Source organism: Lactuca sativa, chromosome 4, assembly GCF_002870075.4.
Source record: "Lactuca sativa cultivar Salinas chromosome 4, Lsat_Salinas_v11, whole genome shotgun sequence".
In the NCBI taxonomy this organism is placed as follows: Eukaryota; Viridiplantae; Streptophyta; class Magnoliopsida; order Asterales; family Asteraceae; genus Lactuca; species Lactuca sativa.
The window spans coordinates 15898487-15970575 of NC_056626.2; the positions used below are offsets into that span (position 1 = coordinate 15898487).

Consider the following 72089-nt stretch of genomic DNA (forward strand, 5'->3'; position numbering starts at 1 on the left):
TTTCCTTTCGTAGCAACTTGTTTTTGAAAGGCTTCAGACTATAAAATCTTTGTGCGTGGCGTAACACTTGATTTGCTTCTTCAAACCTCTTCAACTTTTATTTTTTCCAAGTGTTTTTTTTAGAATTTTGGTATAACTTATTTTTTTTAAACTCTTTTTTTACAACTTTGATTTTTTTTTTTTAACTTTTATTTACGGATTTGATATATATATTTTTTTATTTTCCACAAATCTTTTTAACTTGATTTTAAAAAAAAAAACTTTGATTTTTGTAACTTTGTAGACATTGTTTGCAATACTTTTTTAATTTTTTTATTATTTTCATTTTTATGTTTTTTAAAATTAGTTTTTTTCTAAAATAAAACTGTTATCTTCTTTTATATTTTTGTAAGTTTTTTTAAAAAGTTTTATATTTTTGTATTTTTACATTTTCTTTTTAGTATTCTTTCAATGTTTTAAGACTAGAATTATTAAAATTTCGGTATTGAGAACTATTTTCAGTTTTTAAAATTAGTTTAATTAAATTTCAGTTTACTGCAGTAATCTACAGATGTTAAAAAACAAACATGTTTCTTATTATAAGCTGCAACCGTTTGTTCCACCTATTCTGCTACAGAGGATTACAGAGGTGGTCTGCAGACTTCATGAATTTTCGTTTCGAAAAAACAAACAGCACCTTACATAAATAAGAAATAGAGAGTGATTTCATGACTAATTTTTTCAAAAGTGGGACAAATTTGTAAATTTTATTTCATTACATCAGTCTTGGCCCAAAATGTGAAACCTATTAGCATTGAAATCTCAGTGAAGGGGATTTTTGATAACCTTTAAGTGAACCATTTTTTTAGTTCAAATTAGTTAACATTCTTTGTGTTTATTACAATCTCTAAAGTATCTTTTACTTTAAATGGTTATGGTGTGTTTGGTTTTTATAGTTTTCTTGAAAAAATTCCTAAGAAAAATCAAAAAGTTAGAAAACATGTTTTGTTCAATATTTTTTTTTCAAAAATTTTCTAAGAGGAGATTTTTTTTTCAATTACATATAACTTGAAAAGTGATTTTCATATTTTTCAATTTTTAAACTTTTTCTAAAATATAAACCCAACATGCACCCACAGCCCCACCTAACCGTACCCTCCGACAGTTCAAATCACTTGGATTTTGATGGAACCGATCCAATCTAATTATCTATTGGATGTCATATTTTGTCAATTAATCCAATCTAATTCGGTATAGGCAACCAAACTAAACCAAATCCAATTGGATGTTGGATTGGAACAGTTTTATCCATGAGACATTTTTGATTGATTATCCAATGCCTAACTAATTTTTATCTAATTGCTGTTAAATTAAACAACTAACTATAAATACATAATTATGATAATTGATAATAACAATGGATGTATTTGATCAAATTTATTTTTTAAGTGAATAATATTAATTGGATAATAATATTGGATGACAATTGGATATTTATTAGATGAGGATATTGGATAAACGTTGGATCAATTAGGCTTTATTGGATTTCAAGATCATTCAATCCAATCAACTTGAATTTTGAAATTTTAAAGTCGATCCAATCCGCTCGTAATTGGATCAATTGTTTCAAATTATTTGCACATCCATACCCCACAATATACTCGCCTCCTCCACACCAACACCACACATACACTCCCACCCTGTCCTACCCACCCCACACCTACATCCACGCTCATCCCTACTATTCCACATACACTGTTACTCTCCTTACCGATATCTACCCCACCCACACACCTTCACATCCACACCCGCCCACCCACATACACTCACATCCTTACTTCCCACCACTACATCCACACATACCCCCACTCCCATACTTATATTCCATCTATCAAATATTTAATTTTATATTCCATCTATCAAATATTTAATTTTAACAAAGTAATTAGCCATAATTTTCAAGAGTAAACTTTATTTGTAAATTATTCAAATAATACAAAAGGTTTATATACGACAGAATAAACTAATACAAATATTATTTCTTGCAAATTGCATGGACAAAATGATCATTTATATAATATTACTATTGCAAGGTGAACATTTTTGTAATTTTTATAATTTATGCTATTAAACACCATTTATGGAATTTTGACTATTTTATGCAAACTTAAGGATATATGAACCATTTCTTTTACTATTACATAAGAACCATTTATGTAATTCTAAAAAATAATAATACCGACATTAGAAAAGTATAGTTTAATGTGCCCTTAAGAACAATGCACAACATTTGCTAAATGTTACGTAGGTAGTATATAAAATTTTATATTATTTGTTATAACAAACATTGAAAAGTTAAACCGATAAAAAAATATACATCTAAACATGTTTTTCAATTTTCTAAAATGAAAGATAAAAACCAATTAATTCTAACCAAACATGTTTTCTAGATATCGAAAACTGAAAATAAAAACTCTACCTTTTTTTTTTTTTTAATTTTCTTTTTTAAGAAAACTAAAAATATTTTCCACAACCATTAACATCCTAATGAACCCTACCTTCTTGTCATTAAGAAATTGGAATCATATGATAATCTAACAACTCATGATCCTATGTGATGGATCTCAATGCATTCAATGAATTGAAGAAAAAAATGAAATTGAGGCACATAGGGTCGGGGGTAGTTTGGTCACAGAGTTATTTGTAAAGTTTATGGTATAAAACTATAAATCATGAATGCATTTCACATCAATGATCAAACCCAGTCCCAACTGGTCTTATGCTCAAATAGAATGTTGACTTGTGGTGGAGGGTTAGGGCCTTAGTTAGTTGGGGATCACACCTTTTAAAATTCTGCTTTTATAATCTTTGTTTCAGTAAGTGATAAAAATTTTATGTTCTCATTATTTAGTGAAAACATAAAACATTTATGTTATTATTTACGTAAACCCATATATATTAATATATTTCTTAGATAAACTGGCTAAATTTCTAGTCCTATTTTTTTTCGTGGCCCTGTGCGTCGCACACCCCACACCCTTTTAGGGCTAGGCTTGTTGGCCTAACCTAAACCCTAAGGTCCTTAGGCCTAAACCTTAAATGCTAACATACTAACACTCACAAATCTCTTTATTATATTTATTGACTATATTCTCTATGTATATGACCTATTCGGTTCAACAAATCTCTTTATTATATTTATTGACTATATTCTCTATGTATATGTATTATATTTATTGACTATATTCTCTATGTATATGATCTATTCGGTTCAACAAATCTCTTTATTATATTTATTGACTATATTCTCTATGTATATGACCTATTCGGTTCAACAAATCTCTTTATTATATTTATTGACTATATTCTCTATGTATATGACCTATTCGGTTCAACAGTAGTTTGGTAGTGATGTCAGTGTGTTATGTTTTAGGCATATATTCTATCAAATTCTCACTTGTGCATGTTATACACTCTAGTGAAGACACAAGCAAAATGATGGCATATGGAAACGCATCAATGTAACCCAAGTCAAATTGAAAGCCCGATATTCGAGGTCCCCCCATCAATGAACACATTCAATATGAAAAATCGGCTTTAAGATTACTCATCCATTTGGCGTGCAATGTCTATATTGAGTATAAGTCGTGAATCATTTCATCTTTTAAATACTCAATAATTTTGCTTCTCGATTGGGATTATGAGCTAGTCAGAAAATTATATATATATATATATATATATATATATATATATATATATATATATATATATATATATATATATATATATATATATATATATATATATATATATATATATATATATATATATATATATATATATATATATATATATATATATATATCCCATAGGAGGGGTCAAATTTCTTGATTGCTTACATGTTGATACATAATTCATATTGTATCCAACAACACTGGTTAAGGATAATGTTTGTCTACATCTAAGCATAGTGTTAACCATGCCGATATCTATAAGTATATATTTTTAAGTACAAAGCAATATAGATTTGTAAGAGTCACTTATAACGACAATCCATGAAGTGATTTCAACAATAAGTCTATCTAACATTTTTCGATAAACAAATACAAATGAATCCAATGCAACTTTTTCCCTATATTTGCAATATCGATCAAATGCTTACTATAACGTTGTTTTGTTATCATTCCCATGATATTTATCAAGTGAGGATGTTCTAGAATGACTACATGTCATTCATGGATGGCTTAAACATGAAAAAATAGACACTAATAATATAAATATGTAACTTTCGTCATCCAATAAATCAAAGTGTTTATGTATTTTTAGTCACTAAACTTTTCTGGATGTTTTATTTTGGCTATTATATTTTGTTTAAGCTATCATTGGTCATTGAAATTTGTTTATTTTTGTTCATTTTGGTCACTCTAATCGGTGATATCTTATAGCAGGTGTATAACATCGAATGACATTGTTATAATTATAATTAGTCATTGAACTTTTCTTTGTGTTTTATTTTAATCATTATAATATTTGTTTAAACTACATTAATCACCGAACTTGTTTTTTTTTTTTTTCGTTTTTTTCACTCTATTTTTTATTATCATTTATAAAAAATAAAAAAAACTATTTTTTTCTCCACAACTCAATTTGTTGCATCAATTATTTTAGAGTAAATTATATTAATAATTCTTGTGATTTTAGGTAGCGTGTACATTTAGTCTTTAACTTTTTTTAACTTGACCGTTCACAATGACTTTAAAAAATATTATTTTGCCCTTATCCACTCAATCGCTCTTGTCGTAGGTAGAAACGCACCCAATTATCATTGATAACTATTTATACTTTAGGTGAACCAATGGAAAGTCTTCGTATCGTTTGACCCAAAGCAAACAATGTCTTGGTACATATGAAACAATTGAAAACACTAGCAAGTCTACTTCTTCTTCCAGAAGCTCGAATCAGGGGACTCGATCCTCCTTCAACGCACAAGGGCTATGTTTTGTATGAAGCAATTGAAAATATTAAACATGCACACTACCTTAAATCATAAGGATTATTCATATAATTTACACTAAAATATTTGTTATAACAATTTTATCGTGGAGAAATAGAATTTTTTTTGTAGTTTTTTAATTTTTTTTATAAATGATAATAAAAGAACAATAGACTTAATTTAGGTTCGATTAATACTTTCTAAGTATATACTCGGACCACAGACCACAGGTTCGATTGATACTTTCTAACTACAAATTAGGACCACGAACCACATGGGTATAATTAGGCCATCCGTTATACCCACCACATACCACATATGTGGTGGGTGCCACATCAGCACCACATTCCACTACCACTAACATGAGATACTTACCACTAAACACACCACTCCACCTCATTTTTTTATTTAAATTTAATTCAAAAATACATTAAAAACATTTTTTTAATACTAGTTTTTCCATTAAATTAAAATACCAAATTACATTAAATAAAAACTAAATTAATTGAAATTAAAAAATAAAATAAAAATAACAATCAAAATAAAAATTACATTAGTTAAATTTAAAAAAAATTAAAAAAAAACATTAAAAAAAACTAAAAATTCCAACCATACATAAAATAAACTACCCCCTACGCCTACGTCAGGCTCGAACCGACTCTTTCATTGCTTGGAAAAGTTCCAAGTCTTCGCCCTCAAGGTCGTCCGCTTTCATTTTCAAGATTTCCATATCGGTTTTTGTTTGGAGTGTCTCTTGTGCATCTTGAAATGATGTTTGTGCTTCGATCATTTTTTGTTCCATCCGAGTCATCACCTCGGCCTTCGTTTCTTGAAGTTGCACATATCGATCAAATTTATCGCCAAACATATCCATAACACTAGAATTCGAAGATGTTGACGCCACTTTTTTTGCTTTATTTCTTCCAACGGGCCGACGAAGAGGTTGGTCGTTTTCAAGATCTATCGGATCGTCGTTGATGTCGATGTGTGTTCGGCCGTCCGATTGTTGAGAAGTTCCATCGGGGTTTCTCGAACGCTTTGAACCGGAAGATTGAGAACTTCCTTCCGTTTGCTCTTTCCATTTTGGGGTGTCTTTCAATTTTAGCCACGGTTTCATATACGGAAAAGCTTTGCGTGTTGGCGTTGTTTTTTCAAATTGGTCCATGGCCGCCTTGAAAACATCAAAATCGTTCGAGCCGCTTTTGCGTATGTTTAGGAGATTGTTGTAGATTCCTCCAAACTCGGTGCATTTTAGTCGAATATCTCGCCATTTCGACGTAATTTGATCGGCATTTCGAGTTTGACTTTCCATTAACTCGTAAAAAATGGCTCGGACTTTTTCCCAAAAACTTCCGTAAGGCTGGCTATCTCCTACAATTGGATCTTCGGAAGCCGTCACCCATGCCTCCGCTAACTTTTCTTCTTCTTCTTTTGTCCATGGGACCCTTTCTTGGGTGGTAGTGGGTCGGGCCGTTTTTTTTCCTTTTTTCTTTTTTGGTTGAGGTGTGGTGAAGGTTGCGTTTCCGGAACAAAATCCGGCGAAAGTGGTGGTTGTGAGCTTGGTGGTTGTGAAATTGGTGGTTGTTGTTGTTGTGACCATTGTTGTTGGAGTTATTGTAGTTGTTGGAATTGTTGAAATTGTTGGTATTGTTGTTGCATTTGTTGTTGTTGGAAGGCCGAAAAAGGTTGATATTGTTGTTGGAAAAGTGGTGTTTGTTGGATAGGGGAACCACTTTGAAGTAGATTGATAAAACCGCCTTGAGGTGACTCCATAGTCGGGAATTGTCGAGGTGTTGTATCTAACGCAAAAACGTTATCGGGTTTGCGATTTCGGTAGTTTGGAGGGGTATTTTGGTTGGGATCCATGATTTTTGGTTGTGAAGATGTAGTGTGTAGTTTGTGTATAGAGAAAGAAAAGAATTGTGTAAAAAATAAGGAGTAAAAATATGGTATTTATAGATAAATAAATTGTTTATTATTATTTTTTTTACAAATCTAGCCGTTCAATGGCTACATAAAAGTAAACGGTCAAATTTTTGCATCGTAAAATCTCATTGGGCGTTTAGGATCGTTGTCCGGAGCACGGAAGGCCACGACCACGACCCACCACGAACCACCGGGGTGGTGTGCATGGTCGTGGTTCGTGGCCACCTAGACCACGGACCATCTCATGCAATGTATACCAGTTGGTCTTATAAATAGATGTACACAAGACAATGGGCCAGCTCTACAAGACTTTTACCTAAAACAATACAAATGGGCTCCATATCAAATAGAATAAATGACAGTTTTGGTCTCTATGGTTTGGTCAGATTCACTCACACGTTCAATCCAATTTTTAAAAATTTGATAAAATGCATCCTGTAGTTTGAAGAAATTACATTATACATCCTCAATCCATTTAAAAAAATCATTTTACCTTACTTTTATATTTTTGTTCTTCTTTTATATATATATATATATATATATATATATATATATATATATATATATATATATATATATATATGTTTAATTTTTTATATTTTGTTCGATTACATTTTTTAACGTTTTTTTGAATATTTTTTTTATATGTTTTGTTCGAATATATTTTTAATGTTTTTGATATTTTGTTTTCTTATATATTTGTAAAGCTACTTATAAATATTTTTTGAGTTTATTTTTTTATTTTTCGAAATTTTGTTCGTTTTCGAGTTATATGGTTTCCAATTAGCAATTCCATAACTTGAAACCCGCTTTCGAATTTTGGTTAGCCTATCTATTTATCATATTAAAAAAAAAAAATTGTACCTAATCTATGTCAATAATATTCAAATTTAACGAAATTTTTTACATTTTCTACAAAAAATGTTTTAAAAGATATAAACAAACAAAATGTAAAAAAAATATATATATTCAAATAACACGCCAAAAAACTAGAAAACTTTATTCAAAAAAATATCAAATAAAATCTAAATAATAAAAAATATAAATAAATAAAATAAAATGTAAACGAAAAATTTTTAAAATTTAAAAAATTATATATATATATATATATATATATATATATATATATATATATATATATATATATATATAAAAGAAATATAAAATATAAAAGTAACGGTAATATGGTCTTTTTAAATGGACTAAGGATGTGAAATACAATTTCTTTAAATCATACATCTTGTCAAATTTTCAAAGGTTTGATTGAAAATGCAAATAACCATGGGGACCAAAACTGTAATTTACTCTATAAGTAGTATATGGGTATTGATGGGGTCTATCTTATTTTCTTTTCATTCTTAAATTAAAATTATTTAAAAATTATAACATAAATTATAAAATAGGGTTTTTGTTTTACATGAATAAAGAACAAACTATAAAAGAAATTGAAACTAGCGACCATGTGCGTCAAAAAAAGAAGTTAAAAAGATGTAATTTTTACAAACCCCATATCTCATCTCAAGAGCTTACACCTCCATACAGATGAACGCAAAGTTGTGTTACGGGAGGCTATTACTTCTGATATTGGATTGTTTATGTTTGTGGCCGCAACTTTGAAGGAGTTTGGTCAATGGATATGTGGGGATTGCATGAAGCTTCATGCCCTGAGTCGTTCATGTCACCACCCGGATGGCTTGATTAAGTTTATTGACGAGGCTGATGACATAAGCATGCATATTGTTAGCATTCCAAAGCCGCTACCCAATGAACCGGAAGCTGACCTCAATGATGGGTTGGTGATGGATGCTCAACTACTTGATCGTGTTTTTAAGCTGCCTATCACCACTGTTGAAAACATCCCTCATCACTGTCGTATGGCTTTCTCTCAGGCTTTGAAAGCAGCCTTTTCCAAAGTGGTTGCTCATCCCGGATCCGTTGAAGCATGGGTTGCTCTGTTAATTCTTCCTAGGTGTACTCTTCAGGTGTTCAGGCCCAAGAATAGGCAAGAAAGTAGGTCTGGGAACAGGAAGTCTTTGCAACATCGTAATATCTTGAGTGCTTTAGCTACTTGGGGGACTGAAGACGGTATCGCCAAGCTAATTAAAAACTTAGTTGACAATGCAAGACTGGAGCAACAAGATAAAAAAGAAGAGTACATTCGGGAGAAAAGAACACCGGGCAGCACCAATGTCAGAAAATGTCTTCGTAAGGTTGCCGATGGACATTTTACAGCAGCAGTGAAAGTTTTATGTTCTTCGGGGGTTGCTCCATTTGGGGGTGATACCACGAAGGCATTGGAGGATAAGCATCCATACAAGCCACCGCCTTCCATGCCTAACACCATAATTTCAGAACCTCCCCTGGTAGTGGATGTTGACAATGTCCTTGGGGGAATTAAATCCTTCCCTAAAGGCACCTCGTGTGGGAGGGACGGGTTGAGAGCTCAACACATTTTAGATGTCCTTTGTGGAGAAGGTTCGGCTATAGCCAAAGACCTCCTGCGTGCTATTACTTCTGTGGTTAATCTATGGCTAGGAGGAAGATGCCCTTTGAGCTTGGCAGAATTTGTTGCCTCTGCTCCTCTCACGCCGCTCTTAAAACCTGACAAGGGAATACGCCCTATTGCAGTAGGTACTATATGGAGACGTTTGGTTTCCAAGTTGGCCATGAAAGGGGTTGGTAAACAAATGGCCAAATATCTCAATGATTTTCAGTTCGGAGTTGGGGTGTCGGGTGGCACTGAGGCCATTTTACATAGCGCCAATAGGTTGTTGAGTGAGCGCCACGATGACAAATCTCTCTCCATGCTTACCGTAGACTTCTCTAATGCCTTTAACCTTGTAGACAGATCCACATTACTTCATGAGGTCAGATTGAGGTGTCCATCTATTTCTTTGTGGGTCGAATTCCTATATGGTCAAGCAGCAAGGTTATATCTAGGCAACACACATATCAGGTCTTCTACTGGGGTTCAACAAGGAGACCCCTTGGGACCACTTCTCTTTGCCATTGTGTTACACCCGCTCTTGCATAAGATTAGAGACAATTGCAAGCTTCTTCTCCATGCCTGGTACTTGGATGATGGCACACTTATCGGAGATTCGAAGGAGGTGGCCAAAGCATTGGACATCATTACGGTGACTGGCCCAAAATTGGGCCTTCAACTGAATATCAAGAAAATCGAGCTCTTTTGGCCCTTGTGTGATGGTAGGAAGTTACGGGAGGGGCTATTTCCGGCAGACATTGGGAGGCCGCCTTTGGGGGTGAAACTTCTTGGGGGAGCTGTTAGTAGAGATGTTAGTTTCATTCGCAGTCTAGCCATAAAAAGAGCCGAAAACGCTGTGAATTTGATGCGCCTTCTTCCACAATTGTCTGACCCTCAGAGTGAGCTCCTTCTTCTTCGGTCTTGTATGGGTATTGCTAAGCTTTTCTTTGGGTTGAGGACGTGCCAACCCGTTCACATGGAAGAGGCGGCAATATTCTTTGACAATGGATTGCGCGGGGCGATTGAGGACATTGTGGTTTGTGGGGGCCCTTTCTTTGGTGACATACAATGGCGAATTGCTTCCTTACCCATTAGGTTTGGGGGTTTGGATTTATACTCGGCAGTAGAGGCTACCTCCTATGCTTTTGTTGCCTCACGGGCCCAATCTTGGGTATTGGAAGACCATATCTTACGGGATAGCGGTATACATGGTATGGATTCTGATTATGATTGTGCCTTGGCATCCCTTCGCAACAAGCTTCCAGATTTTGACCTTAACAATTTTACTACTAAAGACACCGTCCCCCCTAAATCCCATAATACACTGGCGAGTGCCCTTTTTTGTAAAATTGTCCAAGATATGGAAATGCATTTCGACATGACGGCTCGGCAGAAAGCGGTTTTTCAGTGCTTACGTGCACCACATGTTCAAGATTTTCTTCTGGCTATCCCTATAGATGGGCTTGGCCAACACATGTCTCCCGTGGAGTATCGTACTATTCTCAAATATCGACTCATGATTCCCATTTTCCCAACTGACGAGATATGTCATGTGTGTCGCAAGGCATGTTTGGACTCTTTTGGAGAGCATGCAATTCACTGTAAAGAGCTCCCGGGGTTTAAATACAGGCACGATATGGTTAGGGATGTTTTGTTTGACATATTTAAGCGTGCCGGGGTTTCTCCTAAGAAAGAGGCACCTGTTAATTTCTTGACTGATCCGACAGAAGGAAGGTCAACCCTCAGACCGGCTGACATTTTGATTTTTGGATGGGTCGGAGGGAAACACGCATGTGTCGATCTTACAGGGGTATCCCCTCTCGTGGGCCTGAGGGCTGGGGGTTTCACAGCAGGACATGTTGCTTTAAAAGAAGCCACAAGCAAAGTCACCAAACATGAGAGATCGTGCATGGAAACTCAACACGTGTTCATACTATTTGCATTTGATACGTTTGGTTTCCTCGCACCAGATGCGGTAGAGCTTCTTAAAAGAGTAGAACGAATCATGCATATTAATGTTATATCCCCTAGAATTAGCTTTACTATTCAAAAATGCTTAGCGGCACATCTTGTTGCCCGTTTTCCATCTCACTCATTATACGATGACAATTGAACTTGTTGTTTAATTAAAAAAATGTGATTTCTCAAAAAAAAATTAGTCTTATACCAAAGACTAATAAGACTATTAGAATAATACATCCGAATGTTACATAAATGATTATTAAGGTCCATACTGTAAAATGTAAATAGCTAATTACAGGGAGCGACTATGAACCTAAAGAATAAAGATGCTGCTCTGACTCTAAAAATATATACACCAAACTCCCCAAGTGTTTTGGATTTAAAGCCTTAAAGGAGCCGAACAATATATCATATGGGTACATGGGCCTATCGGGCTGTGAGAGTAAAAATAGACCCAAATATAAATTACTTTAGACTTACTTTAGCAATTTTACGGATAGAACATGGACTTATAGGCCTGTTTGGATCACAGATCCAATTCCCAACTAGTTAACAAATTGTCGATCTAAACTCTAACACACCCTGTTCATGAGTTTTAAAATTAAAAAAAGGGAATGAAACGAAACAAAAAGAAAATAAATAATGATTAGTATTCTGGAGTCGAAAGGAAATGGAAAGAAAAGGAATGAAAGTTATGTTCTCGAGTTGGAAGGAAAGGAAAGGAAAATGTCATTTTTATGTTTTTGCCTTTCATTAATTTAAATATAAAAAATCAATTACCGCCTACAATGCATTGATAGCAATCAGGATTGTAATTAATCAAAACAACAATGTGTGTAAAGAATAAACAATTTCAATTCAAAATTTTTTACCTGGTAAAGTCAAAGCCATAAGAAAAAATACAGGCAAAGAAGGAAAAGATGAAGTTGCAGACAGAAAAAATTACATGTGGAAAAAGAGATGATGAAGTCGTAGATACAGGAAGAAAATCGTAAGCTTTTTTGCTTGATGGAGAGGAAGAAGTCTCGTCGGCATGCCCTATTTGTTGAACAAATGAAGATGGGCCAAGGGTAGAAACGTCTATTTCTTTTGTTTCCTTCACAATCCGCCCAAACATGAGCGGAAAGAAGCTAAACCATTTCCTTCTTTCCTCTCCTTCTCAATCCTCTCCTCCCATTTCCTTTCCCTCTTGAAAAAAACACCCTCTTGCCTCTTAATCCTCTGCTTTCCTCCCCTTTCTCTCCTAAAAAAAACTCACGAACAAGGTGTAAAGGAGTTAGAGTGTCAGGTTACATGTATTAAGATAATTAATTGTAGACCTGGCAGTGGGACGGGTTTGGAGCGAATCGACCTTAATCCAAACCCTTTTAACAAATTCCAAAACCCGATCCAAACCCGCTCCGTAACCCGCAGGGTTTTGAATAATCAAACTCATACCCTTATCCACCGAATCAGCAGATATCCAAACCCGCCCCGTAACCCGTAGGTTTTTTGAATAATCAAACTCATTTTACTTAAATCATAAAATCACATTTGTTAAATAGAACAAATGTTGATTTAGAAAACACATTATGTACTTGAAGAGTTTCGATTGAAATTAAAATCATTATTGTAGTTACTTCCGATTGGTTTTTGACCCTCGATTGCATTGACAGAGAATAGCAATTACAAACTTTCTTCCGATTGATAAATGAATTTATTGATTTATAAATGAAATTAGTGATTATACGATGAAATATAAATGAAATGACATCATGATTCTTGGGAGAAGACTAAAAGTCTAGAAGTTGAGTCCTCGAGTATTATGTAAAACTTAGGAAATATAAAATATAAATGTATAATTCTAAAATTTATATGGGGCGAGTTATAAATGGAGCAGATCGATGATGATCCATACCCAACCATTTTAATAAAAGGGTTATCGGGTACAGGTCGTTAACAGGTAAATGGATCAAAAACTTTGCTCCAAACCCATATAATTGTTAAGGGTTTGGATCAGATCAAGGTCAAAACCCGCTCCATTGCCAGACCTAATTAATTGTATCTAGTTTAGATGTTCGCTCTTAAATACAAGATAAGCATAATCAGTATGTAGAATTATAGATAGCTTATTAACTAGGCTTTGCTCCTCTCACTTGGTGTTAACTTTAATATCATATTAGGTTACAAGCTGTGGAACCACGAGAAAAATATTTTTGAACTTTTATTAAATTAATAAGAGTATATGAAGACGTTTAATATAATTATGATTTATAAAAAGAATATAAATTTGAATAGTGTGTAAACAAAAACATAATCAATAAAAATAAGTAACATTAAGGATTTTACAAAGTATACGTCCTCGTATTTGGCATTTACAATAACAACTACTTGTTTATATCATAGATCCAAATTTAACATTGAATTAAATCCCATAGCTAAAATCTATATATTAAAATAGATAGTTCTATGTTGGGGGTGTCAAACCCAATAAATAATAGGGGTACAATAGACTCCAAATACACTGCTTTAATGCACTAAAAAGTAGTACAAGGCAAGCAAGGTCGAACCACAGAGACACGGGACAAAAGTCTATACCTCTTTGCGCAAGGTACTTTGGTCACAAAGGGGGGTTTGTTTGCAAAAGTAAATAACTAAATAACAATATACTTTAAAAGCATGCACAAAATGAAATAGATTTGTAAACAAATTGTAAAAGTGCTTCTAGTTCTAGTTCTCAATGTTGTTGTTCAACTTGATTATGACTTGATGTAATTCATGATTGCTATTCTAAGTTGGTACTGAAAGATATGAACACGCTCTAGTACCTCTCGCTTGCCAAATTATCTAACCAAAACACGCTCTTTGACTAGACCTAGCTTTACTAATTCAACCTAAACACGCTCATAGATTGCATTGAAAAACTGCATTAAGTTTTGTACAAGCTTCCCAACAATGTTCATTTCTTCTCATACGCTCGGAAGTGTGAAAACATGTGATATATGCTTTACAATAAGAAAACTTATTGCTTGTTACCAATTATTAACTCAATAGAATGATTAGGTGCCCTAAAAGTTAATTAACTGCAAAAAAATTCAATTCATGAAAGTGGCCAATCAAACACAAATCAAATTCAAGGATTCTAGTTTAAACAAAAACATAATCACTAGAATAGAATCACAAATCGAACATCAAATCATATGCTTCAAGTCAAGCAATCAACATGTTTTGAACAAAAACTAGAAACTAGGGTTTCTTAGCCACACATGGCTAAGAAAAAATCAAACAAGAATAAATATGGAATTGGAATGTTTAATCCTTACAAAAATGAAATCAAAGTGTTTGCAATGATTAGGTCTTCTCAAAAGCTCCAAGAATTCTCCCCAAAATCACCCAAGATTGCCCAAACTGCTCCCAAAACCGTTCTCTCCTTCAAAATGACGTCTCCTCCTCTTTTATTAAAGTTCACGTGACTTGCCATAAGGCCATGCATTTTTTGCATGGCCATGCCTTTTGCCCATGTGTTTTTGGCATGGCCATTTGTCTTGACCATGTGTTTTTGGCATGGCCCATGCTTTTTGCTAAAATTCCAAAAAGTCTTCACTGTTGGCTCCATCTTCAATTTGGCTTCACCACAAGTCATGTTGCTCAAATATAAGATGACAAAGGACAAACACGACCCATGTCGGTTTGACAATAATCGCGTTTCAAACATAGTCCTTTGCTATGATGACAATGCAACAATGACTCGGGTTAATGCTTTCATGTATTCTGCCATGGAATGACCGGTTCATCTTCTCCTCATGTTCCAAAGCTCCATACTCCAAGCATCCATGCATCCAAGCTCCACGTTCCATTATCCATAATGCCTACAAAATAAATCAAAAATAGTGAAGTACCAGACATTCTTAATGAAATATGCAATCGCCCTAATAATCAACTAAATGCAAGAATTATAAAGTAGAATGCTATAAAAAGACGGAAATAAACATGCAAAATAGGTGCATAAAATGCTTCTATCAAACATCCCCAAGCTTAGACCTTTCTTGTCCTCAAGAAAGAACAAAATTGAGAATCCACCTAGAGAAAACGATAGGTGATTAAAAAGAAACTAAGATGAAAAGAATGGAAGGAACGAAAAGGACTAAATGAAATTAAGAGTGCATGCATGCAATAAAAGAAGAACTAATAAAAATAACATATGTACAAAAAGATTTTTTTTTCAAACATTAATGCAATGAACAAAACAAACGAACATATTCAATCCAATTAACCTCATTATGTCATACAGTCGAAGGTGTACCTGTCGGGCCTTGAGATAACTTGACATTAACCCCACAAAGATATATAACAAGTAAAACAAGGTTTTTAGCCATTCCCTAACGCAACTCAACAAAATCAAAAGTTACAACACTTGTTCACTTTTACAGGTATGGGGTTAGCACATGGAAAAAATTATGGTCTTACTCTCGTGAACATATGTGATGCAAAATATGCTCATTTTCACTTTTCAAATCATGACAATGACCGACTCCAACTATTTGTTGACTAACAACAATCTTTTTCTAAAAGTTCCCTAATATTTACCCAGATTGGTTACATGTTTCAAACCACTTACACCAGTTAAAGTAGTTTATAGTCAGTCCCAATGTTTACAACCAAACATTTTTTCAAACACATTATTCAATTAAACTATAAACATAAATATATACAAACTATCTAATTATATTTTTCTACAAATAAAGCTCATGACTTTCTTTGAAATCTGTGTAACGGGCTTCCAACCAACACATCCAAATCAGATGACCTTAGTGTGCTAGATTTAAAGAGATCCCTCGGGTTTACTTGCCCGAACCTCAAAGGCCACAGATTGGCTTTATTTGTTATTATTAAGTTCATGACTTTCTATGGAACCCGTGTAGCAAATTTTCAACCCAATCAGTCCCAAACAATTTTGCTTTAGGCAATTAGGTGTAGAACACCCCTCGGGGTTTACTTATTCGAGTCCCAAAGGTCACAGATTAACTTAATAATATTTTTATTTATTTATTTATTTTTATCTTTTTTTTTTGTTTTTTTTAATTGTTTTCTAGGTTTATTTCCTTATATTTTAATCTTGACTCTTTTAAGGGGACTGATGTAAACGCGTAAAGACCCGTAAGTATAGTTGGAAACAATGTCCCCAAGCAGGGTATTTAGAAGGGAATAGGTAGAAAAGACTTTTTAGAGCGCTGGAGGATTTGAGTCACTGAAATTTTATATTCATTTTATGACTCTTTCGAATTTGGAGTTTGGATATGAATGAGCAATAACTCATAAGACCGATCGTGTGTTCCAAGGGCTAAACTATATCTGTCGTTATGCTTCGATGTTGATAACCTTATCATTTTTTGTTTTGCACGAGTAGCTTTGGGAGACGTGTTCGTGTGAGATTAAGTTGTTGTAAGCTTTTAAATGAAAAACGAACAAGTTCTAATCTCAAGCCACGGCTAATTTACCAATTCAACTTATTTAAGGAGATTAGGTTCCTTTAGATTGATTTTTTTATAAATTTTTTTATTTTATTTGATGCGGAAAGATAAAAATGCTAAAAACAGAAAATATTTTTAATTTTTGTTTTTTTTGTATGCTTTGAAATTAATGCATGAAAAAAATGAAAATAAGAAAAGTAAAATCTTTTTTTTTTGATGAAATGCATGTGGAGACTAACTAGAACCTAATGTACAAAGACCCCTCCCCAAGCTTAAGATTTAGCATCGTCCACGATGCTCGGAGAGGGTAGGGCAATCTACTAGCTGCGAGGGGCCCAACTCTGCATGAACTACATGGCTTGTTGTACCGTTTGTGTCAATTGTTGAACGTCAGCGCGAATGTCAGCAACAACTTGATCAAGGTGATCAAAACGCCTCATGTATATGTCGTGGTACTGAGTCGCCCGCCGGGTGTAGAAATAACGTGCAGTCTCTACTGGGGCAGCAGAAGTGGACCCCCTTGCAGTGGGAGCAATGGAGTGAGCGGGAGCAATAGGGATGTTGTCTTCGTGGTCGACAACTGGCCGCTCAGGAGCTCTCGGGATGGGCGCGGGAGCGCATGGGATGGAATTTACAGAAGTGTTCTTGGGTAGACACCACTGAGTCTGAGTGATGTCCTGCTGGAGTTGGAGAGAGCTGAAATCCCCAGCAGGAACTCGGAGATATGGCTCACCTTGCACCAACCATGTGATACTACCATCACCTTCTTTACGGAAGAAAGATGATGCTATAAGGACATTGGATGTGATGGTATTAGTGCCTTGTGTGATTTTCTCGAGGTCCGGGCGCTTGCTCTAAAAAAGCTCGACACAAGCAAGGTGGGTGGCAAGATAGGAGATAATCCCGCCACAATGAATAGGGCCCGAATCACTGGTAGAGACCTTAAGAAGTTTGGAAGCAAGGAAGGCGCCATAATGAGGTCTCTTCAAGCCGGTGACCATGCACCAAAGAATTTCTAACTCCATCTTACCGGCTATGCTAACGTCTTCTTGGGGGAAGACAAGGTTAGCAATAATTCGTAGAGCCACCCTTAAGACTGGATGGATGATATGAGATGCTTTGGCGGATCGAGCCTCATACACATCAAGTCCTGTAATTTCCTTCCAAAAGGCTTTGACCTGGGCTTTAAAAAAATTATTTTTCTCTCGCATGTAGCCTAATTTAGGACCATATGTATTGAATTTAGAAATCCCAACAAACCCACTAAGATCGTCTAGACTCGGTTTAAATTGCAAACGCATGAGACGGAATGAGAGACATTTGGCATTGTCATTGAATTCCAAAGATTGTAAGAATTCAATGGTTGTGTTTTTATACGATTCCATTGGTGCCAAAGTGAGAAGTCTCTCCAAACCGATGTTGCTAAACAATCTATGGACGCCATCATAAACTCCTAGTTCTTGGAGAGTGGGAATATCTACAAACCGTTGTTGAGAATATTCGCGGTCCTTGAGGTGAAGGAATCGCTCACGGTGCTCAAGAGAGTTGTGAATAATGGTGGTGACACCATATTTGGATTCCAATTGTTCTTTTGGTTGTGGGTTTTTTCATTTTGGCATGATGACAAACCGGATTTATGACAAACGGGTGGTGCCCAAAAATGATAACAAAACTAGACAAGCACGAATGAACAATTGTATGAAGCACAAGAATGGATTCACAACTATTCCAACCAAACAATTTTAAATTCAATGCGTAAAACTTGAGATATGGAAGGAATGTACCATTTGAACGCTTGGATTTGTGGTGTTGGCTTGTATTAATCACTTCATCTTCAACCTCAAGAAGGCTTGAACTCTTCAATGGTGGAATGTCCAATTGGAGATGAAAGCTTATAATCTTCCTTCCAAAAGCACCTCCCCAAGCTTGGTCTTGAACCCTATATAAGAATTTTTGAAACCCAATACAAGAATTAATTCAAACTTTACAAAAATCAAGAACTAGGGTTTATAGGGTTTATGAAGGAAGATTCGATTTTTTACCCACTAATTGATGAATTCGATCTAGATAATGAAGATGATGAAGTTAGGAACTGATAGTAATATACCTTGGTGGCTTAATCTTGGATTAATTGAAGAAGAAAATCGAAAAATTGATTAGGATTTTGGAGGGTTCTCAGTTAAAGAGTAAGGAGGAGGGGAAGCAAACGCACGATCGTGAGGCCCAATTTGCTCGATCGAGGTTGTGCTTGGCTGTTTTGATTCGTCCGTGAGTCTTGGCCGTGCGCTTTTCTAAAGAATTTCAGGGGCTGTGCGTTTTTCGTAATCTTTCCTTGATCAAATCGCACGGGCCATGTGTAGGCCGTGAGTTTTAAGCTGGTCCATCCATGCGATTGTTAACTCTTGGCCGTGCCTCTTTTCTTTTTCTCTGCTATGGGACGCACGGTCTAGCCCTAGCCATGCGTTTTTCCTTTCAAGCCCATGCAAGATTTTTTTGTTTTTTTAAAACCTCGATGGCATGGCACAGGTAAAAAAAATGATCGTGCGATTTAGGGGTAGCCCATGCGATTTTATGTGACCCATGCGTTTTCTTTCTGTAAACCTCAAATCACCTTTTTTTTTCAAAACCAAATTTTCCTTGAGCATTAGATAGGAAAGTTATTTATGCGGAACCCTCGAAAAGACGTAAAAACATTGCAACATGGATGAAATAAATCAAAATAAAGAAAATAGAAAGAAATACTCCCGAGTTGCCTCTCGGTTAGCCGTCCTTGTTTCAAGTCTTTGGCTCGACTTTGCCCTTTAGATTCACTCAATGTAGTCCGGGCGTTCTAAGCTATCAACCTCCATGTCTTTCTCTTGGAAACCTTCATAGAAAACCTTTTACCTGTGGCCATTAACTTTGAACACTTTTCTAGTTTTGTTACTCTTAATCTCACCTGCACCATGATCAAATACATTAGTAACAATGAACGGTCCCACCCACCGGGACCGTAACTTACCGGAAAACCATTTAAGTCGAGAGTCATAGAGTAATACCTTTTGACCAATCTCAAAGGTCTTACGGGAGAGGTACTTATCATGGAATTCTTTGGTCTTGTCTTTGTAGATGTGTGAACTCTCGAATGCTTCATTTCTTATCTCCTCCAACTCTTGGATCTCTAACTTTCGATGAACACCCGCTTCATCAATCTTCATGTTTAGCTTTTTGACAGCCCATAAAGCTTTGTGCTCGAGTTCAACAGGAGGTGACAGGCTTTTCCAAACACAAGTCTATAAGGTGACATCCCAATTGGAGTTTTATATGCAGTTCGGTATGCCCAAAGAGCATCTTCTAATCTCAAACTCCAATCTTTGCGGTTTGTGTTCACTGTTTTCTCAAGTATGGACTTGATTTCTCTGTTTGACACTTCAGCTTGTCCATTTTTTTGCTAGTGATAAGCTGTGGACACCCGATGTTGGACCCCATACTTCTTGAGAACTGATCCAAGAGTTTTGTTGCAGAAGTGTGTGCCTCTGTCACTGATCAAGGCTTTTGGAGTTCCGAACCTAGATAAAATGTTAGCCTTGACAAAATCTACAACTTTAGCATCATCAGTTCTTGTTGCCTTTGCCTCTACCCATTTGGAAACATAGTCAACAACCAAAAGGATGTATAAATTCCCAAAGGATGAAGGAAAAGGACCCATAAAATCAATACCCCATATATCAAATATTTCACAAACCAAGATGGGGGTTAAGGGCATTTGGTTTCGGGAACTCAAAGAACCAGTCATTTGACATCTCTCACAACTTTTACAAAAAGTGTAAGAGTCATGAAAAAGTCGGGGCCAATAAAATCCACAGTCTAAAATTTTCCTGGCAGTTCTTTGAGGACCAAAATGCCCTCCACAAGCATAACTATGACAAAAGTTGAGAATAGTTTGTACCTCATGTTCTTCAACACATCTTCTTATTACCTGATCTGCACAATGTTTCCAAAGGTACGGTTCATCCCAAATGTACCTTCTCGCATCTTTCTTGATTTTATCTCTTTGTGACCTCGTGAGGTTGGGTGGGAACTTTCACGTGACCATGAAGTTGCATATATTCACATACCAAGGTGGTGTTTGGATAGCAAACAAGTGCTCGTCCGAGAATGTGTCATGGATGGGAGTCGCATCTTCGGGTGGATCTATTCGGCTCAAATGATCGGCGACTAGGTTCTCTTTCCCGCTCTTATCTTTGATCTCAATATCGAACTCTTGCAAAAGCAGCATCCACCGTATTAACCTCGGCTTCGAATCTTTCTTGGTAAGTAAGTTCTTTATGGCTGCATGGTCCGAATATATGATCACTTTAGTTCCAAGGAGGTATTGTCGGAACTTCTCTGGCGCAAAAACAATAGCGAGCAACTCTTTTTCTGTTGTGGTGTAGTTGCATTGTGCACTATCAAGGGTCTTTGATGCATAGTAGATGACATGGTGTGCTCGATCCACATTTTGACCCAATACTGCCCTACAACCGTGTTGCTCGCGTCGCACATGATCTCAAACAGGAGATCCCAATTAGGTGGTTGGATGATTGGAGCGGAGGTGAGTAAATCCTTCAAACGATCGAAGGCATCCTTGCATGGCTGAGTGAACTCAAATTCAACATCTTTTTGGAGTAGTTGACACATCGACGCTGTAATCTTTAAAAAATCTTTAATGAACCGCCGATAGAAACCTGCATGGCCAAGAAACGAACGAACTTCCCGAACATTTGTCGGGTAAGGAAGACTTTTGATAACATCTATCTTGGCTTTGTCAACTTCCAAGCCTTTTCGGGACACAATATGACCTAGAATCAATCCTTTGTCCACCATGAAATGGCATTTTTCATAGTTAAGCACAAGATCTGTGTCAATGCACCTTTGCAAAATTTTTGTTAGATTGATCAAACATTCATCAAAGGAGTTTCCATTGACTGTGAAGTCATCCATGAAAACTTCAATGATGTTTTCAACATATTCAGAAAAAATGCTCACCATGCATCTCTGAAATGTTGCGGGTGCATTTCATAGACCAAAAGGCATACGCCTATAAGCAAATGTGCCAAAGGGACAAGTGAATATAGTTTTCTCTTGGTCTTCCGGGGCTACCAGAATTTGATAAAAACCTGAGAAACCATCCAAGCAATAGTAATGAGATTTACCCGCCAATCTCTCTAGCATTTGGTCAATAAATGGCAAGGGAAAATGGTATTTTCTCGTTGAGGCATTCAACTTTCTATAGTCAATACAAACCCTCCACCCGTTTTGCACACGGGCTGGCACCAAATCTCCCTTAGAATTCTTCACAACTGTGACCCCGACTTTTTTCGGGACTACCTGGACGGGGCTCACCCATTTACTATCTGAGATAGGGTAGATCATACTTGCATCCAAAAGCTTCATGATTTCTTTCTTTACCACCTCCATCATGGGTGGATTCAATCTTCTCTGTGCCTCTCGAGTTGGTTTGAAGTCCTCCTCCATGAGGATCTTATGCATGCACAAGGAAGGGCTCAACCCTTTTATGTCAGCAATTGTCCACCCAATAGCTTTCAAATACTTTTTTAGCAAAGTCTCCAACTCATCTTCTTCTGCAATGGACAGCTTGTTGGAGATAATGACAGGCAAAGTCTTCTCTTCCCCAAGGTATGCATACTTCAAATGATCTGGAAGAGTCTTCAATTCTAGCTTAGGTGCCTGCACAACGGAAGGAAGAAGTTTTGTGTTAGAAATGGGCAATTTCACATTGCTATTATCATACCTCATTTTCTTCTTTTCTTCCATGCTCTCCACAATTTCCAGCAACTCTTCATCTAACTTGAAATTTTCTGCAATCTCTTTGACTGAATTGTTATCAAAATTCCTGCTTAAAAGTCAAAACTAACTCCAACAAATCATGGTTAGTCAACTCAAAACACTTTTCAGTCAAAGGTTGGATAATATCAACAAAATTTATGCAATGAACATCACTTGGGTACCATTGTAGACATCAATTTTTGTTCTTGCTATTTTCAAGAATGGTCTACCTAAAAGTATGGAACTCGAGGATGGATGGTCATCATCTCCCATATCAAGCACATAAAAATCTGCAGGAAAGACAAGCTCATTAACTTGCACCAAAACATCCTCTAATACACCTTTTAGGTGTACTATAGAACGATCTGCAAGTTGGATGATCACCCCTGTTTTTGTTAAAGTGCCTATGCCAATAGATTTATAAACAGAATATGGTAAAACATTAATTGAAGCTCCTAAATCTAGCATAGCACGGGGGACATACAAGTTTCCCAATTTGCAAGGAACGGTGAAAACACCTGGATCCTTGCACTTTGGGGGCATCCTTTTCTGCAAAACTACAGACACATTTTCACTTACTTTCACTCTCTCATTACCTCACAGCTTCTTTTTAGATGTGCAAAGTTCCTTAAGGAACATAGCATATCTAGGTACATGTTTGATCGCATCTAAGAGAGGGATGTTGACTTCAACTTTCCGGAACATTGCCATGATTTCACTATCTTCTCTTTTTTTTTGTTGCTACTCAATCTTGATGGAAAAGGTGGTGGTGTGATCTTTGCTTCTTTCTCTTTCGACTTCTTTTTCTCCACCATTTCTTCTTTCTTTTCATCCTTCTTTGGTGGTTCTTCTTCACCAACTCCTATTCTTCTTCTTCGGGCCGTCATATTTCTTTCCACTCCTCAAGCTAATTGCACAAGCATTGTGCTTTGGGTTCTTTTCAGTTTGAGGAGGTAGCTTTCCTTGATTCTCCATTTTGCTCACCGATTGAGCAAGTTGTGCCATTTGTTGCTCAAGATTCTTGATGCTTGCCTTGGTCACTTGCTGAAAACTTTGGGTGCTGGTGGCAAGGCTTTTGACTATGTCTTCTAAGGACATACTTGAGGATTCAGCTTGTTGAGGAGGAGGTTGTAGTTGCCTCGGTTGGTAATTTTGTTGTGGGAATGGAGGTCTTGCTTGGTAATGGGGTGGTGGTCTTTGTTGATAGCCCATGTTTTGGTTGTTGTTCCACCCTTGATTGCCTCGGGGCTGATCATAAGTTCTTTGATTATGCCCGGAATAGCCTCCTTTAACATTTGCTTCTTCATATTCTTCTTCTTGCAATTGAGGACACATATCAGTTGGGTGTCCCACTTGAGTGCAAATGCCACAGGGACGGGGTGTGGATTGCACACCTTTGTCCTTAGCAAGCATCATTACCACCTTAGTCAACTCGAATAGTTGAGCTTCAATTTGAGGAGTGTGCACCTCTTTTACACCTTGAGGTGCATCTGTGTACCAGTCTTCATCTTGACTAGTATGCTTTGAATCCTCCACCATGTTTTTTATGAGATCCCAAATCTCCGTTGGGGTCTTGTCTGTCAAAGATCCTCCACTTGAAGCATTAAGAAGTCTTCTTTCCCAAGGAGTCATGCCTTCAATGAAGTATTGGAGGATTTGATACTCACTAATACCATGCTTTGGGCAACGGGCACAAAGCTTTTTGAACCTCTCCCAATATGCATGAAAGACTTCTCTCTTGTGTTGTTTGATCCCAATTATCTCTCTTCTTAGGGCTGAGGCTTTTATTTCTGGGAAGTATTTGTCTAAGAAGAGGCGTGCAAGATCTACCCATGTGTTGACCGTCCCCGGTGGAAGGTCATAAAGCCAATCTTTTGCTGAGTCTTGCACTACGAAGGGGAATGCCCTAAGCTTGATTTGGTCTTCAGTGACATTGTGTGGTTTCATGCCAACACACGCAACATGGAACTCCGTGAGGAACTTGTGGGGATCTTCATTTTCTAAGCCTCTAAATGTTGGGAGTAAGTGAATGAGACCGGATTTCAATTCAAGGTTTGTGGCTGCCGGATAGGTGATGCAAAGAGGTTGTTGAGTAACCTCTTTCCTCGCCCATTGGCGAAGGGTTTGTTCGGGTGGTGGATTTGGAGGTGGATTCCCTCCATGGTTATCTCCCATGGTATGAGTAGTGGTTGAAGTTTATGTGGGTGTAGTGTTTGGGTTGTGATGAGTAGTTGAAGAGGGTGGGGTGGTATTTCTGGATGAGGATGGTTGAGGTGAAGGTGATGGACTTTCTACTTCGGATGCGGACACACTTGAGAGGGGAATATCCTCCCAAATGTTAATGACCGGGGGATTGGATGATGAAGAAGTACCGGAAACCGGTTGCCTCTTACGAAGCTTGGCTTGCTTCCTTAACTTCTTTGCAGTCTTCTCTATCTCCGAGTCAATTGGCAGTGGTGTACCTGTACGAAAAGATCTAGGCATAAACAATTAGTAACACCGGGCCCCCACAACGGCGCCAATTTTTTAGGGGTGTCAAACCCAACAAATAATAGGGGTACAATAGACTCCAAATACACTGCTTTAATGCACTAAAAAGTAGTACAAGGCAAGCAAGGTCGAACCACAGAGACACAGGACAAAAGTCTATACCTCTTTGCGCAAGGTACTTTGGTGACAAAGGGGGGTTTGTTTGAAAAAGTAAATAACTAAATAATAATCTACTTTAAAAGCATGCACAAAATGAAATAGATTTGTAAACAAATTGTAAAAGTGCTTCTAGTTCTAGCTCTCAATGTTGTTGTTCAACTTGATTATGACTTGATGTAATTCATGATTGCTATTCTAAGTTAGTACTAAAAGATATTAACACGCTCTAGTACCTCTCGCTTGCCAAATTATCTAACCAAAACACGCTCTTTGACTAGACCTAGCTTTACTAATTCAACCTAAACACGCTCTTAGATTGCATTGAAAAACTGCATTAAGTTTTGTACAAGCTTCCCAACAATGTTCATTTCTTCTCATACGCTCGGAAGTGTGAAAACATGTGATATATGCTTTACAATAAGAAACCTTATTGCTTGTTACCAATTATTAACTCAATAGAATGATTAGGTGCCCTAAAAGTTAATTAACTGCACAAAAATTCAATTCATGAAAGTGGCTAATCAAACACAAATCAAATTCAAGAATTCTAGTTTAAACAAAAACATAATCACTAGAATAGAATCACAAATCGAACATCATATCATATGCTTCAAGTCAAACAATCAACATGTTTTGAACAAAAACTAGAAACTAGGGTTTCTTAGCCACACATGGCTAAGAACAAATCAAACAAGAATAAATATGGAATTGGAATGTTTAATCCTTACAAAAATGAAATCAAAGTGTTTGCAATGATTAGGTCTTTTCAAAATCTCCAAGAATTCTCCCCAAAATCACCCAAGATCGCCCAAAATGCTCCCAAAACCGTTCTCTCCTTCACAATGACGTCTCCTCCTCTTTTATTAAAGTTCACGTGACTTGCCATAAGGCCATGCGTTTTTGGCATGGCCATGCCTTTTGCCCATGTGTTTTTGGCATGGCCATTTGTCTTGACCATGTGTTTTTGGCATGGCCCATGCTTTTTGCTAAATTTCAAAAAGTCTTCACTGTTGGCTCCATCTTTAATCTGGCTTCACCACAAGTCATGTTGCTCAAATATAAGATGACAAAGGACAAACACGACCCATGTCGGTTTGACAATAATCGCGTTTCAAACATAGTCCTTTGCTATGATGACAATGCAACAATGACTCGGGTTAATGCTTTCATATATTCTGCCATGGAATGACCGGTTCATCTTCTCCTCATGTTCCAAAGCTTCATGCTCCAAGCATCCATGCATCCAAGGTCCACGTTCCATTCTCCATAATGCCTACAAAATAAATCAAAAATAGTGAAGTACCAGACATTCTTAATGAAATATGAAATTGCCCTAATAATCAACTAAATGCAAGAATTATAAAGTAGAATGCTATAAAAAGACATAAATAAACATGCAAAATAGGTGCATAAAATGCACCTATCATTCTATGTAATTCTGGTGGTAGGAACAATTATCGGGCCAAGCATCATCCTTAAAAGCCATCCAAGCCAAATAATAGATCGCTTAATCAACAAAATAAATTACCATAATCGTATATGGTAATCCAGTTAGAATATGTTTTTAAAAAAATCAAGAAATGGACAATTTATTAGAATATTTATCACGTTGATAAAAATCATAACAAAGTGCAATAGATTGAATGGATAGTTTAAAACAGATATAAAAAAATGAAGCCTTGATTTTGAGATTAACAAAAGGAAACAAAATTCAAAAGGATCGAGAAGTTTTAAAAGTAACATATCTAAAAAAACAGTTGAATAAAATCCAAAAATAACAAGGTTTTAAAAATAACTCATGTTTTTCGAAAGTTTGGATGTAATTTCGCAAAACTTCTAAATTTACGGTTTATTTGCATTTTGCAAGTCAACCCTACAAAAAGAATATTCTTAATTTAATTAATTAATTAATTTATTATTATTATTGTTATTTTTTTGCATTTACATGATTATTTTTCAAACTGACTGACATTTTATGCATTTTGCAGGTAATTTAATAGTTAGGACTTGTAGAATTTAAGGCTATTTTACAACTCTTTGACTAAATCTTGGAAAAAAACCTACCTTTTTATCTGTTCTTTATCACATTTGTCATGTTTGGTGAATTATTTAAAACAAAATTTGTGATATACCTGGATAGATAGTACAATACATAGTTCAATCCTAAAAGAAAAAAAGATACATTTTGACATTTAAGATCAAATCTTAATAAACAAAGAGTTATATAGCAAACATGAAAACATAAATGTAGATAATCAAGAAAGCAGTGATGCAAAAACCAAAACTAATCAGAATAATGACGTCTCTTCCCCTTACCTCTCTTGTGTCTCCTGTCATCATCATCATCTTCATAATGCCTTTTCTCTCTCCTTTCATGTTTCCTCTCATCTCTCTTTGTATTTGCACTTTTGGGTGCCTCCATTGTCACCACAGGCTGCAATATGAACTTGACTCTTCTCGTGCTTTAGGTACCCTCTAGTATAATTTTAAACAAATGTTAAAACTTTACAACCCTAAAAACATAAATAACATACTAATATTTGGTATTATGGATCAGAAACTTACTTGGCAAAACCTAGACCTTGAACATGAGCAGCCTCAGCATAAACTGCTCCCAAATCTTCAGCAGTAGAACCTCTCTTCACAAGTTCAGAAAATTCATGTTTATCAATTTTAGTAACTTGAGGTTTTGAAGAACGCTTGGGAGTTAAACCCAATGCCTCCTTCATGGCCAGATATTCTTATTCCTTGATCCTTCTTATCTCTTCTTTTGTAACTTCCATGCCTGCTTCTTTTGACTTTTTATCTCTAGAATACATTTAGAAGGGTGGTTAATAGTTGCTATAAACTTCAAATCGCAGGAAAAGATCGAAGAAATCTTGCAATTTAAGTTTAACAAAAGGAAGGGTATGATTCAACAGTAGAGAACGATTATCCATAATCCCTGGGCAGGTTTTTGTTCAATTTAAGTTTGTATTCCTTTATAATATCAAAACCTAAAGTTTCATGAAATGGTTCTTTAGTTGATTCATGGAAAAAATATGAAATATTTCAAACTGAAACATAACTACAATCAAATGAAAGAAAATATAAACATACAAAACCCAAATTTAAAGACAAAGATGAACATAAACCCATTCGATGATGACCATCAGAAACAAATCGATGGAGAAATTGAAACCTAGATGATGAACATAAATCATCTCAATGGAAAAACTGTGTATGTAAACTATAGCAGAGAATCCAATTGAAAAGACTTACAATCGTGAAACAACTTCAAGTATTTTTTTAGATTGAATCATCAAGATACCTGTGAAACCTGCAATTCAGTGAAGTTAAAGAAGAAAGTGTGCAACCACAGTTTATAGGAATTGATTTGAAGATGATTTCGTTTTAGAACCTAACTTCGTCCAAAACCGTTGATTTGGAATTACTTGTGACATTTGGGTATTTCAAATTTGAATTAATATATGGTTTTCGAAATCAAGAAGGTCAAATTAAACGGAATAGATACGTGATTTATGTGATTTGTAGAATGGGATAAAGACTAAAAGGGTAATATATTTTTGATTTGTACATATTTAGTTACTGAGTTTTTTTTCGTCCACATTTACCCATTCAACTTGTTAAACTGTACACATTTAGTTCATTATGACTGGTTAATCCAAGTTAGCCGGTAAAAATGACTTAATAGGGTAATATATTTGTCACTTTTTACACATTTAGTCCTTAATATTTTTGTACACATTTAGTCCTTAATATTTTTTTGTTGCAAAATAAGTCAATTTTGTTTTTGTATTCATTCAGTACTTACGAATGATTTCTTTAGGTTTTTCTCACGACATCTTATGTGGGATAGCCATATGGTGGTGGGATAGGTGGAGGTGGTCTTGCTATATGTTGTAGGACAAGTTACCTGGTGCGGGCCTGCTATAAGCTATAGGCACAGAGACTCGAGAAGAGCGGTTGGGTTAAGGCGGCATGCCAACAAACCCTGGGTATTCCAGTCCGATGACTGATTGGGCCAAGGCATTCCATTCTGATGAGTGTGGGTCCATTATGCATGATAATACGTTTGTTGTATCAGGTATTTTGGGGGAAACTCACTAAAATTTGTGCTTACCCAATTGTTTATGTTTTCAGGTTGGTCGTAGGAAGGAGAATGCATGACTGTACACACTCATCAACAATATTGAGGATTTTGCGTTTCTTATATTGCTCTGATTTTCGATAAATGTATTTTGGAATAAACGTTTTTTCTTAATAATGGATTTATAATTAGGGAGTTTTGCCTTATTTAAAAATGAATTTTTTTTGTTGTGAAAATGAGACATTACACATAAACATCAACAGCCTCACACACTTCATCAATGATTGTCCCACGTAAGATGTCGTGAGAAAAACGTAAAGAAAACATTCATAAGTACTGAATGTGTACAAAAACAAAAACGATTTATTTTGAAACAAAAAATATTAAGGACTAAATGTATACAAAAATATTAAAGACTAAATGTGTATAAAATGAGAAATATATTACCCTATTAAGTCAGTTTTTCCGGCTAACATGCAGTAACCGGTCATAAAGACTGGATGTGTACAGTTTAACAAGTTGAAGGGGTAAATGTGGACGAAAAAAAACCCAGTGATCAAATGTGTACAAATCGAAAAATATATTACCCTTTTAAGTCATTATCCCTTTGTAGAGTAGAATAAGCAGATGTGAGTTGAATGGGCAAAATAGGTATTTCACTTTGTAAAAAGAGAAGAGCTTAGAAGATGCTATGTGGACAAAAAAAAGTTTTTTATTAGAATGTGTACAATTATGTGCAACTTCCTGCTAACTAGTCCGTTCCCTAAATACTTGATTTTACTTCTAACACCAGCTTGGGACAATTTGGAGCGAGCTGATTTAGGTTGCCTTTTGGGGTTTGGGACAACACTTTAATATCATATACAAACTTAACATAACATATCATCTTATGGGATTTTATTTAATGCACACAAGATCTAGCAACATCAATACTTGCTAAAACTCAAACATGCATACCCATGGAATCATAATTTTACCAAATGTTTAACTATCTATTAAATGTTACAATTTCATTAATCTAATATGCTTTAATAAATCGACATCTTTTTATTTTTATATATCAATTTAATTCAGTAAATTGTATATTTATATAGATATTTGACACGTTGGATACTCATTGATTTTATAAATCAGCAAAATCTGATAACATAATGTAACGTAACAACTCATTTTCAATATCGTTTGTAAAGTTAACTTTCCATCGAATCAAAGACGTCCACGTGGGAAGTGCATCATAGCTTCAAGAGATTTTATTCAACCTGAACATTCCTCGTAAAATATATAAATTAAATATAAATTCTGGTTGATAGAAAATTTCCCGTCGTTTGAGTTTTCGGTTATAGCACCACCGTTTGGAAGAGTTCGTTGGATCTGTGATACCGGCGAATCGACGTATCTCGCCGGATCTCTAGGTTCGGCGTCGATGGTGTTCCATGGCGTAGGTCTCCGCCGTGCTCTGGAGCTAGCATTCTGTATCGCTGGTATTTGGTCGGCTTATATATATCAAGGCGTTCTTCAAGAGACCGTGTAAGCGTTAGTTTTTAGCTATCGATCTCTTAAATTCCTTTTGTTGATTTCATGTATTATGTTATTCATCTAATTGTTTCATACTTTTAGCATTTAGTGAATTTTGAATTTCTAACTTGTAATAATGGAATTTCTGATGATTGATGTTTAATTTCCATGAACTCGTCGAAGAAATTGAAAGTAACGTATACAGGAAGTTTTAACTTACTATCTATCAACATTGACGATAAATTACGTCAAAATGATGTCGATTTTAAGATCCATTGGAAGTTTTTTTTTCAATCTACCCTCTCACATTAAACACATAACTTATGACTAACATTGCTGTCACCTTTTACTAATGGAAATCTAAGGTTCTATTAAGTTATGAGAATTGCAGAGTTTGGGTTTTTTTCAGGGGATGAACTCCACTGATATTTTTGTTATTTGTAAAGCAGAAAGCGACTATGACTTTTGGATACAAAGTCTAATTTGGAATCATGGATCCAAGAACCCTATAAATTGGGCTTTTAGAGATGAAAGTCGTGGATAATGATGATTTGCTGTTCTCTTTTTGTTTGGATATTTCTTCTTCAAACATATAGTGTTTTTTTCTTCATGCAACTTCAACCGAAATTGAACAACCAATTAAGCAAATTTCTCAGCCATATAACGTGTACTAATCTTCCTTTCTATGTTAATGTTGTTGATGTCGGGCTTCTTTTACAAACATGTAGTAATCTTCCTTTCTAATTGTTGTGGTCATGATTCATGAATCCTACCAATAACAAATTTGTTTCTATTTTCCTTTTTAGAGTAAAACATGTTTACAATTCTTTGAAAACATGGTAGATGTTTTTACTTTTTATCATCTTTTGCTTAAAACTTAGTTGTTGAATTTCCAGGTCTACTAAGAGATTTGGCCCTGACAAGGAGAGGTTTGAACATTTGGCATTCTTAAACCTGGCACAAAGTGCTGTCTGTTTGCAATGGTCCTTCGTTAGTGAGTCTTTCTTATGTTTCTTCATTTTCATTTCTTCTCATGATCTTAAATCCAAATCACTATTCTATTAAATAAATATTAATACTAACAATTTCTGTTCATTGCATTAGTGATAAAGCTTTGGGGCAAAGGTAAAGGTGTTCGTGCTCCATGGTGGAGTTATTGGAGTGCTGGAATTACAAACACAATTGGCCCTGCAATGGGGATTGAAGCTCTAAAATACATCAGTTATCCTGCTCAGGTTTTGTAACAAATGTATTTATTGTTTTTGACAATCTTATTCTTTTTTAAAGAACCTATTCATTATATCACTTACAGGTTCTTGCAAAATCTTCCAAAATGATTCCAGGTGTGTCATATGTTGTTCTTCATATCACTTATATAAAAAAGCTTCATAATACCATATTTACAAAAAATATATATATAATCAATCTTAATCTTTTGCACAGTGATGTTGATGGGGTCCCTCGTTTATGGTATTCGATACACTTTTCAGGAGTATCTTTGCAGCCTCCTTGTTGCTGGTGGTGTGTCAATCTTTGCATTGGCAAAGGTGAATTTATCATCATTCTACTCAATTTTGTTTATTTTGCTTATAAAAATTCAAAACTAATTTAATTTCAATGACTTTATTTTATCCAGACTAGCTCAAAAACCATAAATAAACTTGCTAATCCAAATGCTCCACTCGGATATGGACTTTGCTTTCTCAACTTGGTGTTTGATGGTTTCACAAATGCGACACAAGATTCAATTTCCGCAAGGTACTTTATTTTCCTAATATATCATGTATGTAACAAGATTAGGGTTTTGTGATACATTAAATTAAAATATTAAGTGAAATAAATATAGTTGTTGCATGTTTAATTAAACAGGTCGAAAATAACTTGCTAATTTTAGGTAGGGTTTAGTTCCAGTCCAATGCATGTGAAACACAGTATTTTGTAGGTACCCAAAAACAAATGCATGGGACATGATGTTAGGAATGAACTTATGGGGAACAGTATACAACACGGTTTTCATGTTTGGTTGGCCTGAAGCGAGTGGATATGAAGCAGTTCAATTTTGCAAACACAACACTGAAGCAACATGGGATATTTTATACTACTGCTTATGTGGCGCGATTGGTCAAAATTTTATATTTTTTACAATTAGTCGTTTTGGTTCGTTAACTAACACCACTATCACCACAACTCGCAAATTTGTGAGTATTGTGGTTTCATCTGTGCTTAGTGGCAATCCTTTATCTCGAAAGCAATGGGGGAGTGTTGTTATGGTTTTTACTGGATTATCCTTTCAGATTTACCTAAAAAAGAAGAGACCCAAGAGAATGAAGAAAAAGAAGAAGAATGTTTGATGAAAATTCGGTCTAAACCACATTTTTTAGGTAAATCTTTTTTTTTTCATTAGTTCATTGTTTAGTTCGAATACATAATCCATAAAAATTAATTTTTTTTAGATTAGAATTTTCTTGAGTGTTACCATAGAGAAAAAGTTGTACTTATTTCACATAATTCTTTTTTCTCAAGTTATGTCAAGTATTTTCTCTCTTTTTTAATAGTCAAGTAGTTTAAGCTTTTGCTAGCTTGCTAAGTTGGTATTTTATCTAATTAGATGTGTTAAGTATGTGAAGCATGTATGCTGTAGTTATGCTCGCGTCAAGGTAACATGTGACAAAATGGCTTTATTGGTTATTATTGCCAACTTAGAATTTATAGTAAATTACAAATTTGGTCCTCATGCTTTACCAAAAATCTCAAGTTCAGTCCAAATTCTGTACTTCTCTCAATGTGATCCTCGACTCATTAAATGACTTCATCTTTTGGACTAAACTTTTGCTTTTAAAGTACGGGGACAATATCCACAATGAAAATACAATTGAGACAATTTTAAAATTTGGACTAAATTTGCAACTTTTACGTAAATTATAATGACCAAATTTGTAATTTACTCTAGAAATTATTTGTAGGTATCAGTACGCACCAACTTATTTAAAAAAAAAAAAGTCTATTTCAGGTTATAGTTTAGAAATTGACAAAAACAAAACTGGTCTAAAATGTCAAAAGTCATTTGAAGTTTTATTTAAAATGCTTACCACTGAATATAATTTATAAAATCGTATTAATTACCTATAAATTAAAAAAATAAACAACGCGTACCTAACAAGATTTGTTTTATTTAAAATGCTTACAACCCAACAACCAATCATTGATTTATATATGCGATTTAAAATTGGAGAAAAAGGAAAAAAGGTGGATGAAATGGGGCCTCCATAGAAACATGCTTTTAAAATTTGTACAGTTTTCCCTCTCTTCTCTCATCACTTCCAACATACCTTTTCTTTAAGAAATCATTTTCCCAAACCAACAGCCCCCTATACCAACTTGTACCCAATGCTTTAAGAGTTGTACACATCTCTAAATTCACCAACTTCCACCCTGGAAAAAAGACCAAACCTTCTTTTTGCTCATCATTATCAGCAGAGCTGACCAACTTAAATACACCAACAGATCTGCACACCACAATCCCCACCTTCCCCACAGCCCAAAACCACCATTTTTAACCAAATTTACACACTGACACACAGTGTGAAAAACAGCATCAATCTTTCATCTTCTGCAAGTAAGTTTCTATATCCCTTTCTTTAACTACATTGTCTTCTTTGCATTCAATTCTTTCATCACAATTTTATATAATAATTTAATAAACTTTGAAGGCAAAAAAATAAAAGAAATAAGCTTCTGCACACAAGAATCACATCCGCTAAAAACCAATCATTGTAGGTTTAATACATTACAATATCAAAAAATCAAAAAAAAAAAAACTTATACCATAACCTCTATTCTACACACACACTCTAAAAATGGAGTTCAACTGGGGTGGTTGAGCCTCCTCCTCACTCGCTCACTCACTTCTATGCTTCTAAAACCTCCCCCTTTTCCATTTAGGGGTAATATTGTAAATATCAGCAACTCGCCGATGTATAATTACACTCTGTAAGAAAAAATATATATATATATGTTCTGTGCATGATTTTGGCATATTTGAAGGCCAAATAATTATGAGGGGGAATACTAGCCATATTCGAAACCCTCCAAAAATGAAGAAACAAAAAACAATGCATGTCAACTAGTAAAATGTAAATCCTTGATCTACTTGTGGTTGTTCTGGAATGTACCGGAACATTCCAGATTTTGATGCAGATCTTGATGTTGATCAAACCTTTTTGTTTAAAAAATCAGGCTGATATGATATGAGATGCAAAATCCTATGAAAAAACTCTACATTACATGGGAATAATCAAATCAAAGGCAATGGAGAAGAGCCCTTTTGCAAGGTGGAGGTTGTGAAGTTCTGATTCCTGGCTTTGGTGGTGGTGTTGATTCCATTCCAAGTGTTTTTAGTAGGAAGTTCCTTTCCTGAAAAAAAAAAATGTATAAACATAAATTTGTACTTCAAAGTCATAAAAAATGCTAAGGTAGTGTTCTGTATGGAGTAATCAAAGAGGGAATGGAAGATTCCATTCCATTCCATTCCTTTTGTGATTCCATTCCATCTTAGCAAGAGAGCTTACACTTTCTGAAAACTGTGGGCTTGGAATTCCTGCTGCCATTGATCTAAACAATGGAGTTACTTGAAGTGGGGAATTGAATTGTGAATTTGGCAAGGGACATATGCCTCCAACATCATTCTCACATTCATCACAAGAAGCTAAAACATCTGTGTAAACATAGGTTTCTTGTTAGGGGTAAAAAAGGTAACTCACACCAAATCTTCACCCTGTATAGCAAAATTTACCTAGGTTTGTTGTTGAATCAGGTGTTATTATATTTTTACCACAAATTTTCTCAATCACTTGGGAGAGAGCAGTTGACCCTGTACTGTACTCTGAGCTTTCTGGGGATCCCTGATATAAATCAGGTTGTCTGCACAGCACAAATGAACATGATAAAATATTAAATATTATCAGGTGAATTTCCAATTATGCCCTCATGAGTTATGCCTACTACCTCCATGATTGTTGGCTGCCTTCATCACAACTTCTTATGTCCATATCAGACATGCTATTGTTAACTCCAACCACATCACTTTCTTTGGTTTTCTTTAAAAAATCTTCAACAGCCTGAAAATAAATAGTATTTGATTAAATGTAAGATTTTCACATACGTTTTTCAACAAGAAACAAGAACAATATAGTCATCATAAAAAAAAATATATTATTCACCTTGCAAGCTTTTTCATAACTTTCCTCTGTTTTCTCCAGAGTAACTTTGAGTGCAAGTGAACTGAGAAGTTCTGCCTGTTGTAGCAATGCAATAATCTTCGGGTCATCTTTCTTCAGAAATGTTCCTTCAAGAATCATACCATTAGTTTCTTTTTATCAATTTCGAACACATTTTATTAATTTCATTATCCAATCAAAGCATTCGAATTTCAACAACTTGAGTTTTTATTATCGAAGAAATTGTTTCTTTTTTTTTTTCTTCATTCGGTTTTGTATGGTTAAAGTGCTCTGAATGGATAAACCAATATTTTTTTCTGAACAGTTTGAGTGTGAAAAAAATGACCATTTTAACCTTCGGTTTTAAAGTGATGCTGGTTAATAAATGATTGATAAAATGCAACAAAACCCGATTGTTCTTGAAGAAGAAAAGAAGACAAGTGGGTTTGAATAGGTTTAAAAAAAAAAGAGTTTGGTTCAATGGATAAAGAATGAGGTTTAATGGATAAAGATATCCTCAATTCAGTCAACCCAATCAAGCTCATTGTTTATAGCAAGTCAAAAAGAAACACCACTATATATCTGTCCAGATTAAGTCATGTCCCCATCAAGTTAAAAAGAAACAAACAACACATACGAATCCTTTGTGCATTTTGTTTCTGATTTAACTCTCCACCCACCATCATACAAACAACAACTTCAAGATTCCATTTTTATGGTGTATTACCATCTTTTGAGACCTCTTCACTTTTGGGATGAACCTGTGTTGTCAAGGTGTTGATGTTATGGCTCTCTTCTGTTGTATCAGGAATATGTTTCCTCCTAAATCAAAATACATATACATACATTAATGTAAGAATTAGAATTTGATTTTAATATTTCATACCAAAAATCTAAATCCAAAAATACCTCATTTTGGAAAGAGGCATTGAAGGTTCTAGAACTCTGTCTTCATTTTGTCCATTCTGAAATCTGGTCCTTTTGTTGTTTGGTGTGATGTAACAAGTGTTGTTCTCTTTTGCCATTGCTTCATTCTTTGCTCTCTTCTTACACAATGTCGAAAACCGATTCTTGACAGCATTATCCGTTCTTTTTTTTTTTTTTAAATAAAAAAATTATAGTCTTGTTAGTTATTTTTTCAATAAAAAATTAGCAAATCAAAAATCATATATAGAAGAGAAGAACATCATTTACCTGCCTGAAACGACTTTTGCTATTTCAGTCCATCTGTTACCAAAAATCTTTTGAGCCTCACATAAAAGCATGTCTTCCTCTTGTGACCATCCTCCTTTCTTGAAATCAGAATTCAAATAAGTGAACCATCTGTGTTTTATAACATTTATCCAAAATCAAGAGTTAGTAGCAATAAAGGAAGTTTTGGATCTTAAAAAATATAAGATTAAGTAAAGATACATGTTAAGTTTTCCTTATGGTTACCTTCTTCTACATTGCCTTGTAGTTTTATCCTTAAACTTTGATGCAACAATAGCCCAACTGAAAATTACAGTATTGACACCCATCAATCTTATGAATCCAATAAGAAATAGCTTTTTCAAATATGAGATTTGAAGAAAGGAAATCATACTTGTCGATTCCATGGATACCGATTTGTTCCCTTAATATATCATCTTCCTGAAGAAATACAAACAATGGAGATATTGAGCAAGATGATGATTATAAGAGAAAGATGAGTTGTTATTTGAGTGATCATATTCATAATGAACCTCTTGAGACCAAGAAACTATATGCCTCTCTTTCTGCTTCTGAGCTTCACCATCACCACTACTGTTGTTGTTATTAGAACTACTAGTAGAATCACAGGCTTTCTTCTTCATATTCTGCATCCTTCACCAACAAAACCGCTCTCTCCTTTATCCCAAAAACCTAGCTCTCGCATGCTATGGTAAAGGAACTCTTTTTGCGTTTATATGTGGGTGGATTTTGTTATTTGTGTTTATATAAAGAAGTAAATAAAAGATAAGCAAAAGGAACCCCAAATTTCCCTCTTTTTAGGGAGAAAACTTTACAGGCTACTGTTTACTTCAAACGGAACACCACATGTACACACACACACATGGAGCAAAACGTCATACGTCGCATTTGCCTTGGATTCCAACCTTTTGTATTGAATCAAAAATCAAAAATCAGCCGCCTTTGATGCCCTAAAACCATACAAACAGAATCCAAATAAATGAGAACGAGAAAGTTGAAACTGAAAACAGATTATTGATTAAACTTCACAGCTATAAGAAGCGAAATCAAACACGGATTGGATTATGGATTAAGGATTATATTGAAATCATATATACTACTACCTTTTGGTATCGTATATATCGCGAGAATCGAGAAAGAGGAGTCTCCGTAGATCTGAGGGAGTTTGCGGTTGATCTGGAAGTATAATACAAGTTAATACGATCGAATGAGGGCGGAGAAACTGTGGATATTGAAATTTATTTTGGAAGAAATGGAAAATATACCTGTAAATCGGTGTTTCGCTCTCTAAGAAAAGGTGTGGGTGGTGGGGCTTGAGAGCGCGGGCATGAGGAGGAGTTTGAAAAAACTGACGCTGAAATCCACGAAGGAGAGAGAAAATGTAATGTAATCTAATCAATTGAAATTCAGTAAAATCAACATTATTAATGGTGTGGTTATTGATTTTTACGCTCCGGGATGATGATGATGCTGATGATGATGGGCCGGCGGTGGTGGTAGGGGTAGGGGTTTTGATTTCGCTGTCACTTTCCCTTTCTCTTCCATGTGATCTCTGTAAATGTTAATTTTTTTAAATACAGTATATACCTTTTTTTTTTTTTTTTTTCAAATATGTAAATAACTTCCACTCATTAATGTATGAACAATCGATTCAATCTAAACATATTACATTTTATCATATTTTTGTCTTTCATGCTTATCAGTTTATTTATTGATTTATTTATTTTTAGAACCACACATTAATAGCGGTGTAAGCGAACCTGTTTTTGGAATCGGAACCGTCTCAAAATTGTTGGTCCTGAAACTGGTTAAGTGGTTTCGGTTCTAGTTTCTAAAGTTTCGGAACCGTCTTAAGCGATTCCGACTCCAATTCTCATTTTTACGAAATCGATAACCGTTGGACACCCGCTAGTTATGGTTCCAATATCGAGTATCCGGAACAGGCGGTTAACCGCAACCGGTATCGACGGCTACCTGCGTTTTTCTAAAAATATATATTTAATTTTTATATTTGGTTTTTTTTTTTTTATAAAAAATAGGGAAAAAGAACCTGCCCTTAGTTGTTTTTTGGGTTTGTGTGATTCATTCTTACAAAAAACGCAGACACCCTACACTTTCTTCTCACAATCGTAAGACGTCGACACACTTTTTATCTTTGCTCCATTCTTAGACCTCAGTCGTCTCGTCTCTCACAGTCTCACTATTTATCGTCTCTCAATTGTCTCTCACAGTCTCATTATTTCTTGTCTCTCAATTCGATTCGTTGGTTTTCTTAACTCATTCGTTTCAATGGAGTAGAAGACGACAGTGGACTCCCCCAATTTGAGTTCGTATCTCGTAATCCTCCCTCAATCTCCCGCTCACGATGTTCTCCTTGTTCAATCAAAGACTGGAGAAATCCAATCACCGACCATCGCTGCAACTACAAGTCTCCGTCTTCAAGGTCAAATTCTCAAACTGTTACCTCCATCTATTAATATCTCAATTTTTCTGTTGACTATTACCTGAAACTTCGATTATTCCATCTGTTAATATGTCGATTTTTTTTGTTTATTGTAACTTGGAATTTTGAAATTACATATGTTGATTGTTACCTCCATGGTCGTTCCCATATGTTATGTTCATCTGTTATGTGATATGTTATGTTCTGTAGTATGTACTCTGTAATTAAGAGTCAAAGCAATCTATATCTGATATCTTGATTTTTCAGTTGATTGTAACTTGGAATTCCGAAATTGCATATGTTAATTGTTACTTCCATGATTGTTCCCATCTGTTCTGTTCATCTGTTTTGTAATATGTTATGTTCTATAGTATGTACTCTGTACTTAAGAGTCAAACCAATCCATATCCGATATCTTAATTTTTTTTTGCATATATTACATCTGGTAACTAAGATCAGTTCACTTGGTTTGTGCTTTGTTGTTTGTTGAAGATACAATAATCAAAAGTTCATTATTTTGTTTTTGTATACTCAAAAGTTCATTGTAATCAGAAAAAAGTAATCAAATATCTTGGTTGTTATTGATTTATTTTTGTCGCCTCAAAAGTTCATTGTTATATCTTGGTTGTTATCAATTTATTTTTTTGAAATTTTAGGTTTAAGAATTGAAAGTAGTCGAATTGATGTAGACTTGGATGGTGAAAGTGAGGTCGTTGAGCAAAACAAAATACCGGTAGTTGGGGACAAAAGGACATCAGATGCTTGGTGCAACTACACAGACGTTAGAGATCCAAAGACAGACAATATTGTAAAGGTGCAATGCAAACATTATTCCAGCCTCATGAAAGTTACTACAAAGAATGGTATATCATCTTTGGGTAAACATAATGTTGTATGTTTACAAAATCCTGATAGTATAGATAAAAAAAAACAAAAGAAAATTAGCACTTCTAGAACAAGTCAAAGTGATGCCACCACCATTTCTAATTGGGAATTTAACCAAAATACAATCAGGGAGAACGATATTTATATGGTTACATAGTTTTTTTCAATTGTCATGACGGGAAAGTGTTTAATTCTAAAAACAAAATCGTGCTTTCTGCTCTCAGGGAGAACGATATTTATATGGTTTGATTTATTTGTTTAAACATTAATACTTTATTTTTTTCTTGTTTTGCTACTCTTAAAATTTTGAACACAAGTTGCTACACTTTTAATTTATTTTTGGTTTGTTTACATTAAAAATTTCTTCTATACTTTACCAAAGGAGTATACATTGTACATACACATTTTGCTACTAACACTGCCAATGTTCATTCTTCTATTTCCTTTGTATGTGTTAAGACCTTCTGTTTTCCTCTCAACATTGATCTTAATTGATTAAGATCATCATGTCACTTCTTGAATGCATCATCCTCCATTGTAAGAGCTAGTTGACGCTGACTCTGCATCTTTTCTTCAACAACAACTTCCCTCTCACTAACATTGATGCACACGCTGATTGACATGTTGCTTTATGCTGATGAGACCAGATGGGGGATAACTGTGCCACTAAGCATTCCTCTGTGCACATATCTCTTCCTCCTTGAACAACCTATTTCGGTTGCAATGAGATGCAGTGGAGTTCCTGTGACCTGGTGCGACTAACTTATAGAGACGCTGTCACCACAACTCCATCACCTCAAAGATCCAAAGTGTCTTCAACAAGACAATGATCTCACCCTCTCTTCCATCAGGGATCTCAATGTATGGAACCTTTGAGTTGTGTCTTGAAGACTCTCATAACTCGAAGGTTACAAAGATTGGATCCCTCTAACTCGTTGGTTACAGAGACTGGTTCATGTTATTTTGTTCTTGGTGAGCATGAAGCTTGGAATCGATCTGCAGAACCTCAACGATTAAAGGAATTCTCTCTCCTTGTTTACTTTGCATTGTGTTGTTTTTGTTGATCTTGTTTGTTCTCTTTTACAACCAAAAAATCTAGGGGTGGATATCTCAGAAAATGGAAATGCATTAATGACCATTCAATTCCAAAGATTTGATGGAACGAGTCTTTATCACCTTTATGAAAAAGTTGCACATATTTCCCTGTTTAAAATATTTTCTTGTTTGATTAATTATTTTGTTTGTATTCTTATATTGTGTATTATTTTGTACCATTTTGGAAAGGAATCCAATGGTGGCAACACTAAGCCTAGTATGCAATTTTTGACACATTATCGTCCCTAGAAGCATGTTGTTGTATGTGACTAAATCTCTCTAATAAGTTTCTCATCAACTAGACCATCTGTTGATAACATTGAGTCACCCCATCACACTGACTGTCTAGCATTGTCTGAACTTTCTAAGTGACATTGCCTGGTCCAAATAAAAAAAATCGATAAAAATGTTGGGGGTGTTCATTTTTTATTCAATTATCTCTCACCTGACCCTGTCCCTGTAAGCATGCTTGTCGTATGCTTCAAGTCTCATGTTCTGCTGAAACATTGATCAAAACCCAATGGCTTACCCTGATTGCATACTCATCAGCGTAAGAGTTACTTGTCTGGTCCTTAAATGACAAAGGGTTGTTCATGTCCCTAACCTCCTAGTCTGAGGTACGACATGATACCATTATGATTTAACAATGCATCTTTGATTTTAGATTGCAACTTACTCCATGATACGAAAGTTTAAACCACTTCTTGTTGATGTGTTAAATTGTTAATGATTCACGCTGATTTCACCTCAGCGTGACTAAAACAATCCATTCTCTCCACAAGTCTTCTAATATAGAACTTGATGATTCACTGTGTAAAACCACACAATGATAAAATTTTGAAAGTTTGTGTCGATGGTTAGTCTATGTATCGCAGGCTATCACACGCACCAATCCATTCTTGCCCTTATATTCTTCTTTAAAAGCTTTATGATTCAACGTAATGTACCATACGCTGATGAGAGCGTGACAAAATATGTGTTGATGGGTATATCATCATCTGTGATATATTACACGCACCTATCCACTCTTGCCATTTTTATTATAATAAAAGAGATTTATGATTCATCGTATGACACCACACGCTGATGAGATCTCACAATACTATGTCGATGAATGATAGTTTAAACCCACACTATCAGGAGACATCACAAACTTACTGGGTGACCATCTCAAGTTACTCGTTGATTACACACGCTGATGTTCATTGTCGCTGATGACATGTTTGATGTATCTATATTATCCAAACGGTAACTTTTTGAATGACGATTAAATGGTCTATCATTATCTTAGGATACAAAATTTTTATGGCGAAGATCTCCTCAGCCGTGATTAAGTAAAAAGGAAGAAATCTTTTGGGTATAAAGTAGGAATTCTCCGCTCTAGGTCAATTTTACAAGCAATTAAGAGCAATTAATTGACACTCTCTCTAAAAAAGACTCCCAATCATCATCTTCCTCAAAGCTTTCACCATGTCAAAGTCTCTATATGAATTTTTACCCAACTCTAATGTCATCAAAGGTCCTCATGCTCCCGAATCTATCATCATCATTCAGTTCTCGGATGAAATTCCAAAGCAGTTTGCAAACTCAGGAATCAAAAATTTTGTCAACTATGTCAAAAGATACCCTCTTCGATATGCATTTTGTGACTTTCCTGATCCGTTCTACCCTAAACAAGTATGTGAATTCTATTATTCATGCTCTGTTGATTCTGATGCTCGAACCATTACTAGAACCATTAGAGATGGTCAATATAGGGTTACCATTGATGTTGAATCCTTTCGAACTGCTCTTCGTCTCCCTCGATTTGAAAGTTAATCTAAAACTCCATCCGAAGATAGTTGCAAATATGTTCGTGAAAAATTAGGGTATAACTTCAATCTTCCAAGCCTTATTCGCGATCCATACAAGAACACTCTTCATCAATGTTTTAATGTAGGGCGGAAGTACTTAGCAGGTGTGATTGGCAAATGTCTTGGACACAAGATTGAGAGTCTGGATCAACTGAATCTCTTTGAGCAAAGGATTTTATACTCCATCATTTACGACAAAAGAATGGACTTTGCTCAAATTTTTCTTGATCAAGCGATTGATTGCATTACTGGAAACAAGAAGCCATTGAATGTTCCTTATCCTCGTTGGCTTGGTCTGATATTGTCTCAAGAAGAAGGCTATGTTGAATGTCATGGAATTATTATTCCAATTCCTACCCTTTCCTTAAAATTTATCAATGTTGCTCCATCTAAAGGTGGCTTGCCTATTACAACAAGGATGCAAAAATGGATTGAACAACCTTATATGGTTGAAGCCTCAGACTTTGAAGAAGAAATTGATGATGATGATGATAATAATGATGATGATGATGTTGGTAATAAAGAAGGGACTAATGAGGAAGAAGACGTTGATAAAGATGAAGAAGAATCAACCACTGACAAAGGAGAAGGGTTTGCTCAGGGAATGGACTCTCCCCCAAGGATGAACAAGCACATTCGTTTTTCAACTACTTATTCATCCTCTTCCTCTGTTGATGACATTGTACCTCGTGGGTCAACCCCTCCTATTGGAGATACTACTAAGCCAATGATCCAAGACGAACTTTCTCTAAAACCGTCTCCTTCTCCTCAAGCTGATAATGTTCCTCAAGCTAAGATGGTTCCCCTACGCCAACACCCATTACTACTGTTGCTCTTCATCAGGGTGATTAGGAAGCATCCAAATCCAACTTTCAAAATGTTGTGCTTTCCCAACTCTCTCTAATTATGCAAATTACTCAGTCAATGGATAGAAGGTTAACAAAAGTTGAAAGGGATGTGGCCATAATGAAGCGATGTATGGCTTTAGGTGATGATGATGATATGGTTGTTGATGACACCCCTCCAAGCTCTCCAGGTGATCAACTTCCTCCACCTCCAACTCCATTAAAAAATCTTCCTCCACCATCCTATCCCCCTCCGAGCACTCCTCCTCCTTACTCTCATCCCCAATTTGATGCTGCAAAAAAGGGGGAGAATAATCAAAAGGGTACCTAACCAACACAAAAGCAGGTGGTGATTGCATCTCAGCTTGAGATGAATGGAAGGGTTAAATTTGAAGTTGATCCTCAAAAGCAGATTGTTGTTGTTAATATTTCAAACGCTGATGCTGATGTAACAACTGATAATTGGCCCACTCCTGACTCTGGTGATCAATCAGACACCGAAGACTATGAAGGGTTTCTTGATCTTGGCTTTATGCCACAAGTTGTTGTACCTATTGTTCCTTTGAGTGATGTCTACCCTGACTCTTATTTTAAAGGAAAGGTTCCTCAAGGAACTGATAGTGATATTAACTAGAAGCTCTTCTACTGCTACTGGTGATCTTTCAACATCTCCTCCTAAAAAGAAAAGCAAACTCATCTTTGATCTAAATGAATTAGCGAAAACATGGAGTTTACCCATTGAGGAAGTTAGAGAAATAATGGTAGAATATAATGTTTCTGTTTGTCAAAAGAAAGAAAAAAGAAAAGCATAATGTCTATCTACCAAAGTTGCTCAAGCTTTTGCCTCTGCTGATGAGAATGAAAATATGCAAAGAACTGATAATCAGGCCAAGAAATATTAAATAATAATGTGGAGAGAAAACACATTGTTTAAGACTTGAATGACCAGATTGATAGTAAGAAGTTTGGAGATGTCTTACTCGCAGGTCAAAGCCTGAGCCTATCATCAAAGTGAGATGCCAAACCGAGGAATGAGTCACTGAAGCTTCACTTGGTTAGAATGAAAACAAAATATGAATACACTGAAGTTATTTATGCTCACGAGCTAGTTAAATTTGGCTACAACGAGGGATACAAATTCAAGAAATCATCGACAAACACAAGGGTATTCATGCTCAAGAAGTGAAGTTGACAATTCAGCAGCTGCTGAACAAAGTTAAGAAGTTAAACCTTGTGCCATCCGCTGGTCCATCTAGACCATCCTCACCAGGAAGAACAGGTGCTCCCAAACAGTCCAAGAATACCAGTTTTCTTCTTCCTTATGGCACTAGGTACATCAACAACAAATTTTCGGCGGGTGTTGAACCAGCTCGGTATAAGTTCATTCCATAACCGGAGCATGGCATTTTCTATCTTGATAGTCAAAATTAGATGTGATTTCAACGCACTGATGATCTTCCTTTTGCTCCCACTGAACATTTGTTTCATATTCGCATGGAAGGATCTAGTCACTATGAGTTGGAAAGAGGATATCATGTACTAATATCTCTGGCGTTGACTCGAAGATTAAAAGAACTTAAAGTTGATAAATTCAGATGGATTAAGCCTGAGAACTTACGTGAAGTTGAAAAGTTTTACATTGGTTCTTTTGATGACTCTAAAGAAGATTATTTTAACATCATCAGATAGGAGAGATTATAAGGTCAGACCTTATGATCTGATGAGTCAAACACTCTACCACTATTTGTCAGCGTTAACATCAAGTATATCGACAATGCCAACATATCAAGCTTATCAGTGTTAGCGTATAGCATAGCTTTTCTATGTAATCTTTTGTATATTAGGTAATGATATAGACAAGTATAGAGTAAATCACAGATCCGATATCTTTGTGATAAGATCGGTTTAGTATAGATTAGATGCAATCCCTTGAATCATGGGATTGATATGTATAGATTAGTATATATACAACATTAGGGCGAACCCTAATGTTGTAATCGTGGCTTTGTGTTAATAATCTTTGTGACAAAACCATCTTCCTGGTGAGGACAAAACATCTTTCTTGGTGAAAGAAACAATTTGGAGAACTCTTTGTGTCTTTTAAATTTTGTTCTTTTTTTAGTTGTTTAAGTTTCTTTTTAGTCTTTATACTTGAAGTGTATCCGATCGATACAAACCTTCAGTAGTGTGTCTTTATATGAGGTTTGGTATGATGACTCTCCGATTTGAGGATACTGAAGTGGTCTGTTAGTGAACTGTGGTGAGTGAGCGACCAAGGCAAGTGGTCCACCAAGATCCATGTAGTCTTTCATCACTATAGACTCTCGAGCTTCAAGTTCACCATAGAGTTTGTATAGCGAAAGGGTTTTGATCTTGCTATCTCCTTTAACTATCATCTTCGCCATACTCCATTGCTTTCCCGAACCATTTAGGAACTACATATTTGATTCATGATCACTTTGAGTAATACCTGCATTTGAGAGTTTGGTGACGATGAGGTTGAATATTTTAAAGGAATCATCAAGACTTTCTCCAGGGAGAGCTTTGAAGTTGTTGAAATCATTCAAGGTTATGGTAATCTTCTTGTCTTGAACTTGTTTAATTCCTTCATACAGATTCTTAAGAATATCCCATATTTCTTTTGCAGATTTGTAGTTAATAATAAGATCAAAGCTGTCAGGATGAACTCCACAAGAGATTTCATGGAAAGAATTTTCATATTTCTCCATCTTTCCTATATCATCGTTGGTAGGTCTGGTCATGGCAACTTGACAACCTCCAAGTATGGTTTGAGTTCCATCAGCGACAATGGGTGTAAGGACAAGTATGTGTGGTCCTTTTTCCATAGATCTCTAAACTTTCTTTCCTAGTCTTCTTAGATATCTTTCCATTCTTTGAGACCAATGATGATATTCACTTGCAACAAGTATTAGAGCTCGATTAGAACCTCCAAAATTATTAGATGCATTTAACAAGTAAAGTTCTACCATTTTCCTTGATTTTTGAAAAAGATGAGATAAGTGGTATAGAAGGCCTTTTAAAATCAGAGTTTTTCTTTAGAAAAGATTATGGATTTTCAAAGAAAGTTAAAAAGCAACTGTTGGGTTGAAGATTTGTTTGAAGATTGCGTCATTGGGCTCGGCTGCTAGTCCATTTATTTTGTACTCCGGTTTTGGGCCTGTCCAATCGTGAGTTTGTTAGGTTTACTATATAAGAATATGCTTGCATGCATATTAGGTAAATGATTTAGAGAATTACGATAGAATTACAAATTTCTTTATCGTTCTTGTAAACCTCCAACCCTCTACAGTCGATGTTCTTGATCGAGCTCTTCTGAGGGTTTATTTTTTAATCATTCGACTCGTTTGATTCATTCTTAACTTGTTCTTTATTTTCATGTTCTTGTTGTTTAATATTTATTTACCTGTTTAAGATCTAATCGATCTTCCAGATTAAGTTTTAATCTCATCAATTGGTATCAGAGCAGGAGGTTGTGTAATCGATACACTTCTTTTCTGTGAAAAGGTTTCAATTAGGGTTTTTCCGTAATTACTGATATTTATTGAGCCGTCATCTCATTATTGGCGTATCTTGATATTTATTGTTTTGCCCTAATCTGATTTATTACAAGTCTGATCTTTAAACAGGTTATTTGATCATTATGGACGAGACGCAATTGAATCCCATTAATATTTCCAACAGCATTGGTTCAACCACGAAGATTCCCATTCTATATACCCATGATTATGAAGTCTGGGCGCATCACTTCGATGACTATGTTATAGGATCTGAGGATAATGGATACCTCATATGGGAAGCAATTATCAATGGACCGTTTTCTCACTCTGCAACGTCAAGGATTATCAAAACTCAAAAGGAGTACAATGATCTGCTGAAGGATGTTAAAGATATTGCGCAAGATGAAAAGGATAAATTCCAGTGCAATATCAAGGCGTTAAGATTGATCAGATTCGCCCTTCACTCCGACACTTTCAGGTTGGTAAGCTCATGCACGACGGCAAAGGAAGTTTGGGATAGACTTCGTGAACTGTACTCTACAGATGAGGATCTTGAACATTCTATCCAAACCTTGCTCTTATCTGAGTTTGGAGAATTCAGGCAAGGAGCCGAAGAAACTGTGACCCAGACGTTCGATCACTTCAATCATCTTCTCAGCAAGATGATCAAACATGACATCGAAAGGAAGCTTATCGAGCAGAAGGTTACGTTCTTAAATGGTCTAAGGTCAGAATGGAGAGCAGTGGTGTCTACAGTTAAAGCCCATGAGCAGTTTAAATCATATTCTTTAGCGAAACTTGTGGGTATTCTCAAGTCCCAGGAGAAGATTGTGCTGCAGGAAAAGAACGTTGTTTCAAGCCTAGGTTCACTGGCCCTCCTGTCAAAAAGTAAAGTTGTGATGGAGGATGAAGACCTCAACTTGGAGGAGTATGACCTCACGTCTGAGGATTATGCTATGATGGTGTCTAACCCCAAGAGGTTCATTAAGAAGAGATTCCCCAGCAACAAAAACCAAAACTGGCAGGGGAGTTATAGTTCAGAAAAGGTTAACAATGAACCGAAGGTTGAAGAGCCCAAGAAGGAACCGAAGGCAGATGGTGATTCTGGAGTAAGTTGTTACTACTGTGGTGGGAAGAACCACTATGCTAAGGATTGTGTCCTCAAAAAGATGGCTGAAAAAGATGAGGAAGCTTTGCTGCAGAAAAAGCTTGATGAGATGAGAAAGAAGAAATCTACCGCTAACCCTTCCATGAATGCTCTAATTGTGCAGGGTTCGGTTGCTGATGACGAGTTCGGCGGAGTAGAAGTTTGGTCAACCGACTCAGAAGACGATGAAGTGAGGAAGCCTTCCCATGGAAAGGCTTGTGTGGCAAAAGAGGAGAGCAGTGGAGGACGGTGCTTCATGGTGTCCGATGTGTCTCAGATGAGGGGATACAACACTGATGGTGGAAGCAATGAACCGAAGGAGCAGCAGGACATGTGCTTTACGGCCAAACCGCTCAGCGTGCAGTTCAACGAGCTTGATGAACTGATCAAGAAGGTACAATCAGTTTTTGTTTCATTTAAAGTACCACAATGCTCCTATGAAAAAGAGCTAAAAAGTGTTAATACATGAATCTTTCATCTAGATAGTAGTTTAACTCAAACTCGAGTCACCAATTCTAACCTAACTGATCAATTAAGCAGGGTGTCTTCGAAAAGTGAGGAGCAGCGCATGTGGATCGAGTTGAAGGAGTCTGAATTAGTTAAAATAAAAGACGAAAACATTTATTTACAGAGAGACAATTTAAAGTTGTTAAAACAGCGTAATGTTTTTTGTTTGATTGCAAAACGTCTTTACACTAATATTACTCAGCTTCACTTGGATTGTGAAATAGGACAAAAGATCCATCGTATGATTTTGCCCTTCCTTGAGTTTAAGGAGGATGAAATCGATGCTGAAGCTTATAATTGTGAGAGTGTGATATCATCTGATGACGTCAATCCGACCTATATGTGTGGACTGGACAAAATAGAATCTTTCATTAAATCCAAGGACCATAAGGACATGCTTAAAAACCTTTTGGATGAAAATGATAGACTTAAACTGAGAACCGAAACCATACAAAAATTTGACTCTTTAAACGCCAACTTGAGCTCAGAAAACAAAATTGATGTTGAAAATGCATCTGAGCTTAATGAGGATGACAACATGAGTGAAATTTCTGTAGAGGACACGGTTGACTGTTCAGAATTTGTAAAAAGCGAACCTGAAAACCACAAGAATCTAATTTCTGAAAATTCAGTGGAGTTTGCTCGATTGTCCCAACAAAAGTCCCCGATCTTAGCAGAGAAAGCGGTTGTATATCAAAAGGTCAGGACCACTCCAAATCAAGTGTACAAGGTCACTGGAGTAACCGAACATCAGACTGCTGAACTCACAACAATTGTAAACGAAGACAATGCTGATGGCTGCGATGAGTTCTTTTGGTCCGCTCCAATCGATAATGCAGATGAAACGGTAGGCTTGTCAGAAAGGACTTCATGGATTAGTAAAGGTAGATACATACCAGAACCCTTGAACAAGCCAGATAATTTCGATGTGCCAAGTACCAGTGGTACAAAAGACATTCCTCAAGAGAATGGAAGCTCAGGAAAAGAAGATGTTCCCTCTAGTTCCTCAGTTTAAAGTGAAACTCCCACAGTTCAAAGTGAACCAGCCAAGGAGAAACCGAAAATGAAAGCCAATATCCATCATCAACCGAAACAGATGAGGAATAAGAAGCATGAAAGGAACCAGAGATACAGGAAGAATCTCTCTGAAAGGAAACAATTCTGGCAATCCCAGAATGCATATTTCTCACATCAAGACAAGAATCTGAAGTTTGAGAACAATCCTGTCAAAAAGCATGAGAGCCACAACAACCGAAAGCCAAGGTTCGGTTCGGAAGAGAATACCAACCGAAAGCAAAGGTTTGGTTCTGAGGATGACTCCAACCGAAAGCATAGGTTCAGTTCAGAGAACTACTCCAACCGAAAGCAAAGGATCGGTTCTGAAGTCAAAAGAAATCAAAACTCTAAGGTCAGTCCCATCAATGATCAAAAGCAAAAGGGTCACCTAGAGTCTCCAGCCAAGAAGTCATCTCAATCTAAGCCCACTCCTTCTCACTCATCTAATTCTTCTACTTCTTCCAATTCATCTCCATCTCACTCAAAAGCTCATTCCGTTCGTTCTCAAAAATCTCATTTGTCAGCTGAACAAAAAGGCAAACAGAAGATTAATGTATCCAATCCAGAGTCTAAACCGAACGCACCTAATCCTAATAAAATAAAAGTCTTTACCATCAAAAAGAAAAATGAAACAACACTTATAAAATGAACATATCTTGTTGACATCTCTCTTACTATTCCTGTTCCTATGAAAAGCTCACGTGGACCCAAGAAACTTTGGGTTACTAAATCTGCTTAATTTTTGCAGGTTATAAGTGACGAGCAGTTCGACGAAGAATGGTACATCGATAGTGGCTGCTCACATCACATGACAGGAAGGAAAGAAGAGCTCAGGGAATACAGGTCTCTTTCAAATGGTGGCAACGTCAAGTTTGGAAACAACTCTTTCGGCACCATAAAGGGATACGGAATGATAACTAATGGTGATTTTACTATAAGGAAGGTGGCATATGTGGAAGGACTACAACACAACCTCATCAGTGTATCTCAGCTTGTTGGAGGTACAGGTCTCAAAGTCTCATTCGACGATGAAGGTTCTGAAATTATTGAGAAGAAGACGAAGAAATTAATTCTCAAATCTGAACGTAAGGGTGAAATGTTTCCTCTAAACCTCAAACCCATCAAAGGAAACCCAGCTATATGCTTGTTATCAAAAGCTCAATCTGACGAAATCTGGTTGTGGCACCGAAGACTCTCTCATCTCAACTTTAAAGATATCAACAAACTTGTCACTGGAGGTCATGTTCGAGGCCTTCCATTGCTCAAGTTCGACAGAGATCATCTGTGTGCTGCATGTGAAATGGGGAAGCAGAGTCGTCAAAGTCATCCATCTATAATTAACACAAAAGTTGTTGAACCACTCGAATTACTTCATATTGATTTGTGTGGTCCATCATCTATCGAAAGCATCGGTGGTAGCAAGTATATTCTTGTTATTGTTGATGACTTTTCACGATTTACATGGGTGTTCTTTCTAAAGCTCAAATCTGAAGTGACTCATAAGCTGAAAGTGTTCATCAAGCAGATTGAAGTACAGCTCAAGAAGGTCGTTCGCAACATCAGAAGCGACAATGGTCTGGAATTCAAGAACAGGGAATTTGAAGAATTTCTAGCAGAAAAGGGAATAAGTCACAACTTCTCAGCTCCCTACACACCTCAACAGAACGGAATTGTCGAAAGACGAAACTGATCTTTGTGTGAAGTTGCCCGAACTATGCTAAGTTTCGCTTCCTTACCTCTTTATTTTTGGGCTGATGCAATTTCTGCTGCTTGTTTTACACAGAACAGGTCCTATCTCAACAGGCGATTCACGCTCACACCATACGAGATTCTCAACAACAGAAAGCCCAATGTGAAATTTTTCCATGTGTTCGGCTCACGATGTTTCATCTTTAACTCTAAAGAACACCGCAACAAGTTCGATGTCAAAGCCGACGAGGGAATCTTTCTGGGCTACTCTCTCACTTCCAAAGCATACAGAGTCCTAAACAAGCGTTCGAGAAAAATCGAAGAGACCTATTACGTGACTTTTGACGATAGCTATGTCAAAAAGCTACAGGCCAAAGAAGACACCGCTGGGGAAATCTTTCCTCAAACTGGCCAGGTCACAGTCTCGATCGTTAATCTATTCGAGAAGTTTGTGGAGCTATTTGACGAACCAGAGAAAGCTACTCTCTCAGAAGCAGGCGCGGCAGACAACAAGGTAGACCATATGAAGCAAATTGTCGAAGAAGCTGTCAGGAGAATGAACGAAGGAGGATCGAATTCTGATGAACCTCCATCCAACGATGCTTTAGTCGAGGGGGAGCCAAGCTCACATGTTGAGGGGGAGCCAAACTCTACAACTGCTACCGAAAGTCCAACTCCAACCGAAAGTACTTCCAACCGAAAGTAATTCACCAACCGATGATGCATCAACGCCTGAATACCAAGCACCACAAGAAACCTCTGGACCTCAATTTTCTCCAAACATTCCAGAAAGCTCATCTATCGAGGGGGAGCAAGCTGATATGACGCTCGACTACGAAAGCCAATCCGAGCCAGAAGAAATGATCAATGCTGAACTAGACCCAACCTTTGATCTCACCAAATGGACCAGAGATCATCCCATCTCTCAAGTGGTTGGTGATGTCTCTGAAAAGGTTCTGACCCGATCACAACTGAAGGCAAAACAGACATCCTTATTTTCCAAAGTTGAGTTTTGTATGTTTAACTCTTTCGTATCAAAAGTTGAACCAAAGACAGTTAACACTGCTCTCGATCACTCCGATTGGGTTCAAGCGATGCAAGAAGAACTGAACGAATTTGAAAGGAACAAAGTCTGGCGCCTCATTGCAACTCCTCCAGATGCCTCGGTTGTTGGTCTCAAATGGGTCTTTAGGAACAAAATGGACAAGGAAGGGAATGTTATAAGGAACAAAGCTCGTCTGGTAGTAAAGGGATATTGTCAGGAAGAAGGGATTGATTATGAAGAGACTTTCGCTCCCGTAGCTAGGCTGGAATCTGTACGAATATTTCTTGCTTACGCTGCCCACAAAAACTTTGAAGTTTTCCAAATGGACGTCAAGTGTGCATTTCTTAATGGAGAACTCGAAGAAACCGTGTATGTGGAGCAACCTCCTGGGTTCGTGAACGAAAAATATCCAAATCATTGCTACATTCTGGAAAAAGCTGTGTATGGCCTCAAACAAGCTCCGAGAGCCTGGTATGAAATGCTAACTAAATTCTTAAAGATGTCTAAATTCAAACAAGGTTCGGTTGACCCAACCTTCTTTCGCAAAAAGGAAGGTAACCACCTTATGATAGTTCAAATTTATGTCGATGACATCATCTTTGGCTCAACGAATCCCAGCCTAACAACTGAATTCAGAAAGCTGATGGAGACTAAATTTGAAATGAGCTCAATGGGTCCTATTAACTTTTTCCTTGGTTTAAATATTAGACAGGGACCCGAAGGCATCTTTATCAATCAGGAAGCTTACACGAAGACTCTCCTAGCAAAGTTTGGTATGATGGGAGACTCTAAAGTCAAAGTCCCAATGGCATTCGGCACCAAGCTAACTCCATCTATAGACAAACCGGCTGTTGATATCACGCTCTATCGTCAAATGATAGGCTCATTAATGTATCTTACTGCTAGCAGGCCTGACATCATGTTTTCTGTGTGTTACTGTGCTAGATTTCAGGCAAACCCACGCGAACCTCCCATGCGTGCAGTGAGGAACATTTTACGTTATCTCAAGCGAACTGCCTCCTTAGGTCTATGGTATCCTTCCAACTCAGGCTTCTTCGTTCAAGCCTATTCAGATGCTGACCTTGGAGGATGTGGAGTCGACAGAAAAAGCACCACTGGCGGCTGTCAATTCCTTGACGGGAAGTTGGTTTGCTGGCAATCCAAGAAACAAACGTGCGTGTCGTTGTCTACTGCCGAAGCGGAATACATAGCCGCTGCATCCTGCACCTCTCAAGTGATTTGGATCCAGAGTCAACTTCGAGACTATGGACTCAATATGAAGAAGATCCCACTATATTGTGACTCTGAAAGTGCAATTAGGATCTGTCATAACCCAGTGCAACACTCTAAAACCAAACACATAGCACTGAGGTATCACTTCATCAAAGATCACGTGGAAGATGGAAACGTCGAAGTACACTTTGTAAAAACCACTGATCAACTGGCTGACGTCTTTACCAAAGCTCTTCCTAAAGCATCATTCAACAGAATATTGCAAGGGCTAGGTATGATGGAATCAGAGTCAGTACCTCAAACTACCTCTCAACCTCAAACGTAAGAAGCGCAATTGACCGAACGTTCAGGTTCGGTTAAATCATCTGACTCGCTCATCACCACAAAGGTAGTTTTCTTGGTTGTATATTTCTTGTACAAAGTTGTTTATCTTATTGTTAATAGTATTTTCTGATTCCATGTCTAAATTCCTTGGTTTTCTAAAATTTTCCAAAACCGAAACCTACCGAAGGTTCGGGTTCGGTTTCTCAAAATTTTCCAAAACCGAAACCTACCGAAGGTTCGGGTTTGGTTTTTCAAAATTTTCTTGAACCGAAACCAACCGAACGCTCGGGTTCGGTTTTTCAAAATTTTCTTGAACCAAAACCAACCGAACGCTCGGGTTCGGTTTTTCAAATTTTTCCAAAGTTTTTTTTACTCTTTCCAAGTCTTATTTTTTTTTCTTGCTTCTTTTTTTTTTAATTTTTTTATCTTTATTTTTTTTATTATCTATTTCCAAAACTCCAAAAATATTTTTCTCTTTTAATTTTGTTTGTGTGTTCGTTCGTTTATGAGGATATAATTGTTGGATTACTTAAGTGTCCCTAGAAGCATGCTGCTGTATGTGTCCCAAGCCTCATAAGATTCTGAATAATAGCCTTAATGACTTGGTATAAACAAACCTTGTCTTCCCAATTAGGCTACCACATTTATTCTAATCGTGAGCTACCTCACTCTCTTCTCACATGAGATCAGAGTTTTCTGCTTGGTCCTTATTTTCGCAGTAGAGGTACTTTAATTTCTTACACCATCTCCATTACATTTCTTCATTACATTCGTTTCATCCACGTAACCCTTGAGACTCTCAGAATTTACCACTGAGGTTTATGGTTACACAACAACTATGTTTATGATCTCAGTTTCGTGCCACTACGAGCTGAGTGAAACCCAAAATTCAACACCAAATCTGAATTGACGGTGAATAATAAATTTGCTCAAGTTTTCACCAAAGAATTGACGGATGTATCTTACTGAAATCTCAATTTTTTATTTTTGAGTGATTCCTATGAAATTGTTAAACACCATAACATTTCTTCCCTTGGGATCCAGTTTTTAATTTTTTTCTGAGATTTTATATTTTCCAAGCCAATTTAAAATTAATTCCTACCTACTTGTTCAACAGATTACACCGGTCTCACAAGTACTTTGTTCACTTTCTTTCTTATTTCAAGATTAGAATTGCTGAATCAAAGCAAAAGCCACCCTTACTTAGCCTAATTAAAAGAAGCCTTTCAACATTTATTAATAAATGTTTGATCGTCATTCAACGGGAATCCACATTAACACTTTGAGGTCTCTCTTGATCTTGAAGTAAGAGATTCGTGCCCGGGATCATTTGTTTCGTGTCATTATTGACATCACAGTCATTCCTAAAAAGAGTTGCTTTATTTCTTTTCTTTTTACACTCTTCGCACGAAAATCTTTGATTTTCGAAAATTCCGTTACTAATTATTACAGGCTGTATTATTGCTTTGGTGGTTAATTATCAAGCTGTGGTCAAAAATCATCCACGTGGGTATTTAATTCAAAAGATGCCATTTAAAAGATAAGACGAAAGGTTGCTGACTCAGGCGGGAGTTAAAAGGATTGAATTTCAAACGACGGTAAAAAGGGAACGCGTGTGAATTTGAAACGCCCATTCTTTTACTGACATCATGGACGCGTGTGCGCATTTCAAGCAACACCTCTCTGGCCCTTAAAGGCGCGTGAGGATTTGAAACGGTATGCTCTGAAACGGCGCTTGCTGGGCGGCGTGATCCTAGGAATCTGACACTCTCTCTCCTACGTGATCATCGCATGCCTTAACTGTCACGCATCTGTCATTCCGGAAACCCTTTCGTATTTCCATAGAAGATTTGAAACGATTTTTCTCTCTCCTTTCACCCACTATAAAAGGCAGTCTATACTCCCATTTACCTTTTTTACTGCATCTGGAATTTCCAAGAGAGCAAATCATCCCAAAAGCTTCACTGTTCATCTTCTTCTACTACCTTCAACAATGGCAGAATCATCCTCAGTCCATGCTACCTCACACATCCTTCCTATCCGTCCACAACAATGCTTGGTGATCGATCTAAACCCTCTGGCATACGACTCTTATATGTCGCCGATCATCGAGTGCCTGAAGTACTCCCAAATCGCTCCAGCTCTCTCCAGGATTGAGTCTGTGCCCATGGAGATTCTCTCGCAGGTGTATGCGACTGCATATTACGACAAAGCAGTTGAGCGTGTGTTCTTCGAGGTTGCTGATCACAAGACCTCCATTTCTCGACAACGATTTGGTACACTGCTAGGTTTGGCTACTGACCCATCGAGAATTAATCCGGAGACGATTCCGGTTGGGCATCTGTACAACATGTTCTATAATATGGGGTACACGGAGGTGCTCACCTCCGTTGCGAAGTTCAAGAAATCCTGCGTGCCGCCACAGTGGAACGGCATGTTTACAGTCCTCTTCAAGGGCTTATCTGAAAGGAGCTCAGGATCCGATGGTTCAAGTCGACTGTTCCTGTCGATTATGTATGCAATTTACAACGGAGTCAACCTAGACTTTGGGTTGGTCCTCTGGCAACAGCTCATCCAGAGCCTTTCTTCTTCATCACGACATTCTGAGGGGTCATTTGCCCGGTTCTGGATTCTTATCACCAAATGGGCAATGGATAAGTTTGATATTCCCACTGCTTCTGGTGCATCGATGTCTTCGGTCGGTACTTTTCATACCACGAAGATCATCGTCTCTGATGCATCTAAGTTTTCGTTCATTGGCTCTATTCCGGAGACAATGTATGGAGATGTTCCCTCTGACAGCAGGCTCATCCGGACGATTAAGGAGTTCAAAGCGACTGGACCTAGGCAACTTACACCGGAAATGCTAAAGTCCATCCATGATGCTGACAAACCGGTTAACAGGGGCAAAAAGGCGGAAAAAGGGAAGCAAGTGACCAAAGCTCCTAAAGGTCCTTCTCCCAGGAAGAGGAAACAAACAAAACCTGCCCAGTCACCACAACCGAAGCGAAGGAAGACTCAACCGAAGCGAAAGCTTGTAATCGCTTCCTCTTCGAGTGACTCAGAAAACGAGAGTTCGGGTTCGGACGGCTCTCAAAGAGGCGAAACCCCTCCCAGAGGCAACACCCCACCCCGATCACCTACCCCAAATATGGAAATTCATGTCTCACCAGTTCCTTCACCTCCTCCAACCATCCCTACTTCCATTCCCACCATAAACCCCGTCACCACCATTCCTAAAACATCTTTCCCTATACCACCACCCATTTTCACAGATACAACCACAACCACCACAAAGGTTACAACCAACGTATCTGATACGGGGGTTCATACCAGTTCAACCGAAACACCACTCGTAACCGAACCACCTCAAACCGAAACCCAGCATACAACCGAACCTACCCACACTCAACCACCACCCGAAACTACCCCCACAAATACTCAATCTGAACCTACAAAAACCACCACACCCCCAGCTTCACCACCCCCACCATCTCCAGATCATGCCTCTGATGGAGATAACCCGTTCCTTGGCGGTGAAAACATGACCTTCGATTCGGTCTACTTTAGTCCGTTTCAGGTTCGAAGTGATGATGAGGACGATGCTCCAGTAACAAAGAAGCATCTAAAGGAGCTAAACGAGAAGGTTGACTTACTTCTTGCGTCATCCTCCAACACTCAGTCCTCTCTCTCTGAAGCCGCTCTTCAGAAGATTGTTGATGCCTTCTCCAGGGCTCAGCATGATTCTGTAGCTTCAGCCACAGCCGCCATAGACGCCTCCACAAAAGCCTGTGAGGCTACGACCGCAAAAGTCGATAAACTATTTAATGACGTCTCTTCCCTGTTGAAGTCCTTACAGGAGAGCGCTGATTCTACCAAGACAACGTTGGAACCAATCGTTCAGCAATTGGCCACGTTCGTCTCAACGGAGTTACAGTCATTCGCTAACCTTCGCCAATCCATCAGCGATGACAACTCGGCCCTTCGTGCCTCCATTGACGAGCGCCTCGCTAAGCTTCAAGAGGATCTCGCAGCTGAAAACTCATTAAAGGACGTTTTAGCAAGCAAAATCACCGCCCTCAAGGTCAAGAGCACTCAGCTTTCAAACTCACAGCAACAACTTGAAGCTCTTCGATCTGAACGGGAGGTTATAAAATCTTGTGTTTCGGATGTACACGCTTCCCTATCTAACATCCTAGAAGCACATGATCCGATTCTCAATCATTCGGTGAGGCGAACCCTTGCTGAAAAACTTGCTCCTGCTATGGACCTTCTCAGCAAAATCGAAGGCTTACCTAGTTTCGTGTCCGATCCGAAACAAGGGGGAGAAGGGAAGAAGTCCGGATCGAAACCACCTCATTCCTCCAAAGCTACTCACACAACCGAACCACCTACGACTGGTCAAACTTCGGGTTCGGGTGTGAAGGATAAAGGAAAGAACATAGCTGAGGAAGAAGATGAAGATGAAGATAAAGAAACCATTGCGGACATGTTGAAGCGCAAAAACAGTCGCAATGATGATGATGACTATATTCGTGTGGCGCAAGAGGCTGAAGAAGCTGAACGCAAGAAGAAAGAAGCCCACGATCTCCTCGAGAGCAGGAAGACTCTCTTCCCTGCCTGGACACGGGAGAGAATGATAAAGGAGGCCATAGATACTCCTAGCATCCTATGGCTCGAGCCGGTGATCTCATTCGACTGCTATAATTCTGTCGATTCGCAGTTCGACATGCCGTTGACTCGAAAGGCGTTTATCTTCCACGCCTTCTCCAACATTTTTGAAGTCCCTCATCCGAACCCTGAGGTTGATAGGGAGCTGATCGAATTCTATCTGAAGGCTGCTCGACCTCAATATCAAACATGGAGCGCCCAGAAGATAGTGAATGTTCGGGTTTTGAAGCCTTATACCAAAGGAAGATTCATCAATGTTCGGTTCAAGGTGATTCGAGGGTCTGCAAGAACTGAACATCTTATATCTTTGGCAGATCTACCGAACCTAAATCCTCATGATTGGATTGTTTTGCATAACATCCTTTTGATGAATGAAGCCGAATATGGTCCAATTATAGACCATCTCAAAAGGATGTTAGTCTGTTACATCATGGAGGTAGCCCTAATGGATCAGAAGGTAGCCACAGTCTTCAAGAAGAAACCGAAGATAGCTCCTGTGGGATCGGCCAGTGATCTCAATCAAATGCAAATGGGCAAGATCGACCCGAAGCGCAATTCGGTTGTGTTCACTAGAGCAGAAGGACAGAAATGTCTCTTTGCTTTAGCTGACAAACATCTTTACACCATTGCTTGTCTAGAGCACGTGCTGTCGATCATCCAAAGGTGTAAAGAGAATGCAGCAGACGATGTCAAGTACTTCAACGACATGATCCAATGGTACATCAGATTCAGGCAGACGATACTTGCTCTGATCTCTCGTCTGTTTCAGACCGTGAAGAAGAAGGTACCTGCTGCTGCTGCTGGCCCAAGTAACAAGTGAAGATCTCGCTCCAATTGACGCAAAGGGGGAGATTGTTGGGTTGAAGATTTGTTTGAAGATTGCGTCATTGGGCTCGGCTGCTAGTCCATTTATTTTGTACTCCGGTTTTGGGCCTGTCCAATCGTGAGTTTGTTAGGTTTACTGTATAAGAATATGCTTGCATGCATATTAGGTAAATGATTTAGAGAATTACGATAGAATTACAAATTTCTTTATCGTTCTTGTAAACCTCCAACCCTCTACAGTTGATGTTCTTGATCGAGCTCTTCTGAGGGTTTATTTTTTAATCATTCGACTCGTTTGATTCATTCTTAACTTGTTCTTTATTTTCATGTTCTTGTTGTTTAATATTTATTTACCTGTTTAAGATCTAATCGATCTTCCAGATTAAGTTTTAATCTCATCATCAACCACTATGGCTCCGATACCAATTGTTGAGAGAACTTAATTATAGAGATATTATGGAGCAAAATCTTAGTTAATCTCACGGATCTTTAATGAAGCTCAACAATAAAAGATAACAGAATTATAAGGAAACATAACAACATACATCATTAAATATAAGCAAGTTAAAGAGATATTTCTTGAATCATAACTTGATTTCCAATCAAAAGCAAGTTATTAAATGATGAACAACTAAGTATGAACAAAGAGATGTAAGTGATAAGGAGACTTGTATTTCAAACTGATAAGAGTACAATAAAGATAGAAATCATACATCCACACTTTCTATCGATTACAAGACTGTCTATTTATAGACGAAATTAGTACAAGTCTATAAATTAGATAATACAAAAGTAATCTTGATTTAGACGTCCATGCTTCCCATTCTTGGGACTGGCAAAACCAACCTAACACAAAAAGTCAGAAAAGGTGATCATTACTTTTCTGACACTGTGGTATAACTAAAGACAAAATCTATTAGCTCTTCACACATCCTTATCTCTAGTCATTGATATGGGCGTATTTAATCATAAAATTCATGCATTATCTTAATACTTTATGTTAATTTTATCTAAAATAATGAACAAAAGGTACTTAATTAGTTTAAAATCTCATTTCAGCAACAACGATATGCTCAGAAGGAAAAGGAAGTGGAATTGGCGATTGGAAGCTTGGATCTTGGATTTTGAAGAAAGAAGGACGTTGTTGGACAACTTGACCCCTCGTTAGTGTTTTGAACATATCTCATGACTCATAACTCCGATTGACGAGATTCAAAATGTTCTGAAAATTAGACACAATTTCGGACCACTTTAGTGTTTTAAGAAAATGTTGACTCCAAACTAAATCGACGAGTTAGGTCCAAAAACTCGACGAGTTGAGATGAAAATTTCCGATAAATTAAGTAAAAACCCGGTAAGTTTATCTGAAAAACTCGACGAGTTGGAGCTAAATTATATATATATATATATATATATATATATATATATATATATATATATATATATATATAGAGAGAGAGAGAGAGAGATCGTTAATTGGGAAACCCTAACAAATGTTGGAGGCTTTAGACGACTTTTGGAGGCTAGAAAGGTTATGAGAAGTTCTAGATTTCAATTTTCAACTAGGAGATTAAGTTTGAAGAGATCAAAGGCATTAAAGTATCACTTTTCTCTTAATTTTTGCTTTGAATCATGTTGATAACATTAGATTTTGAGTTTATGATTGTTTTTGCTGAAGTTATGGGTTAAATCCCATACTTCTTTTAGATGTAGAGGAACTTATGAATATGGTTTGATTGAGTGGCTTGGATTAATTTGATTTGGTTATTTATCTTGTTAATATTGTTAAAGGATCCTTATGTGTTAATGATAATTATTTTCTTTTAATAACCAAGTATACCGAGTTATATGAATATCTTCTTAATTGCTTGAATCATATAGTTTTGTGAAAACAAGATTGTATGCCTAGTATTAGTGAACATGAACCTAGGGTTAACTAGAAAATAAGTAAGTTAATGTGTGAGCATGTGTGATGACCAACCACATATGAGTTAATTGAATCAACCAATTTAGTTTACTATAATTACAAGTCTTACTTGATTCAAACTGAACACCAGGAAACTTGTTAGTTTAATCACATGATCACTGTTTGAGTTAAGTTGTTTGCTAAAGGATTTGTAATAGTGAACATGAACCTAATCACATTAGAAATCGGTAATCATTGATATATTAATCCATTGCACTTGCCACAAAATCAACCATAGGAATAAGTGAATCGAAGTCTAAATGGAAGTCTCTTTTATCTCATTGAATCTAGTTGTTTTTCATTCTCCTTTAGTTGTTAATTGTCTTTTGTTTAAGTGTTATTTGATTGCTTAAGTCTCTAGTCTTGCAAAACTAGAGAAAACCCCATTTCTATTACTTGTTTTATTTAGGTAATACTAGTATTTATTTTAATTGTTACCGTTCCCTGTGTTTGATACCCTACTTGCTTGAACTATATTGCTAATCGATAGGTACACTGCCTTTCGTGTGTTTGTCTTTGTGTCTAAGTTAGTAGGATTAAAACTAGTACATTCCACACATATCAAGCTTTTGGCGTCGTTGCCGGGGAACGGTTCTAAATAGTTAATCGTATTTGCTAATTGTTATCGTTTTTATTTTATTTGTTGATTAAGTTTTTTTAGTTTAATTTATATTTTTAATTTTATTATTATGTATTTTCCAAATCTCGATGCTCTTGATGCTTTTCTTGAGGAAGTAGTACAAGAAATAGAGCAAGAAGATGAGGAGTATGACTCAGATGAAGATTTGATGAAATTAGGAAAATGGTTAGATAAAATTTTGCCTAACAAACAAGAGAAATATGAGTCACAAGAGCTAAAGTTACTAGATGAAGAATTTATTCCAGACAGAGATTTAGAGGAGCTGGAAAGATTGCTAGCAGAGCGGTCAGACGAAGAACAAGAACAAATTGAATTAAAGGAACCACGACATAGTTTGACCATTACCACGATGTGGCCCCCTGTATTTTCGGTTTGTGTTTCGAAGCATGGGGTGACAATTCCAAATTTGGAGAAAATTCTGAGGCATGATCCATTTCTGATTAGTATCCAACCGGTTCCAACCCTTGTCAAGATTCTTGGGTTTTATGAATTCAAGCTCATTTGACCAATTTTAGAAGCAAAGCGCAAAATTTCACAAGTTGGTCCACAAAACATATTTAATGCAATGGGTGGATTGGCATTGAGTTTATTGGAAGTTTATTAAGTTGAGAGTCCAGCTCAAGACTCGCACAAAAGGAAGCACTTACGGGAGGCAACCCGTCAGTAGAGTTTGCTTTTCTTTTTCTTTTTCTTTGATTTATTTTGTGTGTTTGGTTTGGTCTGTTTTTAAACTTCTAGTTTATTAGGGTAATGTAGGATTTTAAGTTAATGATTGTTTTCCTTTTTATTATTTGGTTTTTGTGTTTTGATCTTGCAGAATTTAGGGTGACAATAGAACGAGTATTTAAAGCGTGAAAAGATAAAGTGATGGGTCGAATCGTTTACGAGAAGATTAGAAGACTTTGAGCGATATGTTGAGTCTGATGTTTATATTTTCTAAAAGGAATCTGGTTACGGAAGATATAAGGAGGTGTATTACATTAAAACCCTCTATGACCATGAAATCGAAACTGAAGCAGAAAGAAGAAAATTTTCACATCTGAACCTTCAACTCGTCGAGGTCATACCACAACTTGACAAGTTCCAGAGGAAAATCGTGATTTCTGTCCTAGTCCCAGTTCAACACGACGAGTTCTTCAATTACAACTCGGCGTGTTGCTGCTCCATCAATTTTCTTTCGAGTCATCGATTTGATTCCATTTGATGCGAGCATTGTCCATATTTCTGAAGTTCATTTCGAAGTTTTCCAAGAAGCTTTTTCCGACATATTTAGAGCTGTACCACACAAGACATTTGAAACCCAAGGCGTGGATGAGTTGTTCCCTTGCCAACGTCAGCTGAATATGGAGCTTAAAAGAAGAATATCAACCTTGCACGTTCTATCCCAGGGGAGTTTGTTCAAATTCTCCCTTTACTTTTATGTTCTTTAATTGTTTTAACATGCAATGGGGACATTGCATAAATTAAGTGTGGGGTAGGGGTTGATTACATTAGTGACATTAGAATCCTAGGTATAATTTTTAATAAAATTTTGCATAAAAATTGCTAGGTTTAATTTAGAAAATTTTGGTAAAAGCAATTAGGTTCCATGCTAATATTGTGTTTGATGATTCTATGAGGACTCAAATGTTTAGTTGTGCCAATATACGTTATAATGCATTTGTGGCCCCCTTTATTCTAGTGAAATCAGGGGACAAAAACACAACCTCTCTTAGTTTGAGGGACACAACATGTTTAGCATCGTGTACCAGAAATGTATCTAGAAAAGCTTAAGTAGTCATTGCACACTAAGGATAATACCTTTAACCAATAAAGGATGAAGTTAAATCCCCTTGCATAAGCATGTGTTTTTCTAGGTTTTTAGTTTTTGTGAGAAAAAAATGAGTTGTCAAAAAAACGAGTGATGAAATGTTCGAATCTACAAAGCTATGAAGACAAAGAAGAAATTATTGAAGATTCAAGGCAAAAACTTATCAAGTTATCAAGTATTTTACTTTTATTGTAATTTTCTTTTCTAGTTTATTTTATCGTATGTGTGCTTGAGGATTTAACCGAAAATGACTTGAGGTTAAGAAAAATTTACGAGGATGGATTTAGAGGGATGCATAAAATGAGCGTTGTTCAAAAGAAGTGGGCGGGTGTTTATGAGGATTGTAAGTATTTAGGATTAGGGGGTCCTAAGGAAAAAATTTAGACACAAATGCATGTGTTACGGTCTTGGCATAATGGTTGGGTTTGATTGGGATTGTCTTATGTGATACTAGTGTGCTAAAATACAGTTTTGCTTGGGGGCAAGTAAAAGTAAAGTGTGGGGTATTTTGATATGGGCATATTTAATCATAAAATTCATGCATTATCTTAATATTTTATGTTAATTTTATCTAAAATAATGAACAAAAGGTACTTAATTAGTTAAAAATCTCATTTCAGCAACAAAGACATGCTCAGAAGGAAAAGGAAGCGGAACTGGCAATTGGAAGCTTGGATCTTGGATTTTGAAGAAAGAAAGATGTTGTTGGACAGCTTGACCCATCGTTAGTGTTTTCGCCATATATCATGACTCGTAACTCCGATTGATGACACAATTTCGGATGACTTTCGTTTTTGAGAAAATATTGATTCCAACGAACTTGATGATTTGGGTCCAAAAACTCGACGAATTGAGATGAAAATTCCCGATAAATTCTTATCGTACACACATATTAAGTAAAAAACTCGGCAAGCTTATCTGAAAACTCGACGAGTTGGAGCTAAATTTTGGGATATATATATATATATATATATATATATATATATATATATATATATATATATATCTTTATTCCCAAATCCCTAACAAATGTTGGAGGCTTTGGACGACTTTTGGAGGTTAGAAAGGATCTGAGAAGTTCTGGTTTTTGATTTTCAACTAGGAGCTTAATTTTGAAGAGATCAAAGGCATTAAAGTATCACTTTTCTCTTAAACTTTATTTTGAATTATGTTGATAACATTAGATTTTGAGTTGATGATTGTTTTTGCTGAAGTTATGGGCTAAATCCCATACTTCTGTTTAGATGTAGAGGATCTTATGAATATGGTTTGATCGAGTGGCTTGGATTAATGTGATTTGGTTATTTATCTTGTTAATATTGTTAAAGGATCCTTATGTGTTAATGATAATTATTTTCTTTTAATAACCAAGTATACCGAGTTATATGAATATCTTCTTAATTGGTTGAATCATATAGTTTTGTGAAAACAAGATTGTATGCCTAGTATTAGTGAACGTGAACCTAGGGTTAACTAGAAAATAAGTAAGTTAATGTGTGAGCATGTGTGATGACCAACCACATATGAGTTAATTGAATCAACCGATTTAGTTAATTATAATTACAAGTCCTACTTGATTCAAACTAAACACCGGGAAACTTGTTAGTTTAATCACATGATCACTGTTTGAATTAACTTGTTTGCTAAAGGATTTGTAATAGAGAACATGAACCTAATCACATTAGAAATCGGTAATCATTGATATATTAATCCATTGCACTTGCCACAAAATCAACCATAGGAATAAGTGAATCGAAGTTTAAATGGAAGTCTCTTTTATCTTATTGAATCTAGTTGTTTTTCATTCTCCTTTAGTTGTTAATTGTCTTTTGTTTAAGTGTTATTTGATTGCTTAAGTTTCTAGTCTTGCAAAACTAGCGAAAACCCCTTTTTTATTACTTGTTTTATTTAGGTTATACTAGTATTTATTTTAATTGTTACCATTCCCTAGGTTCGATACCCTACTTTCTTGAACTATATTGCTAACCGATAGGTACACTGACTTTCGTGTGTTTGTATTTGTGTCTAAGTTAGTAGGATTAAAACCAGTACATTCCACACATATCAGTCATTAAGTCTTCAATTAAGATAATACAACTCTTTGCTATCACATCTCATTAAAACACTTTGCTAATCAATCAAACAAGTCTTCGCTTTACTGATACAATCCTTAGCTGCCTAGGGTCACTTTCTTCTATTAACACCTTCTTCATTGAGGAATGAAAGATTGGTGGGAGTTTGTGTCCAGGCCTTTCAGAAGGCAGAGTGAGATGTAGTGAATTGGAAGCAGTTTTTGGAGATGTTCTGGTGGAGTATGTGTTGGATTAGGTGTCTAAGCCCATAACTATAATTGGTATGTACTTGATCTAATAGAAGCATGGTTCTTTTGGGTTGCCTTCACCATAACAACTTTACAGGATGAATTTTGGAGAAAGAGGTTGATAAATGATTTATTGATATATTATAAGAATAATATTTGAGAAATCATACTATTTAATTAGTATTAATTAGAAATTAATTTGGAATTAATTTTGGGATTAAAGGAACTGATTAAAAAGAACAGGGACTGATAATCCAAATCACTAAAAGTTGCAATCTTGGGTTGATGGAATCCTTAAGGAAGGAGTGGACTAAATCTATTGGAAGCCCATTGAGATTTCATCCAAGGCTTCTAGGAAGGAAGTCTATGGACTGCTTAAGGCCTAAGTAATCAGATTAGGGTTTCCACCTGAAAACCCTAGCAGCCTCAGCTATTTAAGGAACCCCTTGGTATACAATTTTCGTCCCTATGCATTTTAAGAGAACCCTAGCCAAAAATTGAAGAGCCTCCATCACCTTTCTCCTTCATCCTTTTTCTAGTGTTTGTGACTCCATTAGAGGTGCAACACTTGGGGCACTAAGCTCTTAGAAGTTAAGATCAAGCAAGGAATACTTATTATTACTATATAACAAGAAAGGCATTCTTCTAACCCTAATAATATATAGATTTCGATTATATATATATATATGTTAGATCTAGGGTAATTGCTTTAGAAATTTTATTTGCATGTATAACTTGAGAAGAACCTACATCCAAAGCAATTAGGGTTGCATGTATGTGACATCCCCAATTTCACGGCCAGAAAAGACCGATTTGTTTATGCTTTGTTTTCAAAATCAGAGTGATCGTTTAAAGAAAACGGTTGCGGAATTTGTCCCCAAAATAAAATATGATAACCATTTTATCAAAACATTTCTCAAAAAGAATGTATTTTTATTAAATAATAAAACCTCGGGATGTCATGTTCGTTACAGACCAAAAGCATAAACAACATAAAATAGACCTTACAATAGTTATTCAACTACTGATCTATAATCCAAAATCTCTCGTCAAGTCCGCCGACTTATACTCTTGTGTCATTACCTGTAATGAAAAGAAAACTGAGTGGGTCAGGCTTGGGAGCCTGGTGAGCATATAGGGTTTTCAACCCACAATAATACATTTATTATATTCAATTATCAAACAATCAACTCAAATACCCATCTCCATCATCTTCTTAAGGTTTCCCCCTAAGAACCAACTATCCTTCATTCACTTATTCCTAAGGAATCGGCACGAAATCCATTGCTGCCAAAGTTTATCTATCGAGTACTAAATCCATAGTTATAAGACGCTAACTCCATAGTCGTCGGGGTTTACTCAAGCGGCGCTAACTCCATAGTCACCAAGGTACACTTAACAAGCGCTAACTCCATAGTCGCCAAGGTTTACTTAACAAGCGCTAACTCCATAGTCGCCAAGGTTCATCAAATAGGCACGAAGTCACATCGTCGCCAAGGTTTATGCAATAGGCGCTAACTCCATAGTCACCAAGGTTTATACAAAAGGTGCTAACTCCATAGTCACCAAGGTTTACCTAATAATAGGCGCTAACTCCATAGTCACCAAGGTTTATCTAACAGCAGGCGCTAACTCCATAGTCACCAACTAACCCATCTACCCATGTTCTACCCAACAATATTAGTAGACAAAAATATACATTTGTATACATAGTTTAAAGAAAACCTGTATAGCATGCTTTAATCAACACATATATCACATAACAGATGAGGCACACACACGTAACACATATCTCATAAAGAAATAAGCAGATCTGTAAGATAGAAGAGAGTGAATACTCATTCACACATAACACAACCAAATATATACACATAGCACGTATTTTTATATAAAATACTTCGTATTATTGTATTAGAAGAAATAACTACACACTCACTTGATCAGAAGATGATCGGACAGCACTACGGCTTATAGGAGTAGTAATCCTCAGCAGATCTGGAAGATCTTCACAAAAATCGACTTTTCGCGGGCAGAGCTTCGACTCGGGAACCGCGCTTCTCGGGATCTACGGGATCTCGGGACTTGTCTCGGGGCTAGAGTATGATACCGGGGCTTCGGGGTGTAAAAAATGCAGAGCTTCGGCGCAAAGATGAGAAGAAATGAGCAATCTAACCCTGAACCCTCGCATCCTATTTATAGTGGAAATATCTGATGGACTCGCCGAGTAGGGGACACCTACTCGCCGAGTTGGCCCATACTCGCCGAGTAGGGAACACCTACTCGCCGAGTTGGCCCATGTGGCGGCTTTCTGCTGGTGCCACGTGTCAAACTCTGGGTGGTGCCACGTCACCCCTATCGCGTGTTAGCCTTCGAACTTAGAAAAATCATAACTTTCGCATACGAGCTCCGTTTTTGACGTTCTTTATATCCACGCGTAGGTAAAATCAAGATCTACAACTTTCGTTTAGACTCCGTCGGCTAAATCTTGACCGATCTCAAATTTAACAGTAGGAGGCGTTTAGACTGTTAAACGACCGCGAAGAATTCGTAACTCCTTCATACGAACTCCGTTTTCGTCCATATTTTTACCGTTGAGTTCCTATTAATGAGATCTTCAACTCTCATTTAGGTCGCGTAAGCCAAAAACCGCTCGAACTAAAATTCGAGTTTCGGGTCGTGCACTGCTAAGCCGAATCTTAGAAAAATCATAACTTCCTCATACGAAGTCAGATTTGGGCGTTCTTTTTATTGACGCTCTTATCTTAACATATTCTACAACTTTTGTTTAGATTGATAAGGCTAAATCTCGCTCTATCGTAAATTCACTATTTACGCTTCCCGGTGCCGTGCCGGTTTCGCCGTAAAACTTCGACAGGTCATAACTTCTTCGTTATAACTCGGATTTTGGCGTTCTTTATATGTACAGAAACCTTGTAACATATACTACAACTTAGTTAGGATTATTCATCCTAAATAATCTTCTATCAAAAAGTCATTTTTGACTCTTATTGTCTCTAAATTGACTAGCCCTGATCTACGGGCGTTACAATTATCTCCCCCTTAGGATGATTACGTCCCGGAATCATCAACGAAATAGGATTCGCATACTGACTCCATAAGTTATCTCTCCATTCTAAGTAATAACCCTGATGGGTCGTGCCCTGATGACCTCTCATCATAGTCGGACTCAATTGATATGACCCCTAGGGTCGGAATAACAACTATCTTTCTAGACATTACCGAAACAATGGTAATGACATACTTGAATAAATCAGAATCAATTACTAGCTTCTTGATAACCTTGTGACTTCCCCTGATCCAAGCGTGAGTCCTGTGCTTCCGGTAGTATAGATCTCTACTACCATTCACACCTACTCATACTCGTCCCAAGTATTGTCTCGCAGTTAACCAAGTCACCATACATAAATCATATAATCATCCAACACATCAGATAACAAAACTAGGATTTATATTAATTCTTGAAACTATTACACAAAAGTTCAAGTTCACCCTATACTATGCCTCTAACAGGCTATGCTTCCTGATACAGACTTTACCGACTTTATATATTAATATGAAGTCTTCATCCTTTAATCCTCCCATCCCTTTCTGCTTCGTTGAGGAACATGTTGAATGCCCTTGGCTGTAGAGGTGTGTTTTTCTGTGGGCAGTCTTTAGAAATATGACCTTCTCCGTTACACCTATAGCACATCTTCTTGTTAGGTGCGCACTTGTTGGCATAGTGCCCTGTCTTCCCACATTTGTAGCAAGTCATATCCTCGCTACATTTCCCGAAGTGTTTCTTCTTACACTTCTCACACCACTTAGCCTCATCTCTTCCTCCAGTTTTCGAGAATTTACTTTCTTTATTGATTATTGAAGATCCTTCACGCTTCCTTTTCTCTCCAACTTCAGCCCTTTCCAGACCCTTTTCTTTTATTTGGGTCTCAACATTTTTGGCTGCCCAGATGGCGGCTTTCAGAGTGGTTGCTTGTTTGACTATCGGACCAAAGTCCGCTGGTAACCCATTGGCAAACTTGTTGACCTTGGAAAGTTCAGTCGGAATTAGGTATGGAATAAGCTTCATCTTCTCCGTAAAGCTCGTAGCGTATTCAGTAACGCTCAATTTTCCTTTCTTCAGATTCTGAAACTCATTGTTGATTTCCAGAAGATCCTGCTCAGAGCAGTATTGCATTTTCATTTGCCCCACGAACTCTTCCCAAGACATCTTGCTAGCTTCCCCCTTAGGCATTGAACCAGCCAGTAACTTCCACCAGCTCAATACTCCAGATTTTAACAGAGGGATTGCAAGAGCGGTCTTCTGTCTGTTGCTACACTCGCAACTTTCAAACATTGTCTCCATCTCGGAGATCCAGTCCATGATTTGCACCGGTGTCGGGCTCCCAGAAAGACACGGTGGTTTGGATGCCATGAAATCCTTGTACTTGCATCCACGTCCATCATTTCCTCTATCCTGGTTGTTTTGGCGAACTATTGGTGGGTTGGCTTGACCAACGGTCCCACTATAGTTTCCTCCTTCAGAATGCCCTCCATTTACTTCGGGCTCTTCTACTCGAATTGACAATTCCTCCCGATTCTGTCTGATCAGACGTCTAGTTTCTTCCATCTGATTATTCAACATTGCCTGGATCATCACTTGAACTCCGGCCATTGTCATTGGTTCAGGCGCTGCTGCCACAACAGGTATTTGTTCAATTACTGGTACTTGATTCCTGTTCTCATCAGCATTTCCAACTCCACTCCTCGTTCTCACCATTTTTGATCTATACACCGAATATGGTGAAATTAGATCCTTAATCACGATAGATATTCAAATCATCCTTATCACTCCGAAACGTTTATAGGCTAGTTCTAATATCGTAGACGTACGCTTAGAATCCTATACACATAAGGTTTCCAGATCTGGTCGGC

At 36.7% G+C, this 72089-nt stretch overlaps 4 protein-coding genes and 1 pseudogene across 7 annotated transcripts; 1 reads left to right on the forward strand and 4 right to left on the reverse strand.

Annotated features, from left to right (window-relative positions):
* Positions 1 to 5615: 5615 nt before the first annotated feature.
* Positions 5616 to 6572, reverse strand: LOC128133383 (glutathione S-transferase T3-like). The gene has a single exon (XM_052770782.1). It carries the CDS (start codon positions 6570 to 6572, stop codon positions 5616 to 5618), a length of 957 nt encoding a protein of 318 aa, XP_052626742.1.
* Positions 6573 to 23455: 16883 nt separating this feature from the next.
* Positions 23456 to 24778, reverse strand: LOC111880407 (uncharacterized). Its single transcript, XM_023876838.2, has one exon. The coding sequence runs from the start codon at positions 24776 to 24778 to the stop codon at positions 23456 to 23458; it is 1323 nt and encodes a 440-aa protein (XP_023732606.2).
* A 2758-nt stretch (positions 24779 to 27536) lies between these two features.
* LOC111880415 (uncharacterized) lies at positions 27537 to 28071 on the reverse strand (annotated as a pseudogene).
* A 2586-nt stretch (positions 28072 to 30657) lies between these two features.
* Positions 30658 to 35703, forward strand: LOC111879912 (UDP-galactose/UDP-glucose transporter 3). Of its 2 annotated transcripts, XM_023876344.3 has the most exons (8): positions 30658 to 30869; positions 31754 to 31851; positions 31962 to 32092; positions 32170 to 32200; positions 32301 to 32404; positions 32494 to 32615; positions 32800 to 33238; positions 35094 to 35703. In XM_023876344.3, the coding sequence occupies exons 1-7, from the start codon at positions 30766 to 30768 to the stop codon at positions 33206 to 33208; spliced, it is 999 nt and encodes a 332-aa protein (XP_023732112.1). In that variant the 5' UTR covers positions 30658 to 30765; the 3' UTR covers positions 33209 to 33238; positions 35094 to 35703. The 2 variants fall into 2 exon arrangements, 1 of the variants encoding a protein (XP_023732112.1); XR_008231378.1 differs by lacking the exons at positions 30658 to 30869; positions 31754 to 31851; positions 31962 to 32092; ... (2 more) ...; positions 32494 to 32615; positions 32800 to 33238 and adding an exon at positions 33247 to 34473.
* LOC111879896 (transcription factor MYB88) lies at positions 34008 to 38820 on the reverse strand. Of its 3 annotated transcripts, XM_042900843.2 has the most exons (14): positions 38736 to 38751; positions 38551 to 38639; positions 38389 to 38461; positions 37798 to 38235; positions 37659 to 37705; positions 37511 to 37567; positions 37268 to 37396; positions 36983 to 37162; positions 36801 to 36895; positions 36077 to 36201; positions 35862 to 35974; positions 35650 to 35777; positions 35426 to 35571; positions 34008 to 35270 (listed from the first exon to the last, which is right to left on the reverse strand). In XM_042900843.2, the coding sequence occupies exons 4-14, from the start codon at positions 37915 to 37917 to the stop codon at positions 35157 to 35159; spliced, it is 1254 nt and encodes a 417-aa protein (XP_042756777.1). In that variant the 5' UTR covers positions 37918 to 38235; positions 38389 to 38461; positions 38551 to 38639; positions 38736 to 38751; the 3' UTR covers positions 34008 to 35156. The 3 variants fall into 3 exon arrangements, with proteins under 3 accessions (XP_042756777.1, XP_023732104.1, XP_052626115.1); XM_023876336.3 differs by lacking the exons at positions 38551 to 38639; positions 38736 to 38751 and having other exon boundaries at positions 38389 to 38527; XM_052770155.1 differs by lacking the exon at positions 34008 to 35270 and having other exon boundaries at positions 35440 to 35777; positions 38551 to 38820.
* Positions 38821 to 72089: the final 33269 nt, after the last annotated feature.

Excerpts from the sequence above, each read along its gene's own strand:
- LOC128133383 (XM_052770782.1), bottom strand. The coding sequence starts at position 6,572 with ATGGTCACAACAACAACAACCACCAATTTCACAACCACCAAGCTCACA.
- LOC111880407 (XM_023876838.2), bottom strand. The coding sequence starts at position 24,778 with ATGGGAGATAACCATGGAGGGAATCCACCTCCAAATCCACCACCCGAA.
- LOC111879912 (XM_023876344.3), top strand. The coding sequence starts at position 30,766 with ATGGTGTTCCATGGCGTAGGTCTCCGCCGTGCTCTGGAGCTAGCATTC. Across the intron at positions 32,093-32,169 it reads ACATCAGTTATCCTGCTCAG|GTTCTTGCAAAATCTTCCAA; the intron begins GTTTTGTAACAA and ends TATCACTTACAG. Across the intron at positions 32,405-32,493 it reads CAATCTTTGCATTGGCAAAG|ACTAGCTCAAAAACCATAAA; the intron begins GTGAATTTATCA and ends TATTTTATCCAG.
- LOC111879896 (XM_042900843.2), bottom strand. The coding sequence starts at position 37,917 with ATGCAGAATATGAAGAAGAAAGCCTGTGATTCTACTAGTAGTTCTAAT. Across the intron at positions 37,568-37,658 it reads GGTATCCATGGAATCGACAA|TTGGGCTATTGTTGCATCAA; the intron begins GTATGATTTCCT and ends TGTAATTTTCAG. Across the intron at positions 35,572-35,649 it reads TGATTCAACAACAAACCTAG|ATGTTTTAGCTTCTTGTGAT; the intron begins GTAAATTTTGCT and ends ATGTTTACACAG.